This window comes from Mustelus asterias, chromosome 11 (genome assembly GCF_964213995.1).
Source record: "Mustelus asterias chromosome 11, sMusAst1.hap1.1, whole genome shotgun sequence".
NCBI lineage: Eukaryota > Metazoa > Chordata > Chondrichthyes > Carcharhiniformes > Triakidae > Mustelus > Mustelus asterias.
Genome location: NC_135811.1, coordinates 111234498 through 111295560, shown reverse-complemented (window position 1 = coordinate 111295560; position 61063 = coordinate 111234498). Strand labels below are relative to the sequence as shown.

Below are 61063 nucleotides of genomic sequence, written 5' to 3'. Positions count from 1 at the left end.
TCTCACAACAGGTGAGTCATCTGATGAAGGAGCAACGCTCTGAAAGCTCGTGCTACCAAATAAACCTGTTGGGCTTTAACCTGGTGCTGTGAGACTTCTTACTGTGCCCACCCCAGTTCAACACTGGCATCTCCACATCATAAAATCAACATAATTCAAACATTAATTAAAAGTTGAAAAATATTTCAAATAAAGGGTAAATTTCATTTTAAATAATCAATACAATAAGGATATGCCTCAGGTAGTTACAATCACTCATATTACTTCCTGCACAAATGTGGGACCATGTGCAGTACCTGTGTTTGCAACTCAGCTTCTGTTTTGTAGAGACGGATCCTTATTTCCTATCTAATTGTATCAGCCATAAATCACAGTTGCCAGCAGCTGTATATCATCTGACGTCTGCGGTTATCACAGAGAAGGCACATGTCTATGAAACCTCTTTCACTCAGGTCATAACAGTCTTGATGACACAAAAACCCAAGAGACACACATCTCCCTCCCCTACCGTTGCATTGCTACTTGTCCAAACCACAATTCCTTGGCCTTCCTGTCTTCTGTGTTCTATCCTTTTCAATTGTATAACAAGCACAGTAACAGTCTCTGCTCTGTTTTTAAATTTATGCTTCAGTGGGATGTGGGTATTGTTGGCTAGACCAGCATTTGTTGCCCATTCCTAATTGCCCTTGAGAAGGTGTTGGTGAGCTGATGTCTTCAACCATTGGAGTCCACGTGGTGTAAGTACACTCTGCTGATTGGGAAGAATTTCCAGGATATTGACCCATTGACTTCAGTTCTGCTAGTTTTCCTTCATATCTGAGACAGTAACTCTTCAATTCTGGAGTTCATGTTTATTATCTATATTTGAACCAAGGATGTAATGAAGTCAGGAGCTGAGTGACCCTGGAAGAACACAAACTGAGCATTAGTGAGCAGGTTATTGCTGAGTAAGTGCTGCTTGACTGTGCTGTCAATGACTGTTTGCACCAATTTGCTGATGATTGAAAATAGACTGATAGGGTGGACAGGACACAACCAATGCACCTAACCAGCATGTCTTTCAGACTGTGGGAGGAAATCGGAACACCCGGAGGGGAAACACACAGACACGGGGAGAATATGCAAACTCCACACACACACTGACCCAAGCCGGGAATCAAACCCTGGTCCCTGGAGCTGTGAGGCAGCAGTGCTAACCTCTGTACCTCCATTTCTTGATATCATGTAGAGTGAATTGATTGAAAATTGGTATTTGAGATAGATACTGACTTGGCTCTTCTGGCTAAAAATGATTACAAATGCTTCAGCCTTGTCTTTGTGCTGGGCTTGCTCCCCATCAATTTGTGGAGTCTTCTCCTTCAGTTAGTTGTTTAATTGTCCATCACCCTTCATGACTGTACAATGCAGAACTGCAGAGCTTAGATCAGGATCCATTAGATGTGGGATCACCTACCTCTATTGCATGCTGTTTACACTATTTGGCATGCAACTAGTCCTGTGTTGTAGCTTCATCAGGTTGACACCTCATTTTTAGGTATTCCTGGAGCTGCACCTTACATGCCTTCTTGCATTCTTCATTGAGCCAGGATTAATTGCCCCAGCGTGATAACACAGGTGATATGCAACACTGTAACTGTTGCTTCTGAAGTCCCATAGCACCTCATAGATGCTCAATTATGTGTCGCTAGATCTGTTCAACATCTATCCCATTTAACACAGTGATAGTGCCACACAATAGATACATTTCTGAACAGTAAAGGAATTAAGGGTTATGGTGAGCGGGTGGGTAAGTGGAGCTGAGACCATGAAAAGATCAGCCATGATCTTATTGAATGGCGAAGTAGGCCAGATGGCCTACTCTTGCTCTGAATTCTTTTGTTCTAACACAATGGTGGGTGTAATAATTCCTCTTCACCCATGCTGTAAGTAAAGGCTCAAGGCTGCAGCCAGTTCCTGAGAAGGTTCTGGACAGAAACCCAAGCTCATACGGGTGATCCCTCACCTTTCTCCCTGATTGGTTACCCAGGTCATGTGACCTTTAGAACATAAGAATGATAGCTAATTTTTCGTGGACTCATAAATCCGGATGAATGAACACCGCTCGACCATCACCAGGCAAGACTGTTCTCTTCCTGTTGGGGGAGCACTTCAGCGGTCACGGGCATTCGGCCTCTGATATTCGGGTAAGCGTTCTCCGAGGCAGCCTTCACAACACACGACGGCGCAGAGTCGCTGAGCAGAAACTGATAGCCAAAGTTCCGCACACGAGGACAGCCTCAACCGAGATATTGGGTTCATGTCACACTATCTGCAATCCCCACAGCTTACCTGGACTTGCAGAATTTCACTGGCTGTCCTGTCTGGAGACAATACACATCCGTCTTGGTGCTCTCTCCACTCGCATTGTTTGTACCTTTAAGACTTGATTAGCTGTAAGTATTCGCATTCCAACCATTATTCTGTAAATTGAGTTTGTGTCTTTATATGCCCTGTTTGTGAACAGAATTCCCACTCACCTGACAAAGGAGCAGCGCTCTAAAAGCTTACGGCTTTTGCTACCAAATAAACCTGTTGGACTTTAACCTGGTGTTGTTAAACTTCTTACTGTGTTTACCCCTGTACAAGGCCGGCATCCCCACATCATGACTACAGGGAAGATCCCAGAGGATTGGAGAATAGCTAATATTGTTCCTTTGTTTAAGAAGGGTAGCAAGAATAACCCAGGTAATTACAGGCCGGTGAGCCTTACGTCTGTGGCGGGGAAATTATTGGAAAGGATTCTACGAGACAGGATTTACTCCCAATTGGAAATAAGTGGACGTATTAGCGAGAGGCAACATGGTTTTGTGAAGGAGAGGTCATGTCTCACTAACTTGATCGAGTTTTTCGAGGAAATGACATAGATGATTGATGAGGGTAGGGCAGTGGATGGTGTCTACATGGATTTCAGTAAGGCCTTTGACAAGATCCCTCATGGCAGACTGGTGCAGAAGGTGAAGTCGCATGGGATCAGGTGAGCTGGCAAGGTGGATACAGAACTGACTGGGTCATAGAAAACAGAGGGTAGCAGTGGAAGGGTGTGTTTCTGAATGGAGGGTTGTGACAAGCGGCATTCCTCAGGGATCAGTGCTGGGACCTTTGCTGTTTGTAATATATATATATATTTTATATATATATAAAAAAATAAATGATTTGGAGGAAAATGATTGATTAGTAAGTTTGCGGACGACACAAAAGTTAGTGGATTTGCAGATAGCGATGAGGACCATCAAAGGATACAGCAGGATATAGATCGGTTGGAGACTTGGATGGAGAAATGGCAGATGGAGTTTAATCTGGCCAAATGTGAGGTAATGCATTTTGGAAGGTCTAATACAGATGGGACACATACAGTAAATGGCAGAACCCTTAAGAGTATTGATAGGCAGAGGGATCTCGGTGTACAGGTACACAGGTCACAAAGTGGCAACACAAGTGGAGAAGGTAGTCAAAAAGGCATATGGCATGCTTGCCTTTATCAGCCGGGGCATTGAGTTTAAAAATTAGCAAGTCACGTTGTAGCTTTATAGAACCTTAGTTAGGCTGCACTTGGAATATAGTGTTCAATTTCTGGTCACCACACTACCAGAAAGATGTGGAGGCTTTGGAGACGGTACAAAAAAGATTTACCAGGATGTTGCCTGGTATGGAGGGCATTAGCTATGAGGAGAAGTTGGAGAAACTTGGTTTGTTCTCACTGGAACGATGGAGGTTCAGGGGCGACCTGATAGAAGTCTATAAGATTGAGGGGCATGGACAGAGTGGATAGTCAGAAGCTTTTTCCCAGGTGGACGAGTCAATTTCTAGGGGGCATAGATTTAAAGGAGATGTACGAGGCAAGTTTTTTTAAACAGAGGGTGGTGGGTGCCTGGAACTCACTACCAAGGGAAGTAGTGGAAGCAATGAGTGACTTTTAAGGGGCATCTGGACAAATACATGAGTAGGATGGGAATGGAGGAATATGGTCCCCGGAAGGGTAGGGGGTTTAATTTCAGTCGGGCAGCATAGTCAGTGCAGGCTTGGAGGGCCGAAGTGCCTGTTCCTGTGCTGTAATTTTCTTTGTTCGGTCCTAAATCTGCTCCCCCTTATTTTGAGGCTATGCCTCCTAGTTCTAGTTTCATCTGGCAGTGGAATTCCAATGAATATAGTGCCAGTCTCTCCTCATAAGCCAACTCTCTCAACTCCAGAATCAACCTAGTGAATCTCCTCTGCATCCCCTCCAGTGCCAGTATATCCTTATCCTTAGTCTACAGATTAAGACCATAAAATATAGGAGCAGAATTAGACCATTTGGCTCATCGAGTCTGCTCCACCGTTCAATCATAGCTGATATGATTCACATCCCCACTCTCTTGCCTTCTCCCCATAATCCTTGATCCCCTTTTTGATCAAGAACTTACCTATCTATCTTAAAGAAAGTCAATGAACTGGCCTCCACAGCCCTCTGTGACAATGAGTTCCACAGATTCACCAGCTTCTGGCTGAAGAAATTCCTCCTCGTCTCAGTTTTAAAGGAGCGTCCCTTCACTCCAACGTTGTGCCCTCGAGTTCTAGTCTCTCCCACTAGTGGAAACATCCTCTCCACGTCCACTCTATATAGGCCTCTCAGTATTCTGTAAGTTTCAATTAGATCCCCCCCTCAGACTTCTAAACTCCGAGTATAGACCCAGACTCCTCAACTGCTCCTCTTATGACAAAGCCTTCATTTCTGGGATCATTCTTGTGAACCTCCTCTGGACCCCCTCCAAGGCCAGCACACATCCTTCCTTAGATATGGGGCCCAAAACTGCTCATATTCCAAATGGGGTCTGACCTGAGCCTTATACACCTCAGCAGTACATTCCTGCTCTCTAAAAATGAATGCTAACATTGAATTTTCATTCCTAACTGTTAACTGAACCTACATGTTAACCTCAAGAGAATCTTGAACCTGGACTCCCAAGTCCCTTTGTGCTTCAGATTTCCAAAGCCTTTCCTCATTTATAAAATAATCTACATCTCTATTTTTCCTATCAAAGTGCATAACCTCACACTTTCCAACATTGTATCCATCTGCCATTTCTTTGCCCACTCTCGTAACCTGTCCAATTCATTCTACAGCCTCCCCACTTCCTCAACACTACCTGTCCCTCTACATATCTTTGTATCATCTGAAAATTTAGCAACCATGCCCTCAGTTCCCATCTTCCAGATCATGAATGTAAAGTTGGTCCCAACACTGAGCCCTGTGGAACACCACTAGTCACCGACTGCCATCCTGAAAAGGACCCCCTTATGGGAAAAAGCTTCTGACTATCCACTCTCTGCCTTCTGTCTGTCAGCCAATCTTCTATCCATGCCAGTACTCTGCCTCTAACACCATTGGCTCTTAGCTTATTTAGCAGCCTCCTGTAAGGCACCTTGTCAAAGGCTTTCTGGAAATCCAAATAAATCACATCCATTGGCTCTCCTTTGTCTAACTTCTTCATTACCTCCTCAAAGAATTCTAACAGATTTGTCAGACATGACCTCCCCTTGATGAAGCTGTGCTGACTCAGCCCTATTTTACCATGCATTTCCAAGTACTCTGCAATTTCATCATTAATGGACTCCAAGATCTTACCCATGATCCTTAAAGTCATGATCTCTACAGAGGGTATCCTCAATTTGAAGATGGGATTTTGTCTCCTCAAGGAATGTGTGGTGGTTACTCTTATCGATATTTCTCTAAAACAGTTCATGAGTCATAAAATGACATTAACAATGTAGATATATAAACAAAGCTTTAGATTTGCTGTCTCTTACAGAGAAAACTAAACTTTAACTCACAAATAATGAATATTAATTAAACTTAAAGCTAATCTTGTTCCTAACACCCACAAATACAACTTACTCTGGGGAGTATAACAAAATTATGAGGGTAGGTTATTCCCTAAACTTTAAGTCACTGAGGAGTGAGCTAATGGAGGTGTTCAAAATGAGGATTCAATAATGTAGATAAAGACATTGTTTCATCTGGCTAGAAAGCCAAGATGATTTTTTCACAAAGAATAGTGGGAATCAGTAATACCCTCAAAAAACTGAATGCTTAGCAGATTTTTGTTGCACAATTTTCTTAGGAGGTGTATGTATCAGCTGCAGCTCAGTTGGCCACACGCTTACCTCCTGGGTTCAAAGTCTATTCTATGACTATGGCACAAAAATCAAAATTGAGGATCTGCAACATTACTGAGGGAGTGCTGCACTGTTGGAGGTGATCTGTTGGATGCCCACTCATGGACTTAAAAGATCCTGTTGCAATAATGGTTACAACAGAGAAAGTGGTCATTTGGACCATTGTATCTACTGTGAACACTTCACCTACTGCCTTCTTCCTGTAAGCATACACATTCTTTTCAGGTACTCTCATTTTCTCTCAATTGTCTCAGTTGGCAAAGCCTCCATCACACTCTTAAGCAGTGCAATCTATACCTCAACCATCCACTATGTGAAAAAATTGACAGATGGGGTATAACATGGGAAATTTGAATTGCCATTTTGGCAGGCAGTATAGAAAAGCAACATATTATTTAAATTGAGACAGATTGCAAAACTTAATTTTTTTTTATTGATTCATGAATGTGAGCACCACTATCAAAGCCAATATTTGTTGCCCATCTCCAATTGCCCTCAAGAAGGTAGTGGAGAGCTATCTCTGAACTGCTGCAGTCCATATGATATAGGTATACCCACAGTGCTGTTAGAAATCATAGAAACCCTACAGTGCAGAAGGAGGCCATTCGGCCTATCGAGTCTGCACCGACCACAATCCCACCCAGTCCCTACCCCCACATATTTACCCACTAATCCCACTAACCTACGCATCTCAGGACTCTAAGGGGCAATTTTTTTTTTAACCTGGCCAATCAACTTAACCCGCACATCTTTGGACTGTGGGAGGAAACCAGAGCACCTGGAGGAAACCCATGCAGACACGAGGAGAATGTGCAAACTCCACACAGACAGTGACCCGAGCCGGGAATCGAACCCAGGACCCTGGAGCTGTGAAGCAGCAGTGCTAACCACTGTGCTACCGTGCCGCCCCAAGGGGAAAGTTAGGGGAAAGTTCTTGGATTTGGATTATGAAAGAACAATGATTATAGTTCCAAGTTAGGATAATGTGACTTGGAGAGGGAATCCTATACATCAACTGTCCTTGCTTATCTCAGTAGTGGTCACAGGTTTGTCACAGGAAACCTGATGAGTTGCTGCAGTGCATCTTGCAGATTTAAACATGTTGAGTGGAGGAAGTGAATGTTTGGTGGATGACATGTCAATCAACCACCTGGATGGTGTTACGCTTCGCGTGTTGCTGGAACTGCACTCAACCAGGCAGATAGAGAACATTCCTTCACAATCCTGACTTGTGCTTTGCAGATGGTGGACAGGTTTTGAGAATCAGGTGGTGAGTTGCTGACCACACACCCAGCCTCTGACCTACTCTTGTAGCAACAATATTTATATGGCTGGCTCAGTTTAGTTTCTGGTCAATGAAAACCCTCTCCCCAAGGATATTGATAGTGGGGGATTCAGAAATAGCAACTATATGTAAATTGAACATCAAGGAGAGAAGATTTATTCTCTCTTGGAGATCGTCATTCCACCTCTAATATCACCCAAATCTGCTGCTTGCACCCACTCTCCTAATTCTCCAAGTCTTTATTATTTCCAGACTTGTCAAATTCCAGTGTTATCTAACCAGCCTCCCACGTTCTTCAACTCACTGAAAATTCTGCTGCTTTTATCCCAGTTCACACCAAGTCCTTTGCACCCATTGTCTCAACTTGCTGACCTATGCTGGCTCTCAGTTAAGCAATGTTCCTTTAACAGCACCTTCCAAATCTGTGACCTCTGCCACCTCGAAGGACACGGGCAGCAGATGCATGGGAACACCATCACCTGCAAGTTCTCTTCCAAATGACACACCATTCTGACTTGGAACTATATCACTGTACCTTTAGTCACTGAATTGAAATCGTGGAGCTGCCTCCCCAACAACAAGGTGGATGCACCTACACCATGTGTACGCCTGTGATTCCACATCACCTTCGAGGGCAATTAGGGATGGGCAATAAATGCTTGCCTAGCTCACACACATGAATTTTTTTTTAAGTCTCAATTTTAAAATTCTCAGCATTATTTTCAAATTTCATCATGACTTGACCTTCCCTCTCTTTGTATTAAGTTTATTTATTAGCCTCACAAGTAGGCTTACATTAACACTGCAATGAAGTTACTGTGAAAATCCCCCAGTTGCTACACTCCAGCACCTGTTCGGGTACACTGAGGGAGAATTTAGCATGGCCAATGCACCTAACCAGCACGTCTTTCGGACTGTGGGAGGAAACCGGAGCACCCAGAGGAAACCCATGCTTTCATGGGGAGAACGTGCAGACTCCGCACAGACAGTGACCCAAGCCAGGAATCGAACTTGGGTCCCTGGCATTGTTCCCTCCAGTTCCACAACCCACCAAGATCTTCTACTGAGACTCCTGGGGTTCTTTACAAAATAAGGGAACCTTTGTAGCTTTGGGAACATCGTGATATGCTAGGTTTTTAACTGATCTATATTCACAATGAAAAAACAACAGCATAGCTTTATGGTATTTTAATCTGAAAAACAGCAACACTTACAATACTGTAGTGTCAGTATCAGTTCATCCACCACAGAAATCCATATCTGACAAACATTTGAGAGCCAAAAACATAGTTTAACTGTAGGAGTCCATGAAAAAATATTGGGTCAGTACTCAGTGTATTTATTATATACTGAGAGCTGAATTGCAGTGCGTGACAAGCCAAGCTTCAACTCAACATCCAAACTAGGAAATTCCTAAGTTTTGATTCAGAGCAAACCTTCACCAGAGTTCTGTAAATATGAATTCCAGACAGTAATGGATCTAATGTACTGAAGAGCTCTACAAACTGGATGTTGCTTCAATGCATCAGGTCCATGTAGAGTCAACTAAAACAGAAGTCTGCAGCACTCCAGACAGGGACCCAAAAACAAAGTAATTGAAGAGTGATGCTGGAATTTTGGACAGGGAATGGCATCATCTAGTTATCTTCCTGTTGAAACCACAAATATAATCATATCACCTCAGTATGAAGGAATGCTTGTGATGAGATGCAGCAGATGAGAATCAACAGTAACACTTGGAAATGGAACAAATTCCACAGTGACTCCTGCACCAAGCTACAGGCTCCAGCAACATCCAGCAACCAATTAGTGATCCAAAAAGTCCCAGATGCAGCACGTCAACAAATTTTAGAAGATTTTTTCATTGGGTAGAAAGCATCCTGAGATAGCTATTAATATTTACATAAAACCTCGTAGGACCTTCATTCCCAATCTTCAGAAGTCTGGTACAGTGACCAGGTGATCTTCATCTGTTTCTATACCAATCTCCTCCTGAATTAATAAAACCAACAGAGATATTATTGAGTAGGCTCCAAATATGTTATGGTCTCCTTTATTCTGATCATGATCAACACGAGTAGCACCACTGCTGGGAAGTGGGTGAGTGGCTTAAATCTTAATAGGAAGGGTTAGAACGCAGAAAGGACGTTCTCTACTCACTCTTTTCCTGTCATATCGTCTCCTCTTTTTTTGATAAGAAAGGCTCCTTGGTGTAATTATGAAAGATTCGTGGTGTAGCCCTGCAGGGCCTCACATTTGGTGAGTAAAGCTCCCTTCGAACTAATGATTTAATTATTCTGGGGTTAAAGTATTAATTGGTTCTAGCAAGGTACAGACAAGGCTCACGTTCTAGGAAAAAGACTATATAATGTGTCACTGGCGTTTCTGGTATAGCTGGCGATGGGCGAAATACGTTTTGGTGCACACCCGAATGGGGCAGGGAAATTTTTGGCCGGTAAGCCACTTCCTTTGTGTTAATATCCTACAACCTCTTTGGTTGAATAAGCAATGGCAGCAGCCATTTTGAAACTTTGCTCCTGGAGTGTACAGGGATACATCATCCTATCAAAAGAAAACAAATGTTGTCTTTCCTTAAAATGGAGAAAGTTCACATAGCTTTGTTGCAGGAAACTCATCTAGATCGAGTCAGAGGTTTACAGCACGGAAACAGGCACTTTGGCCCAACTTGTCCATGCCGCCCAGTTTTTACCACTAAGCTAGTCCCAATTGCCCGCATTTCACAGAATCATAGAATCTACAGTGCAGAAGGAGGCCATTTGGCCCATCGAGCCTGCAACGACAACAATCTCACCCAGGTCCTGTCCTATCCCCGTAACCCCACATATTTACCCTCCTAATCCCCCGACATTAAAGGGCAATTTGCCATAGCCAATCAATCTAACCCACACACATTTGGCCCATATCCCTCTATACCAATCTCACCCATGTAACTGTCTAAATGTTTTTTAAAAGATAAAATTGAACCCGTCTCTACTACTACCTCAGGCAGCTTGTTCCAGACACTCATCACCCTGTGTATGAAAAATTTTCCCACTCTGGACCCTTTTATATCTCTCCCCTTAAACCCATGCCCTCCAGTTTTAGACTCCCCTACCTTTGCGAAAAGATATTGACTATTTAGCTGAATTATGTCCCTCATTATTTTATAGACCTCTATAAGATCACCCCTCAGCCTCCTACGCTCCAGAGAAAAAAGTCCCAGTCTACGAGGCCTCTCCTTACAACTCAAAGCATCAAGTCCCAGTAGCATCCTAGTAAATCTTTTCTGCACTCTTTCTAGTTTAATAATATCCTTTCTAGTTTAATAATATCCTTTCTATAATAGATGTGCAGGTTAAGTGGAGTGCCAGAATCAAGAGAATCAGGACTGGGAATTGAATTCCTGTCTTCCTGGAATTTTTATTCAAGGAGATTCATCCACTGTCTAGATCTTGGGAGCTTTAATCCATCTCTGCTCAAGGATCATAACTTTATTGCATACTCTTATGCTGAATTTGATCTCTTCTACTCAGTCAATTCTCTCTCTGAAGTAAGATCCTCAAGCCTGTGTGCCATTCAGTTAGATCATAGGAACAAGGAGTGACAGTAGGCAATTCTTTCTTTGCTTCTTATTTCTACCCAGACTGACTCAACATTTTAGTCTCTGGTGCCAATATCATTTCTGAATACAGCCTTGATTGTCATCCTTAACCAATAAAGCAACTCCACCTCCTAATCCTTGTCGTCTGCCCTTCCGGAATATTGAATATCCTTGGACATTCAATTCCCAGTCCTGATTCTCTTGATTCTGGCACGAGGCTGACTTCGCCGGTGCCATAAGATCGCGAGAAATCGGGCGCGAACATGATTTCTTGGCTCTCGTGTGATCTTACCGGCTCGCCCCGCCCATCAACCAGCAGGGTGCAATGGTAAAATTGCCCCTATGATGTCTGATATCGGAGGCAGTGGAGGGGTCTAGAGAAGTGATGAAGTCGGGCTGACTGTCGTCAACTGCACTTTGTATTTACAACTTTTGTCACCATGGGAGCAACATGTAGATCATAAATAATCGAGAGCTAAGGATAGATCCTTTACAGAGGTAACAGTGTGAGAGCAGGAAGAGAAACCATTGCAAGGTTAACGAAGTTTGCAGACGACACAAAGATAAGTGGAAAAGTGAATCGTGTGGAGGACGGAGAAGATCTGCAGAGAGATTTGGACAGGCTGAGTGAGTGGGCGAGGATATGGCAAATGGAGTATAACGTTGATAAATGCGAGGTTATACGCTTTGGAGGAAATAATAACAAATGGGATTACTATCTCAATGGAAACAAATTAAAACATGCTACCGTGCAAAGGGACCTGGGGGTCCTTGTGCATGAGACGCAAAAGCCCAGTCTGCAGGTACAACAGGTGATCAAGAAGGCAAATGGGATGTTGGCCTATATTGCGAGGGGGATAGAATATAAAAGCAGGGATGTCTTGATGCACCTGTACAGGGCATTGGTGAGGCCGCAGCTGGAATACTGTGTGCAGTATTGGTCCCCTTATATGAGGAAGGATATATTGGCATTGGAGGGAGTGCAGAGAAGGTTCACCAGGTTGATACCGGAGATGAGGGGTTTGGATTATGAGGAGAGGCTGAGGAGATTGGGTTTGTACTCGTTGGAGTTTAGAAGGATGAGGGGGGATCTTATGGAGACTTATAAGATAATGCGGGGGCTGGATAGGGTGGAGGCGGAGAGATTCTTTCCACTTAGTAAGGAAGTTAAAACTAGAGGACACAGCCTCAAAATAAAGGGGGGTCGGTTTAAGACAGAGTTGAGGAGGAACTTCTTCTCCCAGAGGGTGGTGAATCTCTGGAATTCTCTGCCCACTGAGGTGGTGGAGGCTACCTCGCTGAATATGTTTAAAGCGCGGATGGATGGATTCCTGATCGGTAAGGGAATTAAGGGTTATGGGGATCAGGCGGGTAAGTGGTACTGATCCACGTCAGATCAGCCATGATCTTATTGAATGGCGGGGCAGGCTCGAGGGGCTAGATGGCCTACTCCTGCTCCTATTTCTTATGTTCTTAAGAGTTCTCTGGCTATGACAGATGAGTCAAATCAGGTCAATGCAACCCTACCCTGCTGGTTAATAGTGGACAGGTGTTGGAGGAAGATGGTGCAGTCAATTGTGTCAAAACTGCGGACACTACATATACTTGTGACATTGAAAAGGGCAATTTTAGCACTGTGGCAGACAGGGAAACCTGGTTGGAGGGGCTTGAATGCGGAGTTGTGGGAAAGATGGATACGGGTCTGAGAGGTGTCAACACGTTCAAGTTAAGTTTTATTTTACCTATTAGTCACAAGTAACTTACATTAACACTGCAATGAAGTTACTGTGAAAAATCCCCTTGTCATCATACTCCAGGCCCGTTCGGGTACACTGAGGGAGAATTTAGCACAGCCAATGCACATAACTAGCCTGTCTTTCGGACTGTGGGAGGAAACCCATATTTGGCTGGACACGGGGAGAATGTGCAAACTCCACACAGACAGCGACCCAAGCTGGGAATCGAAGCGGGGTCCCCGGCGCTGTGAGGTAGCAGTGCTAACCACTGTGTCACCATGTTCAAGGAGAGTGAATCATTAGCAATATCAGCTAAATGGGAACCAGGAGGTATGTCTCTTAATAAGAGAATGAGGAGAGATAGGAGAGAACGAGAGCAGGGGGGGGGGGGGCGGAGACTTGAGGATATTTAGCTCGATGACCTCGGCAGAGGAAGGGAAGCAGCAGAGACAGCTAAAGAGATGGTCAATTACAAAGAAGTCCGAGTTTATCGCACATATTGGAGGCGAGGGTGAAGGAAGCGGGGGGAGGGATTTAATACGGTTTACCATGGAGCAAAGAGGCTGGGAGCTATCTTTGCGTTATAGGATGATACTGGAATAATAAGTATTTTTGGCAGAGGACAGCAGGACTTGATAGTGCTTGAGGTAGTCCAGCCAAATGTGGACCAAACCCATTGGCTGCCACTCCTGTTCAAGTCTGCATCTCTTGGACTTAGCTTTGGAGTTGAGTGTCAGACCAAAACAAGAAAGAGTAACGGTTTTAAAGGGGACAAGGGCATTAAAGGTGGAAGCGAAAGTTCAATTTTGCTGATCATTAGCTGCAGAAATACAGAATGGATGGCCAAAGGCTAAACTAGAATTTGAAAACATAGTACCACAGTGCTGCTCGAGTAAGAAAAGAACTTGCTCAAGTAAATGCATGTTTGCCTGGAATGTCCAGGGACAGAGGCAAAAAAAAATCAGCACAGTTCCCTGTCTCTCAATAATGGTCTCACCACCAAATACTGTTTGCAGTGTCCGAAACTCCACCAAATGCAGCCAAATTTGATCCAGTTGAAAGTGACTCAAGTTTTTTTTGAACTTACGAAAAACTGTTTCCTGCTCTTGGGATACCCTTCGAGAACAGCATCAGTCAAATCAGCAGCCTGAACAGAATATGAAAAAATGTTAATTCACTAGATATAGATGCCATTCCACAAATTACACTGTGTAGAAACATTGGATTTCTTCTCAAGACTGAGTTCTGAAACCAAATTAAATGTTGCAAATCTTTGAAATCATGGGTTTCTTCAGTGGCTACTGGATGTCCACTGCCTAAAGCAGTAAATATTCAAACCAGTCTCACAGCAGAGGTAAGACCACCAACAATAGCACGCTTGAGCAACCCCACTCCCAATAATCCCCATCCTGAATCACGCCTCCAATAGCCCCCAACCCCCAGTTTTTCTCCGCCTCACCCCCTCCCCTCCCCTCCCCCACCAGGCAATTGACTCTAATGTCCAATTTTCCCGTTTGTATTCAGCGCAAGTTACTGACCCACCTTAGCCTCACTTTACTAGATTTGAAAATACTTACCATTCTCTTTCTTTTCCGCCATTCTTTCACAAGTAGCTTCCGTTCATTATAAACCTAGTTAGATCAAAGTAGAAAAAGAAAATTAAAGGATAGTGGCTGTCTACTGAGCATCTGATAATTTCTGTTTACTTAAAATCTGCAATGTCTTCACCACCTCTCCTCCAGCCCTAAGGGCATTGAGTATTCAAGTTCTCCAATCTGGTTTATAACCATACTAAAAGCAACAGATAAACTTGGTCAAACTCACCCTGTGAGAACGTGTGTGAATGACTTACTCCTCCTCCATAGCACACTTCTACCCTAATCTACCCAAACATGGTCTACATTTCTTCTGGTGACCAGGAAATCCACTCTGCTGTGCTCCAGGAATCCATCGTAGGGACCTGATATTCATTATCCATCCCTACTACTTAGTGATATCATATAAGCCCAGGTCTTCATCACCATTATCAGCTTGAAGCTTATTGTTGTACTGTCCAAATACTTACTTGATGTCAAGCCTGGGATGAATCAAATTTTACTCGTCCTTTGGCTCTTGCATGTCTCTGTCATTGCACATATCTGACACTATGCAGCCACTATGTTATCAGTCCATATCTGATCTGTTATTACCACCTTCCACCCCAACCTATTAAATTCAAATCCTCACCAGCACTTTCATTACCCCAGGAATCCATTTAATGTGCACTTTCGCAGCTTGAAATGGAGACGGTGACATAACGTTAATGTCAATGGATAGTAATTCAAAGGCCTAAGCTGTGCTCTGGGGACACGGGTTCAAATCCCGCCACAGCAACAGGTGAATTTGGCAAATAAAATGTGGAATTGAAACCTAGTTTCAGTATCGGTGATACCGCCAATCACAAAGGCCCATCTTTTTGCTAATGCACATGGGGAAAGGAAATCTGCCATCCCCTCCTAGCCTGACCTACATGTGACACCAGACAGACAGCAATGCGGTAGACTAACTGCTCTCTGAAATGACCTTGCAAGCCACGTGGTTCAAGGACAATTGGGGATGGGCAACAAGTGCTGGCCTTGCCAGCGACACTCACATCCCATGAAAGAATAAAATAGTCCAAATTCTCCACCATGTGCAATCAGCTCTATTTTCATCTATTATACAGGTTCCTTCTGTACCGACTTCAAGCACATCAGTGTCCTTTGACAGACAAATTTGGTCCCCTCACACAGTAGGAGAGATAGTTTCTGGAGAGGGTACACCAGAGGACAGCTGATTAATGCCTAGTTTAAAAAGTCTGTAATAATGAGTTTGGAGAGTTGAGTCTTTTTACTCCAGCAAAGCATAAACTTTGGAGAAATTTGATTGAGGTATTTAAAATAATTAAATGATTATACTGTGTCCATGTGGACAGGCTTTTTAAGATTCTTGAGGAGGCACTTGCATAAAGTTACATAAGCTTTAAACACAGAGGTTTTTCTTTTTACAACAGTAATAGTCCAGCTTGTGCAGCTGTGTGTGAAGGCTGAACATGAACATGGATGAGTTGTGGCTGATACCACAATGTACTAAAGGTAGGTGAGTTCGTGGCAGCATCAGAACCTGTTACATTAAAAGTGAAAGGCTTCCATGATGGTGCTTTCGAAACACATAGGGCCCGATTTTACCATTGCGTCGCGCCAGTGGTAAAGTCGGGTGCGAGGCCATTAACGCGATCAGCACCCACATCCGTGCAGATTGCCATTTTACCGAAACCTGGGAATGGCGACGATCCGATTTGCACCTGAAACGGGCGCAATGGTGATTTAAATGCATTTGCATGCATTTAAATTGAAATAATGAACTGCCCACCCAACTTTATCAGCATTTCCCCCTTTACCGCCGTGTTCGCCAATCCGGAATCGCGCCAAAATGAACCTGCTAAATAAAAGTCTGAATCGGGCGCTCCAGCTGCTGAAGAGCGTGTTCAGTGCTTCCAACGGCTCCCTGACTCAGATCAGTGGTGAGGGGGAGGAGGGAGGTGGGTTAGATCATTCTCTGGTTTGGGGGTGGGGGGGTGGAGAGGGCCGATCGTTGTCGGGGGGGGGGGGCGCGAGATCGTTCTTGTTTTTGGGGGGGGGGGGGAAATGAGGGTGGCCAGATCGTTGTCTGGGGCGGGCGGGGGGAGAGTGAGGCCATATCGTTCTCTGAGGGGTGAGGGGGGGGGGGGAGGTGGGTAAGATATATCTCTGGTGGGAGGGGAGGCCCAATCATTCACTGGGTGGGGTGTCAGATGGATCTCTGGTGGGGGGGCCTGCTGCCACTCTGCGGGCGATCGGTGTGGGGGAAGGGGGCAAGGGGTCAGGATCGGTCTGGGTAGCCGGGGGGGGGGGGGGAGGGAGTGATGTGTGTGTGCACCATCGCTCCTGCTTTTCGCTCCCGGGCCGCTTTCTCCGGTTCAGAGCTCCGATCATTTCGGGCGCGCTAAGCCCCGCCCACAGCCCAAACGGGACCCGCAATTCTTTTTTCAGGCAAAGTGCTAATGGAGGCCGCCTGAAAGCAGATTTCTAAGTCGGATCTGCATTACGCCCAGATTCAGCACTTCGAATGAAAATGGTAAAATCAGGCCCATAGTGTTTGATGTGCATAAAGCAAGGTTTAATAACTTCAAACTGTAATTGTCAACATAAACAAATATAGCACAAGTTCTGCACTTTCCGCTGGCCTCCAATTACTTAATACTGCTTTACAATCTGGTGTATGACAAGGAATGTCTCATGTTGCTCATGGTAGAATTGGCAGAAGTTTTAGCACTAATAATCAGTTACACTGTTTGATGAAATTCCGGGCCAAACATTTAGCCTGATACATAGATTAATTAAATGAACTGGAAGTGTAGCGATCCCCCTGCTGAATAATGAATTCACCTTCTCTTTATCCTCTGGGGCGACGTGATTGGTTGCAGATTTGATTTTCTTCAGTCTCTCTTGGTATGATGCACATTCCTGTTTTAACGCTGCGATTTCCAAAGACATTTCTTCAGTTGTCATTGAATTATTCAGCTCTTTAAGTTCTAATTCAGATAAAAATGGAGTTAGTATCTGTTCTGGTTTCACAAGCGCAGCACAGGTTAGATGCAGATACCAGACCCACGTCCACCAGCCGTACTTCACAAAACAAACAACATTCCACTTTCCTCATTACAAAGGACCATCTGCCATGTTCTTGCTCACTCACTAAGTCTGTCCAACTCCTCCTGTTGCCGCTTTACATCCATTGACTCCCGTCTACACTTCCCACTGCCTCGGAAAAGCAGCCAGCATAATCAAGGACCCCACACACCCCGGACATTCTCTCTTCCACCTTCGTCCATCAGGAAAAAGATGCAAAAGTCTGAGATCATGTACCCAACAGACTCAAGAACAGCTTCTTCCCTGCTGCATCAGACTTTTGAATAGACAGACCATACACTAAGCTGATCTTTCTCTACACCCTAGCTATGACTGTCACACTACATTCTGTACCCTCTCCTTCCCTTCTCCCCTTTGTACCCAATGAATGATATGATCCCTGTGGTACACCACTGGACACTGGTTTCCAGTCACTAAAGCAGCCTTCTGCCATCACCCTCTGTCTCCTACAACTGAGCCAATTTTGAATCCACTTCATCAAATTACCCTGTATCCCATGTGCATTTATCTTCTTTACAAGTCTCCCATGTGGGACCTTGTCAAAGGCTTTGATGAAATCCATATAAACTACATCGACTGCACTACCCTCATCTACACCCCTGGTCACCTCCTCAAAAAACAATCAAATTTGTTCGGCATGACCTCCCTCTGATGAAGCTATGCTGACTATCCCCGATCAAGCCTCTCCAGTGAAGATAGATTCTCTCCTTCAGAAGTTTCTCCAATAGTTTCTCTACAACTGACGTAAGACTCACTGGCCTGTAGTTCCCTGGTTTATCTCTACAACCCTTCTTAATTAGCGGAACCACATTAGCTGTTCTCCAGTCCTCTGGCACCTCCCCCATGGTCAGAGAGGAATTGAAAATTTGGGTCAGAGCCCCTGCAATCTCCTCCCTTGCCTCCCTCAGCAGCCTAGGGCACAATTCATCCAGACCAGGAGATTTATTCACTTTTAAGGCTGCCAACACCTCCAATACCTTGTCCTTCCCTAGGCACCATGCCCAAAGAGGATGTTGACAACCATGGACTTCTGTTGTATTTGTCCATGTAATGCTGGTCAAAGTGCTACAGTGGTTTACCTTCGCCAGGAAGCTCCTGCTCTTTGCTACCTGCTGAGAGGGAAATTGGAAGGACTTACAGGCTGATAATCAATCTGCTTGGCCACATTATGCATGCACCTTCTGTGGCCATTGAACCCGGGGTTTCTGAACCAGAAATGGGACACTACATACTGCACTACAAGACCTCATTCCTAACCACTATGTATAATGGGATTTTCCTCATGTCACCTTCGGGTACTATTGCCAAACCCTTTAAAATTATGTCTGTTGATTCTTGAACTTTCTTGCAATAGGAACAGTTTCTGTTTCTGGAAACTGGATAGTCACATAAGCAGCCTGGGAATGGAGGGATACAAACGATTGGTCTAGTTGGACCAAGGAGCGGCACAGGCTTGGAGGGCCGAAGGGCCTGTTTCCTGTGCTGTACTGGTTCTTTGTTTTTTCACAGAATTGTTACAGTATAGGAGGCCATTCATCCATCATGGCTGCAACAGCTCTCCAAGAAAACAATTCAATAGTATAACCTTTTCACTTTTTTTCTTCATACAATTGTCTAATTCTCTTTTGAATGCTGTGATTGATGAAACAAAAGCAAATTAGTGCGGCTGCTGGAATCTGAAACAAAAGCAGAAAATGCTGGAAAATCTCAGCAGGTCTGACAGCATAAGGTGGCCCTCTATCCAGCCCCCATAGCACCAATCCGGTCCCCACCCCCACCACCACAACAACAGTGTAAATCTCATCCTATTTCCCACTGATTTCGTCCAGACTCAAAACGTTAGCCCTGTTTTCTCTGCATAGATGTTGTCAGACCTGCTGAGGGTTTCTGGCATTTTCTGTTTGTGTAATAGATTTTTAAAATCCTGAACCATAACTTCTGATGGATTGATGATTGAGTCAAATTGGAAGAATAAGCATATATGTTTCATTAGTTCAAGATATTCATCTCCCTTAGCACCAAACCTCCAAAACACTCGACACCCCCTCCCCAACACACCTGCTTCTATTTGCCGGCAGCTCTGCTGGACATTCTGGAACTTCTCACTCAGGTCACTGAGCTGAACATCCAGGGTCTTCAGATCAGCTTCACCTACAGCTGCAAACTGACTCTAAGAGAGGAAAATCAGATAGGAAGAACCAAAACTGATGAGAAATTTATATTCAGGATGTCTCAACACTGACAGAGCCACATTTAACAGGCATCCCCAGTCATTCTGAGCTGGTGGCGGGCCTCCCTTATGAATTGCTGCAGACCTTGCAGCACCTTGTGCATGAAGGATACATGCACAAGTCAGGATGGAATGAGATTTGGTGTGGAACTTGGCGGTGGTGATTATTCCACAACCTTGCTGTGTCTGCAGCTCTCCATGGTAGAGGTCACAGAAATGAAAGCTGTTGGAAGTGATCCTGGTAAATTGTTGCTACACATCTTGTAGGTCACAGAGTTGTCACAGAGGAGGAGGAGGATATTTGGTCCATCGTGTCTGCATCAACACTCCAAATGAGCATCATGAGTTAGTGCCATTTCCCTGTCCTCCTGCACATTGTTTCTATTCAAATAATCATCTAATGCCCTATTGAATGCCTCAATTGAACCTACCTCCACCACATATTACATTTGCTCCTTTTGTAAATCACTTTAAATCTGTGCACTCTGGCTCTTGATCCTTTTACAAGCAGGAACAGTTTCTTCCTCTCTGCTCTGTCCAGCCCCTTCATGATTACGCTGTGGCCACATTGCCTGTTGTATTAACAGGTCTTTCAGTGTAAATCAAAGACCACATCTGGAGTACTCTACCCACATGCTGAGTGATATAGTGGCCCACTCAGTCCCATAGCTACCTCGACTACAGCTCCTCATAGCCTGCCTCCTGTAAGGACACCATCCCATTTTCCCAGTTTCTCAACCTCCACTGCATCTGTTCTGATGATGTCTCCTTTTGAAAATTTGAACTTGTCTGCTTTTTCCTCAACCGAGGATTCACCTCCCCACTTTGGTTGACTGGGCAATCAACCATATCTGACCCATCCCCAGCACCTTTGCCCTCACCCCTTTCCCCCTCTCCCAGAACAAACACAAGGTCCCACTTGTCCTCACTCTTCATCCCACCAGCTTCCGCATTCAAAGGGTCATCCTCTACCAACTCCAGACTAATGGCACCACTAAACGCATCTTCCCCTCACCTCCACTCTCAGCATTCCACAGGGATTACACCTTCTGTGACACCCTGGTCCACTTCTCCATTGCCCAGCCCTTCATCTCCTTCCCATTCAATCGCAGAAGGTGCAATACCTGCTCTTTACCTCTTCCCTTCTCACTTTCAGGTGATGCAACGTTTCACTTGCACCTCCTTCAACTTGGTCTATTGTATTTGCTGCTCCCAATGTGTCTCCTCTACACTGGGGAGACTAAATGCAGACTGGGTGACTGCTTTAGGGAACATCTTCACTCCATCTGCAAGCATGATCTCAATTTGCTGGTCGCTTTCCATTTCACCTCAGCATCTTGCTCTCATGCATTTTCCAACTTTATTGCAGATTTCCAATATCTGCAGCATTTTACTTTCATTAAGAAAGAATGCACTGTTAGACCTGGTTCTTGGAAATGAGAGGGCTTAAGTGTCAATGGGAAGACATTTAGGAGACAGTGATCATTGTAACGCAAGGTTTAGGAAAATAAAGTAAAAATAATTCACTGGGGAGAGCCAACTTCAATTGGACAAAACCAGGGCTGAGCCAGTTCAACTACAATGAAAGGTTGGCAGCAAAAACTGTAGCTGAACAATGGGCTACCTTCATTACAAAGAAGGTCTTAAAAGGGAAAAGTAGGGCAAACACCAAATCCAGAACTCCATGGATAGAAAAGGAGATAGAACTCAGGATAAGGAAGAAAGAGCGTGCTTATCAAGTTGTCAGGTAGAAAACACAGTTGAGAACCAAGACGAGCACAGTAGCTGCAGAGGAGAGATGAAAAACAGAAACATAGAAAATAGGTGCAGGGGTAGGCCATTCAGCCCTTCGAGCCTGCACCATCATTCAATATGATCATTGCTGATCATGCACTTTCAATATCCCACTCTCGCTTTCTCTCCGTACCCCTCGATCCCTTTAGCTTCCTCTTCCTCCAGCTTCCTCTTGAATATATCTGTTGCAGAGAATCCCACAGGTTCACAACTCTCTGAGTGAAGTTCCTCCTCATATCAGTCCTGAATGGCTTACCTGTTATTCTTAGACTGTGACCCCTAGGTTTTGGACTTCCCCAACATCGGGAACATTCTTCCTGCATCTAGCCTGTCCAGTCCCCATCAGGATTTTGTATGTTTCTATCCCCTCTCATTCTTCATGGCACGAATCAATTCCAGCCTCCCGGACTACCTGGATCCACTACAGTTTGCCTACCACCGCAATAGGTCCACAGCAGATGCCATCTCCCTGGCCTTGCACTTAACCCTGGGACACCTAGATAACAGGGACACCTACGTCAGACTCCTATTTATTGACTACAGCTCAGCCTTCAACACCATTATTCCCACGAAACTCATCTCCAAACTCCGTGGCCTGGGCCTCGACACCTCCCTCTGCGACTGGATCCAGAAGTTCCTAACTCACAGACCACAATTATTAAGGATAGGCAACAACACCTCCTCCACGATCATCTGGTGTAAGGGTGTAATAACTGAGCATCATTCCGAGTCAGTGTGGATTCACTAAAGGGAAATCATGCTTGACAAATCTTGTGGAATTTTTTGAGGATGTGACCAGTAGAGTTGAGAAGGGTGAACCAGTGGATGTTGTGATCTGGACAAGGTCCCACTTAAGATTAGTGAGCAAAATTAAAGATCATGGTATTGGGGGAATGTATTTACGTGGATAGAGAACTGGTTGGCAGACAGGAAGCAGAGTGCCCCGGTGCCCCATAAGGCTGTGTTCTCAGCCCCTTACTATACTCCTTATACACCTATGACTGTGTGGCCAAATTTCCCTGCAATTCGATTTTCAAGTTTGCTGACAGCACCACTGTAGTGGGTCAGATCTCAAACAATGACGAGACAGAGTACAGGAATGAGATAGAGAATCTGGTGAACTGGTGTGGCAACAATAATCTCTCCCTCAATGTCAACAAAACGAAGGAGATTGTCCTTGACTTCAGGAAGCGTAAAGGAGAACATGCCCGTTTACATCAACGGGGATGAAGTAGAAAGGATCGAGAGCTTCAAATTTTAAGGTGTCCAATCAACAACCCCCTGTCCTGGTCCCCCTATGCTGACACTATAGTTAAGAAAGCCCACCAATCCTAACAATAATAAATCAAACCAAATTCTAAATTCCAGTGAGTACAAGCCCAGTCGATCCAGTCTCTCTTCATATGTCAGTCCTGCCATTCCAGGAATCAGTCTGGTGAACCTTCGCTGCACTCCCACAATGGCAAGAATGTCCTTCCTCAGACAAGGAAATCAAAACTGCACACAATACTCAAGGTGTGGCCTCACCAAGGCCCTGTATAACTGCAGTAAGACATCCTTACTCCTATACTCAATTCCTCTTGCTATGAAGGCCAGCATGTCATTAACTTTCCTCACTGCCTGCTGTACCGGTATGCCAACCTTCAGCAACTGTTCCACCATGACACCCAGGTCATGTTGCACTTCCCCTTTTCCTAAACTGCCACCATTCAGATAATAATCTTCTTTCCTGTTTTTGCCACCAAAATGGATAACCTCACATTTATCCACATTAGATTGCATTTGCCAAGTATTTGCCCACCCAGCCAGCCAGTCCAAGTCACCCTACAGCCTCCTAGCATCCTCCTCACAGCACACACTGCCACCCAGCTTAGTGTCGTCTGCAAATTTGGAGATGTTGCATTCAATTCCTTCGTCCAAATCATTAATGTATATTTTCAATAGCTGGAGTCCCAGCACTGAACCCTGCGGTACTCCACGCATCATGCTTGCCACTCTGAAGAGGACCCATTTATTCCCACTCTGCTTCCTGCCTGCCAACCAGTTCTCTATCCACGTAAATACATTCCCCCAATACCATGATCTTTAATTTTGCTCACTAATCTTAAGTGGGACCTTGTCCAGATCACAACATCCACTGGTTCACCCTTCTCAACTCTACTGGTCACAACCTCAAAAAATTCCACAAGATTTGTCAAGCATGATTTCCCTTTAGTGAATCCACACTGACTCGGAATGATGCTCAGTTATTACACCCTTAATAACTGACTCCAGCATTTTCCCCACTACCGATGTCAGGCTAACCGATCTATAATTTCCCATTTTCTCTCTCCCTCCTTTTTTAAAAAGTGGGGTTACATTAGCTACCCTCCAATCCATTGGAACTCTTCCAGAGCCTATAGACATGATGTGGAGATGTGGCATTGGACTGGGGAGGACACAGTAAGAAATCTCACAACACTAGGTTAAAGTCTAGCAGGTTTATTTGGTATCACGAGCTTTCGGAGAGCTGCTTCTTCCTCAGGTGAGTAGAGAGTTGGGTTCACAAACACGGCATATATAGACAGAGATGCAATTGCAAGATAATAGTTGGAATGAGAGTCTTTATAGATAATCAAGTCTTTACAGGTACAAGCAATGTGAGTGGAGAGAGGGATAATCATAGGTTAAAGAGGTATAGAAACACAGAAAAACTACAGCACAATACAGGCCCTTCAGCCCACAAAGTTGTGCCGAACATGTCCTTACCTTAGCGATTACTAGGCTTACCTATAACCCTCTATCTTACTAAGTTCCATGTACTTATCTAAAAGTCTCTTAAAAGACCCTATCGAATCCACCTCCACCACCGTTGCTGGCAGCCCATTCCACGCACCCACCACCCTCTGGGTGAAAAACTTACCCCTGACATCTCCTCTGTACCTACTCCCCAGCACCTTAAACCTGTGTCCTCTTGTGGCAACTATTTCAGCCCTGGGAAAAAGCCTCTAACTATCCACTCGATCAATACCTCTCAACACCTTATACACCTCTATCAGGTCACCCCTCATCCTTCGATTCTCCAAGGAGAAAAGGCCGAGCTCACTCAATCTATCCTCATACGGCGGTGCAGACTTGATGGGCTGAATGGCCTTTTCTGCACTGTATGACTATGACTCTATGACCCTTTCTATGGCTTCCACATCCTTCCTGTAATGAGGCGACCAGAACTGAGCACAGTACTCCAAGTGGGGTCTGACCAGGGTCTTATATAGCTGCAACATTATCTCATGACTCCTAAACTCAATTCCTCGATTGATGAAGGCCAGTACACCACACGCCTTCTTAACCACAGCCTCAACCTGCACAGCTGCTTTGAGCGTCCTATGAACTCGGACCCAAAGATCCATCTGATCTTCCACTCTGCCAAGAGTCCTACCATTAATATATTCCGCCATCCTATTTGACCTGCCAAAATGAATCACCTCACACTTATCTGGGTTGAACTCCATCTGCCACTTCTCCGCCCAGTCTTGCATCCTATCAATGTCTCACTGCAACTTCTGACATCCCTCCACACTATCCACAACACCTCCAACCTTTGTGTCATCAGCAAACTTACCAACCCATCCCTCCACTTCCTCATCCAGGTCATTTATAAAAATCACAAAGAGTAAGGGTCCCAGAACAGATCTCTGGGGCACTCCATTGGTGACCGACCTCCATGCAGAATATGACCCATCTATAACCACTCTTTGCCTTCTGTGGGCAAGCCAGTTCTGGATCCACAAAGCATTGTCCCCCTAGGACCCCATGCCCCCTCACTTTCTCAATAAGTCTTGCATGGGGCACCTTATCAAATGCCTTGCTGAAGTCCATATATACGACATCTACTGCTCTTCCTTCATCAATGTGTTTAGTCACATCCTCAAAAAATTCAGTCAGGCTCGTAAGGCATGATCTGCCTTTGACAAAGCCATGCTGACTATTCTTAATCATATTATACCTCTCCAAATGTTCATAAATCCTGCCTCTCAGGATCTTCTCCATCAACTTACCAACCATTGAGGTTAGACTCGCTGGTCTATAATTTCCAGGGCTATCTCTACTCCCTTTCTTGAATAAAGGAACAACATTCACAATCCTCCAATCCTCTGCAACCTCTCCCGTCTCCATTGATGATGCAAAGATCATCACCAGAGGCTCAGCAATCTCCTCCCTCACCTCCCACAGTAGCCTGGGGTACATCTCATCCGGTCCCGGCGACTTCTCTAACTTGATGCTTTTCAAAAGCTCTAACACATCCTCTTTCTTAATATCTACATGCTCAAGCTTTTCAGTCCACTGCAAGTCTGCACTACAACCACCAAGATCCTTTTCCATAGTGAATACTGAAGTAAAGTATTCATCAAGTACCCCTACTATTTCTTCCGGTTCCATACAACTTTCCCACCGTCACACTTGATAGGTCCTATTCTTTCACGTCTTATCCTCTTGCTCTTCACATACTTGTAGAATGCCTTGGGGTTTTCCTTAATCCTGCCTGCCAAGGCCTTCTCATGACCCCTTCTGGCTCTCCTAATTTCCTTCTTAAGATCCTTCCTATTAGCCGTATACTCTTCAAGATCTCTGACATTACCTAGCTCCCTGAACGTTCTGTAAGCTTTTTTTTTCTTCCTGACTAGATTCATTACAGCCTTTGTACACCACGGTTCCTGTAACCTACCATAACTTCCTTGTCTCATTGGAACGCTGCTATGCAGAACTCCAGACAAATATTCCCTGAAGATTTGCCACATTTCTTCCGTGAGAAAACCTCTTTCCAATTTAAGCCTCCAATTTCCTGCCTGATGGCCTCATAATTCCCCTTACTCCAATTAAACACTTTTCTAACTTGTCTGATCCTATCTCTCTCCAATGCTATTGTAAAGGAGATAGAATTATAGAAACATAGAAAAACTACAGCACAAAACAGGCCCTTCGGCCCCACAAGTTGTGCCGAACATATCCCTACCTTTTAGGCCTACCTATAACACTCCATCCTATTAAGTCCCATGTACTCATCCAGGAGTCTCTTAAAAGACCCTATTGAGTTTGCCTCCACCATTACTGACGGCAGCCGATTTCACTCGCCCACCACCCTCTGTGTGAAAAACTTCCCCCTAACATTTCCCCTGTACCTACCCCCCAGCACCTTAAACCTGTGTCCTCTCGAAGCAGCCATTTCCACCCTGGGAAAAAGCCTCTGAGAGTCCACCCAATCTATGCCTCTCAACATCTTATATACCTCTATTAGGTCTCCTCTCATCCTACGTCTCTCCAAGGAGAAAAGACCGAGCTCCCTCTGCCTATCCTCATAAGGCATGCCACTCAACCCAGGCAACATCCTTGTCAATCGCCTCTGCACCCCTTCAATCTTTTCCACATCCTTCCTGTAATGAGGCGACCAGAACTAAGCACAGTACTCCAAGTGGGGTCTGACGAGGGTCTTATATAGCTGCATCATTATCCCCGGACTCCTAAACTCAATCCCTCGATTGATAAAGGCCAGCACACCATATGCCTTCTTAACCACCTCCTCCACCTGCGGGGCCGATTTTAGAGTCCTATGGACCTGGACCCCAAGGTCCTTCTGATCCTCGACAGTACTAAGATTCTTTCCCTTTATATTGTACTCCTATTGTTATCCAACTATGATCACTATCTCCAAAATGCATGAATTGTCTCAAGCCAGGACAGTTAGTAGGATTTTGCAGAAACTGATAGCCAAGTTCCGTATGCATGAGGACGGCCTCAATCAGGATCTTGGGTTCATGTCACACTACATGTAACCCCCACTATTTGACCTGGGCTTGCAAAATCCCACTAACTGTCCTGGCTTGAGACAATTCACACCTCTTTAACCTGTGATTATCTCTCTCTCCACTCGCATTAGGGCGGCAAGATGGCAGAGTGGTTAGCACTGCTGCCTCACAGCTCCAGGGACCTGGGTTCAATTCCCAGCTTGGGTCACTGTCTGTGTGGCGTTTACACATTCTCCCCGTGTCTGCGTGGGTTTCCTCCGGGTGATCTGGTTTTCTCCCACTGTCCAAAGATGTGTGGGTTAGGTTGATTGGCCATGCTAAATTGCCCCTTAGTGTTCCGGGATGCGTAAATTAGAGGGATTAGGGGGTAAATAAGTGAGGTTACGAGGACAGGGCCTGGGTGGGATTGTTGTTGGTGCAAACATGATGGACCAAATGGCCTCCTTCTGCACTCTTGGGATTCCATGATTATCTAATTGCCTGTACCTGTAAAGACTTAATTACCTGTAAAGACTCGCATTCCAACTATTATCTTGCAACTGTCTACATATGCCGTGTTTGTGAACCCAACTCTCCAGGATCAGGGTATTGAATTTGATGATCAGCCATGATCAAAATGAATGGCGGAGCAGGCTCAAAGGGCCGAATGGCCTGCTCCTGCATCTATGTAAATATCCTATCTTCAAAACCTAACACCTGAACTGAAAAAAATCATTTTCTCACCTGATCAGCAAAATAAATTTTCTGTTTCCCATACACTTTTTCTTTTATTTTACCATCTTGAGTTAGTTGCTCGAGAGCTTTCACTGCAGCCTGCAACAAAAGATTACAAGTGATGAAAGAAACTGCTACAGCAAAGACTTAATAACAAGAACTATTCCAATGTTAATATCAATGCCTCAGGCATGCCAGCGTATGGTTCCATTCCAGATGGACAAAACTCAAATCATAATGCAAGTATCAGAACATGCTACCAGTACAAAGAGGCTGCAAGCTCCCAAGAAACTGCTATTAGTAACTGGAAACCAGACTAATGAAAACATTCATTTCTAAAAGCCACAACTCTTAAATACTGGCACAAGATGTGGGAATCACTGGCTGTGCCAGCATTTATTGCCCATCTCCAATTGCTCTTGAGGAGATGATGGAGACTTGCCCTCTTGAACCGCTGCAGGTCATACACCCACAGTGCTGTCAGTCAGGGAATTTGAGAATTTTAACCCAGCAACAATCCAAGGCAGGATGGTGTGCCACTTGGAGGGGAACATGCAGTGGATGATATTGCATTTACTGCCCTCGTCATTCTAGGTGGTAGAGGTTGAGAGTTTGGAAAGTGCTGTCAAAGCATCCTTGGTAGGTTGCTGCAGTGCATCTTGTAGATAGTAAACACTGCTACCTCCGAGTTGCTCGTAGAGAAAGTAATGCTTAAGGTAATGGGGTAGGTGCCAATCAACCTGGTTGCTTTACCCTGCATGGTGTCAAGCTTCTTGAGTGCTGTTGGTACTGCACTCATCCAGACATATATTCTAAATTACCCAAATGAGACTTAGTTGTATGTAAAATTATCACCAAATAAGAAAGATTAAAATCGTAACAAATATATTTGAGTGATCAGTCAGTTTTCACTCAAGGTACGAAACCACTTGGGCCACACACTATACCCAACCAGCCAGTGCTTGCAAAACTCACAACAGTGTTTTTTTAAAGTTGAAATTCTATTTTTGTTAACGAGTGGGAATTTATATCATACCATTAGAGTCTTGTTTTATTCGGGAATAGTTAATAAACAGGATTTATTTGGTTTGTTAACAGTTTAGTTAATTTGCTCACTGTTAGTTAGATAAATAAATTGTTACTTGTTGATTTTAGAGTGAGTGTCAGATTTATTTTGTATTTAACCACCAGAAGTTGTTGAAGCGCAGGTCACACCACTTCTCACACACTTTTTACAGATTATAGGGCGAGGCACTCTGCTTTGGGTGTTTTGGTGTTAGTTCTTAGAGGGGGGATCAACTGCCGCTTTAAAACACTTTTCATCTTGCACTCCTCATACGTCAGTCCCGCCAACGCAGGGAATCAATCTGGCGTTGAGGAATGCGCTCCAAGTTTGCAGATGAGTGGAGTTTGCACATTCTCCCAGTGTCCACGTAGGTTTCCTCCGGGTGCTCCGGTTTCCTCCCACAATCCAAAGATGCGCGGGCTAGGTTGATTGGCCATGTTAAATTGACCCTGTCAGGGGATTAACAGGGTAAATATGTGGGGTTACAGGGATAGGGTCTGGATTTGATCATTATCGGTGCAGGCTCGATGGGCCAAATGGCCTCCTTCTGAATTGTAGGGATTTTATGATTCTACATGGGTGTCATTGGGTAGATCAGCATTTATTTCCCATCCCGATTTGCCCCTTGAGGTGGTGGTGGATGAGCCACCATCTTGAACCCTCCACAGTCTCTTGTCGTACACGGATGTCAAGCAGGAATTACAGTCATGGAGTTTTCCAGCACAGGAAGAGGCCCTTCGGCCCATCGTGTCTACACGGATATCAAGCACTTATCCTAATCCCATTTTCCAGCAGTTGCTCCTTAGCCGTGTATGCTCTGGCGTTTCAAGAGCTCATCTAAACACTTCTTAGTTGTTGTGAGAGTTCCGGCCTCTATCACCCTCTCAGGCAGCGAGTTCCAGATTCCCATCACCCTCTGGGTAAAAATGTTTTTCCTCAAATCCCCTCGAAATCTCTTGCCCCTTAACTTAAATATCTGCTACCCAGTTACTGACCCCGCTAATAAGGGGAAAAGTTTATTTCTATCTACCCTATCTGTGTCCCACATAATTTTGTACACTTCAAACAGGTCCTCCCCTCAGCCTTCTCTGCTCTAAGGAAAATAACCCCAGCCTAACCAGCCTCTCTTCATTGCTGAAACGGTTCAGGCCAGGCAACATCCTGGTGAATCACCTCTGCACCCTCTCTAGTGCAATCACATCCTTCCTATAATGTGACTTTACTCTGTATCTAACCCTGTGCTGTACCTGTCCTGGCAGTGTTTGATGGGGATGGTGTCGAGGGAGCTTTATTCTGTATCTAACTCCATGCTGTACCTGTCCCGGCAGCGTTTGATGGGGATAGTATAGAGGGAGCTTTACTCTGTATCCCATTTCTGGCTGTGGCAGAGATCAATTAAGACACTGTAGATTGTATAACACTAATCATGGTCAGGGTAGCCTACTGGACTAGTCTCACACCCCTAAAGATGTCGAATAGAAATTTTCCTGATATTCGTCCAAAATTGGCCTGGCTTTTTAGCTTCTCCCAGGAGATTGATTTCATAGCTGTGTGTAGAGTGGGGGGTGTATATATTGTGGTACAAATAGCACCAGCATTATTGGGCAGACAGGATGGAACAGTGGGTCTTGCATTGTTCATATGTTAATGTCAAATGAGTTGACTGACATGCCAAAGGGACATGTTTCTTTGGCCTGAGGTGTTCCCAGAGGTAGTTCTACTCCTCACAAATTCTCAAGTCTCAGATAGACATATTATTTCAAATTAATAGAGACTAAAACAGCAACACAAAACAATCTTACTGTCTTTCCAAAACCATATTCGCGCTGGAGATTTCCAAAAACATCTTGTGCACTGTATGGCCGATTCTGGTCGTTCAAATACTTCAAAATAACAGAAGCAGCTAAAAAAAAGCATTTTTAATTTCAATTAAAATAATTTCCTGACCTTTTAAGCATGAATTCATTCCCTAGCACAAAACTCACTCAATCCATAATCATTGTTTAACCTTCATAGCATCAGAAGTGAGACGTTCATTTTGGATTAATTATAACCACAATGATATTCCCAATATCAACATTGCCATCATTTATTGTTAGACATCTGGTACAATCTACATTTAGTAACAGTTTGCAACCCCTTCACTGGAGTTTTTAAAGTTTATTTATTAGTCAAAGTAAGACTTACATTAACATTGCAATGAAGTTACTGTGAAATTCTCCTAGTCGCCGCACTCCGGCACCTGTTCGGGTCAATGCGCCTAATCAGCACGCCTTTCAGAATGTGGGAAGAAACCGCAGCACCCGGAGGAAACCCACACAGACACAGGGAGAATTGCAAACTTCACACAGACAGTGGTTAAAAGCACCCAGCGGATGCTGGAATCTGAAACCAAAAGAGAAAATGCTGGAAAATCTCAGCAGGTCTGGCAGCAGGTCCATTACAAGCCCACTGACTCTCACAGCTATCTGGGCTACAGCTCTTCGCACCCTACATCCTCCAAGGACTCCATCCCTTTCTCTCAGCCCCTTTGCCTCCGTCGCATTTGTTCTGATGATGCCTCTTTCCAAAGCGGTGCTTCTAATAGGTTCTCCTTTTTCCTCAACCCTGGATTCCCATCTACAGTTGTCGACAGGGCCCTCAACAGTGTGCGGTCCATCTCCTGCACCACAACCCTCACACCCTCCCCTCCCTCCCAGAACAAGGATAGAGTCCCCCTTGTTCTCACATTTCACCCCACCAGCCTCTGCATGCAAAGCATAATCCTCCACCATTTTCGCCAATTCCAGCGTGATGCCACCACCAAACACATCTTCCCTTAACTCCCTCAGTTGGCATTCCACAGAGACCGTTCCCTCCGGGATAACCTAGTCCACTCCTCCATTATACCCAACACCTCTCCCGTCACTCATGGCACCTTCCCATGCAATCGCACAAGGTGTAACACCTGTCCCTTTACCTCTTCCATGTTCACCATCCAAGACATTCATTCCAGGTTAAGCAGCGTTTCACTTGCACTTCTTTCAATTTGGTCTATTGCATTTGCTGCTCCCAATGTGGTCTCCTCTATATCGGAGAGACCAGGTGTAGACTGGGTGATCGCTATGTTGAGCACCTTCGGTCTGTGCGCAGTCAGGACTCTGACCTTCCGCTTGCTTGCCATTTTAACACACGATCCTGCTCCTATGCCCACATGTCCGTCCTTGGCTTGCTGCAATGTTCCAGCGAAGCTCAACGCAAGGAGGAACAGCATCTCATCTCCTGGCTCGGCACTTCACAGCCTTCCAGTCTCAACATCGAACTCAACAACTTCAGATGATTGGCTCTACCCCACCTCCACCCCTTTGTTCTCATTTTTTACTGTTCTCTATCTTTTATTGTCTTTCATTTTTCTTTCCCCCAACTCTTACCCCCTACTTTATCCCCTTTCCTTACCTTTTCTCCTCCTTTGCTTCCCCTTTCCCCCCTTTTCTCAATTATACCTCTCTCCCACCCATTCCACCACCCCCCCATCTTCATTTGTCACAGCTTACCCTCTGATTTCAGATTCTCTGCCGTTGGCCATTCATACCTTCTATTCTCTCTATGGACTGCCATTAGCAGCCCTTTCCCCTGGTTTCTGTGGCTCATCTTTCATTCCCTCACACTTTCTATGCCTTTTAGTTTTGACAATGGGTCACCTGGACTCAAAATGTCAGCTCTTTTCTCTCCGTACAGATGCTGCCAGCCTCATGAAACAGCCATGGGAACCAAATTCGCACCTCAATATGCCAACATCTTCATGCACAAGTTCCAACAAGATCTCTTCACCGCACAGGACCTTCAACCGACGCTATACACCAGATACATCAATGACATTTTCTTCCTTTGGACTCACTGCGAAGAATCACTGAAACAACTACATGATGACATCAACAAGTTCCATCCCAACATCAGACTCACCATGGGCTACTCTCCAGAATCGGTTGCATTCTTGGACACATGCATTTCCATCAAGGATGGTCACCTCAGCACTTCACTGTAACGCAAGCCCACGGATAACCTCACGATGCTCCACTTCTCCAGCTTCCACCCTAAACACGTTAAAGAAGTCAGCTCCTACAGACAAGCCCTCCGTATACACAGGATCTGCTCAGATGAGAAGGAATGCAACAGACACCTACAGATGCTGAAAGGCACTCTCGTAAGAACAGGGCATGCTGCTCGGCTCATCAATCGACAGTTCCGATGCGCCACAGCGAAAAACCACACTGACCTCCTCAGAAGCTCTTTGGCCTGTCTTGATGCTCTCTCCACTCACATTGTTTGTATCTTAAAGACTTGATTAGCTGTAAGTATTCGCATTCCATCCATTATTCATGTTTGTGTCTTTATATGCCCTGTTTGTGAACAGAATTCCCACTCACCTGAAGAAGGGGCTTGGGGCTCCGAAAGCTTGTGTGGCTTTTGCTACCAAATAAACCTGTTGGACTTTAACCTGGTGTTGTTAAACTTCTTACTGGGAACACTTCAGCAGTCAAGGGCATTCAGCCTCCAATCTTCGGGTAAGTGTTCTCCAAGGCGGCCTTCAAGACACATGACAATGCAGAATTGCCGAATAGAAACTGATAGCCAAGTTCCGCACACGAGGACAGCCTCAACCGGGATCTTGGGTTCATGTCATACTACCTGTCCTGGCTTGAGACAATTCACACCTCTTTAACCTGTGCTTAACCCTCTGTCCACTCACATTGTCTGTACCTGTTGAGACTTGCATTCCAACCATTATCTTGCAATTGAGTGTGTGTCTATATATGCCCTGTTTGTGAACCCAACTCTCCACTCACCAGATGAAGGGGCAGCGCTTCGAAAGCTTGGGGTACCAAATAAACCTGTTGGACTTTAACCTGGTGTTGTGAGACTTCTTACTGTGCCCTGCCAGACTTGCTGAGATTTTCCAGCATTTTCTCATTTGGTTTCACGGAGTGTGGAGTAGTGTGCCTTCCTCCAGGGACTGTAAACAGCAAAGATTGCAAGTCTTTCAGAATAAGAAAAGGCAAGTTTAAGAATTATTGAATTAAACAGAATAATGTTCTTTCTCTCCTGCTGCCCTGAACTTGTGAGGATGTGTTAGGATTTATAGTTGCTGATAGTTTATAATAAAATTATGCGACATACAAAAGTTATTGAAAAGACTTTTAAAACTTTTGAAACTGCAACAGATTTAATTGCATTTAAATGACTAAATCATCAAAAAACATCTAGTCAGCAACTCCCCCGCAACCTATGGATTTTCACAGTAACTTCATTGCAGTGTTAATGTAAACCTGTTTGGGACTAATAAACAAGCTTTAAAATTTCCCAAAACAAACCGGATTCTCCGGGTTAAAGCTGCAGAAACTCACCGGCATTGTCCTTCTGTTTGCTCATCGCCACGGCTCAGCCGGGGGGCAGTGAGCCCGGGGGGGGGGGGGGGGGCAGCGGCGGTTAAACCGTCCCAATCGTTCTCCTCAGGATCCCCGCTTTCGCCAAATAGCGCGCCCTTTTAGAGCGCATGCGTACAAAGCAAACTTCGGGGGCAGAAGGTAGGGGGCGGGGCGGGGCGGGCCGCGGGGCGGGGCGGGGGGGCGGGGGCGGGGCGGGGGGGCGGGGGCGGGCCGGGGGGCGGGGCCGGGGCCGGGGGGGCGGGGCCGGGGGGGCGGGGCCGGGGGCGGGCCGGGGGGCGGGGCCGGGGGGCAGGGGGGTTGGCAGGGGAGGCTGGCCCTGGGGGGCGGGGGGGCAGGCTCCGGGGGGCGGGCTCCGGGGGGCGGGGAGGGCAGGCTCCGGGGGGGGGGGGCTGGCTCCGGGGCTCGGGGGGGGGGGGGGGGGGGGCTGGCTCCGGGGGGTGGGGGGGGGGGGGCTGGCTCCGGGGGGCGGGCTGGCTCCGGGGGGCGGGGGGGGGGGGGCTGGCTCTGGGGGGCGGGGGGGGGGGGCTGGCTCCGGGGGGCGGGGGGGCTGGCTCCAGGGGGCGGGGGGGGGCTGGCTCCGGGGGGCGGGGGGCTGGCTCCGGGGGGCGGGGGGGGGGGGGGGAGGCTGGCTCCGGGGGGCGGGGGGTAGGCTGGCTCCGGGGGGCGGGGGGGAGGCTGGCTCCGGGGGGCGGGGGGGGGGGCTGGCTCTGGGGGGCGGGGGGGAGGCTGGCTCTGGGGGGCGGGGGGGGAGGCTGGCTCTGGGGGGCGGGGGGGGCTGGCTCTGGGGGGCGGGGGGGGGCTGGCTCCGGGGCTCGGGGGGGGGGGGGGGGGGCTGGCTCCGGGGGGTGGGGGGGGGGGGGCTGGCTCCGGGGGGCGGGCTGGCTCCGGGGGGCGGGGGGGGGGGCTGGCTCTGGGGGGCGGGGGGGGGGGGGCTGGCTCCGGGGGGCGGGGGGGCTGGCTCCAGGGGGCGGGGGGGGGCTGGCTCCGGGGGGCGGGGGGCTGGCTCCGGGGGGCGGGGGGGGGGGGGGGAGGCTGGCTCCGGGGGGCGGGGGGTAGGCTGGCTCCGGGGGGCGGGGGGGAGGCTGGCTCCGGGGGGCGGGGGGGGGGGCTGGCTCTGGGGGGCGGGGGGGAGGCTGGCTCTGGGGGGCGGGGGGGGAGGCTGGCTCTGGGGGGCGGGGGGGGCTGGCTCTGGGGGGCGGGGGGGGCTGGCTCTGGGGGGCGGGGGGGGGGGCTGGCTCTGGGGGGCGGGGGGGGGCTGGCTCTGGGGGGCGGGGGGGGGGCTGGCTCTGGGGGGGGGGGCTGGCTCTGGGGGGGGGGCTGGCTCTGGGGGGGGGGGCTGGCTCTGGGGGGGGGGCTGGCTCTGGGGGGGGGGGCTGGCTGGCTCTGGGGGGGGGGCTGGCTCTGGGGGTGGGGGCTGGCTCTGGGGGGGCTGGCTCTGGGGGGGGGGCTGGCTCTGGGGGGCGGCTGGCTCTGGGGGGCGGCTGGCTCTGGGGGGCGGCTGGCTCTGGGGGGAGGGGGGGGGGCTGGCTCCGGAGGGGGGGGCGGGCTGGCTCCGGAGGGGGGGGGCGGGCTGGCTCCGGATGGGGGGGCGGGCTGGCTCCGGATGGGGGGGCGGGCTGGCTCCGGAGGGGGGGGCGGGCTGGGTCCGGAGGGGGGGGGGCGGGCTGGCTCCGGAGTGAGGGGCTGGCTCTGATGGGGAAGGGCTGGCTCTGGGGGGACGGGGGGGGGGCTGGCTCTGGGGGGGCGGGGGGGGGCTGGCTCTGGGGGGGCGGGGGGGGCTGGCTCTGGGGGGGGGGGTGGCTGGCTCTGGGGGGGGGGGTGGCTCTGGGGGGGTGGGTGGCTGGCTCTGGGGGGGTGGGTGGCTGGCTCTGGAGGGGGGCTGGCTCTGTGGGGGAGCGGAGGGGCTGGCTCTCGGGGGGGGGGGGGCACTGGCTCTGGGGGTGGCTGGCTCTGGGGGGGTTGTTAGCGGTAAGTTTTTCACTCAGAGGGTGGTGGGTGCGTGGAATCGACTGCTGGTAGTGGTGGTGGAGGCAGATTCGATAGGGTCTTTTAAGAGACTTTTGGATAAGTTCATGGAAATTAGTAAGATAGAGGGTTATAGGTAAGCCTAGTAGGTAGGGACATGTTTTGGCGCAACTTGTGCGCCGAAGGGCCTGTTTGTGCTGTAGCTTTTTTATGTTCTATGTTCTAAATCAATATTTTATTTCAGTTTTCAAGGTGGAGGACGTAAGTACCATCCCAATAGTAACAAAGTGTAGAGGTTATTGAAAGGGAGGTTATTATTTGATTTGTCACATATATTAACATACAGCGAAAAGTATTGTTTCTTGCGCGCTATACAGACAAAACATACCGTTCATAGAGAAGGAAATGAGAGAGGGCAGAATGTAATGTAACAGTCATAGCGAGGGTGTAGAGAAAGATGAACTTAATGCAAGGTAAGTCCATTCAAAAGTCTGACAGCAGCAGGTAAGAAGCTGTTCTTGAGTCGGTTGGTACGTGACCACAGGCTTTTGTATCTTTTTCCCGAAGGAAGGTGGAAGAGAGAATTCGGGGTGCGCGGGTCCTTGATTATGCTGGCTGCTTTGCTGAGCCAGCAGGAAGTGTAGACAGTCAATGGATGGGAAGCTGGTTTGAGTGATGGATTGGGCTACATTCATGACCTTTTGTAGTTCTTTGCAGTCTTGGGCAGAGCAGGAACCATACCAAGCTGTGATACAACCAGAAAGAATGCTTTCTATGGTGCATCTATAAAAGTTGGAGTCGTAGCTGACATGCCAAATTTCCTTCGTCTTCTGAGAAAGTAGAGGTGTTAGTGGGCTTTCTTAACTACAGAGTCGGCATGGGGGGGACCAGGACAGGTTGTTAGTGATCTGGACACCTAAAAACTTGAAGCTCTCGACGCTTTCTACTTCGTCCCCATTGATGTAGACAGGGGCATGTTCTCCACTACACTTCCTGAAGTCGATGACAATCTCCTTCGTTTTGTTGACATTGAGGGAGAGATTATTGTTGCCGCACCAGTTCACCAGATTCTCTCTCCCATTCCTGTACTCTGTCTCGTCATTGTTTGAGATCCGACCCACTACGGTGGTGTCGTCGGCAAACTTGAAAATCGGATTGATGGGGAAAAGGTACTGAGTATGATGGAAAAGGTACTGAGCAAACTTGGGATTGAATGCAATCAAGTCCCCAGGGCCTGTTCACCTACATCCTAGGGTCTTAAATTGGAAATAGTGGATCCATTGGTTAGACCCCACTTGGAGTACTGCGCGCAGTTCTGGTCACCTCATTACAGGAAAGATGTTGAAGCCATTGAAAGGGTGCAGAGGAGATTTACAAGGATGTTGCCTGGATTGGGGGGCATGCCTTATGAGGATAGGTTGAGGGAGCTTGGTCTCTTCTCCCTGGAGAGACGAAGGATGAGAGGTGACCTGATAGAGGTTTACAAGATGTTGAGGGGTCTGGATAGGGTGGACTCTCAGAGGCTATTTCCAAGGGCTGAAATGGTTGCTACGAGAGGACACAGGTTTAAGGTGCTGGGGGGTAGGTACAGGGGGGATGTCAGGGGTAAGTTTTTCACTCAGAGGGTGGTGGGTGAGTGGAATCGGCTGACGTCGGTGGTGGTGGAGGCAAACTCGCTGGGGTCTTTTAAGAGACTTCTGGATGAGTACATGGGATTTAATGGGATTGAGGGCTATAGATAGGCCTAGAGGTGGGGATGTGATCGGCGCAACTTGTGGGCCGAAGGGCCTGTTTGTGCTGTGGCTTTCTATGTTCTATGTTCTATGTAATATTCCAAAATTCCCTGGATGGTTCTGGTGGATTGGAAAAATGCTAATGTAGCACCCTTATTCAAAAAGGGAGGAAGGCAAAATGTAGGAAACTATAGACCAATTAGTTTAACATTTGTCGTCGGGAAATTGTTAGAATCCATTCATTATAAAGGAAGTAATAACTGGAGATTTAGACATGTAAACAACTGTAAAAAAATCAATGCTAAATGTTCTTTATCTGAATGCACAAAGCATTTGCAACAAGATAGAGAAGTTGATAGCACAGGTTGCAACATATGGGTATGATGTATTAGCTATTACAGAAAGTGGTTGCAGGGTCACCAGGACTGGGTGCTCAACATTCCAGGTATACAATGTTCCAAAAGAACAGGCCAAAGGGGAAAAGGGTGAGGTAACATTTTCAATCAATGAAGGTTTCAGAGCAGTGAGATAAAGGTAGTGGATTGTAATGTAGTATCGATTTGGGTTGAAATTATAAATAGCTGTGCAAGGAAGACAAGGGTGGGAGTAGTCTATAGACCCCCAAAATGTCAAGAGTCAGAGCATAAATGGGGAAATAGCAAGGGCATGTTTGAAGGGCACTGCAATTATCATGGAGATTTTAATCTGCATATTGATTGGACAAACCAAACTAGGGAGGGTAGGAAGAATTTGGGGAGTACATCAGAGATTTTTTTTACAGAAATCACAGACGTCAGGCTCACCGGCCTATCACTTCCTGGATTATCTGTGCTTCATTTTTTTAAACAAGGGAACAACATCTCTGGAACCTCACCTGTGGCCAAAGAGGACATGAAGATGTGTGTTAAGGCCCTAGCATACAGAAACATAGAAAACTACAGCACAAAACAGGCCCTTCGGTCCCACAAGTTGTGCCGAACATATCCCTACCTTTTAGGCCTACCTATAACCCTCCATCCTATTAAGTCCCATGTACTCATCCAGGAGTCTCTTAAAAGACCCTATTGAGTTTGCCTCCACCACCACTGACGGCAGCCGATTCCACTCGCCCACCACCCTCTGAATGAAAAACTTCCCCCTAACATTTCCCCTGTACCTACCCCCCAGCACCTTAAACCTGTGTCCTCTCGTAGCAGCCATTTCCACCCTGGGAAAAAGCCTCTGAGAGTCCACTCGATCTACGCCTCTCAACATCTTATACACCTCTATTAGGTCTCCTCTCATCCTTCGTCTCTCCAAGGAGAAAAGATCGAGCTCCCTCAGCCTATCCTCATAAGGCATGCCACTCAATCCAGGCAACATCCTTGTAAATCTCCTCTGCACCCTTTCAATCTTTTCCACATCCTTCCTGTAATGAGGCGACCAGAATTGAGCACAGTACTCCAAGTGGGGTCTGATGAGGGTCTTATATGGCTGCATCATTATCCCCGGACTCCTAAACTCAATCCCTCGATTGATAAAGGCCAGCACACCATACGCCTTCTTAACTACCTCCTCCACCTGCGGGGCCGATCTCAGAGTCCTATGGACCGGACCCCAAGGTCCTTTTGATCCTCCATAGTACTAAGAGTCTTTCCCTTTATATTGTACTCCTTCATCCCATTTGACCTGCCAAAATGGACCACTACACATTTATCTGGGTTGAAGTCCATCTGCCACTTCTCCGCCCAGCCTTGCATCCTATCTATGTCCCTCTGTAACTTCTGACATCCCTCCAGACTATCCACAACCCCACCAACCTTCGTGTCATCAGCAAACTTACCAACCCATCCCTCCACTTCCTCATCCAGGTCATTTATGAAAATTACAAACAGCAAGGGTCCCAGAACAGATCCCTGGGGCACACCACTGGTGACCGACTTCCATTTAGAAAAAGACTCATCTATACACACTCTCTGCCTCCTTTGGGCAAGCCAGTTCTGGATCCACCGGGCAGCAGCCCCTTGGATCCCATGCCCTCTCACTTTTTCTAGAAGCCTTGCATGGGGGACCTTATCGAACGCCTTGCTAAAATCCATTAAAACCACATCTACGGCTTTCCCTTTGTCAATGTGTTTAGTCACATTTTCGAAGAACTCCACCAGGCTCGTAAGACACGATCTGCCTTTGACAAAGCCATGCTGAGTATTCTTGAGCATACTAAACCTCTCTAAATGCTCATAAATCTTGTCCCTCAGGATCTTCTCCATCAGCTTACCAACCACTGAGGTTAGACTCACCGGTCGGTAATTTCCTGGGCTATCCCTATTCCCCTTCTTGAAAATAGGAACCACATCCGCAATCCTCCGGCACCTCTCCCGTCTCCATCGACGACACAAAGATCATCGCCAGAGGCTCTGCAATCTCTTCCCTCGCCTCCCACAGTAACCTGGGGTACATCCCATCCGGACCTGGCGATGTATATCAAAACATATGTATGTTTTCTCTCCACAGATGTACTGCACTTCATGTTACCTTGGTCTTACCTCAGGCCGCGAAACTTCATGGGTTCCGAAATCCTGTACATCACTGACTTCCACTTTTGATTAGTTATGCCTGCCCATGATGTAGGGCATACCCAAGCATAGAGTAAGACTTTAAGATGTTGTCTAGTGCAATTATGTAGCTTTCCAAGCACTGATGTCAGTTACTTTTATGTGGTTTCAGGAAAATTGCCTCTGGACTGGAAGGGATGCCGAAAAGGTAATTTGAGCTATTCTCACAAACAACAGGTTTCAAAGCAACAATGACAGAAACTGGTAGTCAGAATTATGGTAAAAATAGATGAAAATGGTAAAAATAGCAAAACAGAAAGATACCTGAAATAAAGCACACCATAGGCACATGCATGCATCAGGACTCACTTTACACCCAGATATAATGCACAACTAAAAATCAGGCACACATTTCATTCACATTTTTAGAAATCAGTTTTAATGAATGGTTCAAAAATAAACTGACTTTTCTACAAAACTTTCAAATGGATCAGGTCAGTTATAAACTCTGAAAATGAATGTTTTGAAATATTTTAAATACACAAAAGTGACATTGAGAATCACACAAATCCTGCACATTTTACACAACAGTTTAATGCAATTTGCATTATCTAACTATCAATTCTAATTGCCTGGGTTTCTAATGAAAAGGCTGCAATAGGTTTCAAACACACCACAGGGTTCTCAGCAACAGAAGGCTTCATCTCAAAAAAATCTCAAAGCTTAAGCTCATCACTAACTTTTTAAAATAACTGAAATTTTTAAACATATGTACATAATTTATACAATTTCCAAAAGATTTGAGGGATCAGTCGTCTGCAATTTTAAATTTCAGGTGCTGTTGGAATCGGATCTGAAATACGATTCTCTTTTACAATATAAACAGCAGGTATGGATTAATGACTGATGACCACAATTGCTTTGCCATAAAAACTAGACCAATGACTGTGGCCCAACATATCATTTGAAATAAATAGACACTGCGTGCAACAGCTGCATAGCTCCAAATTTTGCACTTATTCCATGCAGGGCTCGATCAGAGGGAAATGAGGACAGCAGATCATATCCAGGAAAAGCCTCAACACTTAATAATGGATTTTATTTACTTTCTGTTATAGTATACAAGTCAACGGTTGCTTTGCGGGCTAATTCAGTATAAGAATTAATATAATCTTCACTCAGCCTTTCAACATGAAGTGTGTAACTGGAGCAGGATATTAAAAAGTTTAACATTGAAAAGTCATCAACCTTCAATGTTACCCCTCTTTGGCCACTGGTGCTGACTGATTTGCTGAGTGTTACCAGAAGTATTTTTATTTCAGATTTCAAGGACCTGCAGTATTTTGATTTTGTATTAAAAAGCTACAAAGGACCAAAGTCCTATAATATCAAATATTTCATTTTTTAAAAACAGCTTCAAAGTATAATGAACATATATTAAAATATTTTAAGCTTTAAAAGGGTTTGTGCCCGACCCAAACCAACATTTATAAAATTACCACTCCTATGCATAGCACACTGCGTTCGTTGACAATGCATAGTACAATGCTAATTTTCCATTTCATAAAATATTTTGATTTGCTTTTTCTTTCTCTAATTGAGCAAATGTAACTGAATAATTCTCAGTGGGAGAAGAGAATGTGATGTTACATTTAAATAACTGCAGACAGAAAGTCTGCTTTTAGTTAGAGAGAAGTTGCTGCAATATTCTAAAAGGTAGTAGTATAATGTCTATTATTCACCAAAAAACTGCACAGGTACAGCATTGAGTTCCACCTTTATCAAGTTTAAGGTTTAAATTTCTCAACTGTAGGAAGAAGAGATACCGCATCATTGTGGAGTCTGGGAGGTCCAGTAAACGAACCCAGCTCCCTCTGCCATACAATCCATTCCTATAGCTACATCTCTGATCCACTCTAAAAAAGGCAGAAGAAGCACTTCACCTTAATGTTTACAGCCTGAGACTTTGAGCTTTACCTGCACAGATATCCGACAGATTAGCATCTATATTCAATGCTAGCTCACACCCACACAACCTATTCCAAATTCAGCTATTGTTGATTCCTCGGATCTGGTCACGTACATTTTAGGTATAACACAGTCTGAGAAAATCTGGTCAATGAGAACTACAAGTTTTCTTACCTAGAATGCAGTGATCTTAGAAATCAGGAGGGAAAAATTTAAGCAGAGATGAATTTTAACGAATAGTGCAACTGCAGCAGGAAGCTCAGCATAAACATGACCACAAAAATAAGCAGCAGAATGGAAGAAAGGAGTTTGCAATATTTCAGAAGTATTTAGCAAACAATTCAACTCACCAGACTATTGCATTACCTCAGAATAAGAGAGTTTATGGTACCAAAGAGACGAAACATAAATCACCAAGTCTTATAGAAATCCTGAAGATTTATTTTCTACGGTTTAAAAAGAACAAGTCTCCATTGGTTTTAAACTGTCTTTTCCTCACTGTTCAGTTTTGCTAGATTGTGACCTTTCTCTACAGTGTAATGGGTGAATTGAATAGTAAAACTTGCTCTACATTTACATTCCCAGATACCCCCGCCTCCTCTCCGACTAAACAATCTAGTTATTGCAGTCTCTGTCTGAGGGCAGAGCTCAATTTTAATCCTAGAATTTTTTCCAGTCTTGTTATTCTGAATAACAATAGCAATATTAATCTCTGCTGATGATGAACTTTGCTGCTCAGTGCATTACTGCTTACGGAAAAGTTGATTAAGTCTGTTTACTGCCTAACCCTAATCCTCACTAACAAGTGCTAAATGGTGTATTTTCTAAATCTGATGAGATTACAATCCAACAAATCAAACAATGTCTTCTTACCTGCATCAACACCTTGTCTGTCAAGAACACTCTGTGGATGGTTTCTACTTTCTGAAGCAGAAACACAGAAGACACTGAGATGGTGTCCTCTAACAGGTAATCAGTTTTCTTTTCAATGAGTCAAAAATACTGCATGAATGGTTGCAGAACTTCTACCCCTTAAAAATGTACTTTTAGTTAAACTCAACTACGTATGTTGATTAGCGGAATTTAGTCCAGATGTTCCAGAATGCTTCATCATTCCTTGCAAACATTTTCTGGGATGACAGCATTTCAACCCAAAGGAGCTAGAAGGGACACCAAATAAACCTGCAATGGCAGACAGCAATAAATTCTACATCTCTCGCTGTCCATCATGAGAAAGAAATGAAAACCACTGGGAGAATCATTATAACTATGCACAACAGCAGCAGGAATAACAGACACGCCAGTGGTATTGCAACAAGGGTATTAATGTCAACCTTGTCTTCCGATGAACATTGACGGGGTCCAGTGTGGTGTAATTGCAACATCAACACCCACAAACCTACTATTTTCGGAGGAAGTTGGAAAGGAACCCTGTCTTCAGGTGTTGCCGTGAGCCCCGATCCTGTGAAGTGACATTCTCGTACAGATTGAGCTCTGATTGATCTAACAGTTCAAAATCATCCCCCTCTGCATCAGTGTCCATTTCTGTGCCCGAGTGTTCGTGACAGGTCTGTGAAGCAACCCTTGGAAAATTGTCCCTCATCATTTGGGCTTGATCTGTGCTCGACAGTGCTGCCGCCATCATATTGCTGGCTAGTGCCCCTGCCAGAGAAAGGCCCTGGCTACCTGTGAAATTCAGGGGTGATGGCAGCCCACTGATGGATATATCTGCATCAATATCCTCCTGGTCAGAAAACAGGCTCTCATCTTCCTGTGCCAAAGTCTGGTAGGGAGCAGTTGGAATACCCAGGCTGGTATCATCATCATCATCATCCAGTCCAGTCACATTTGGATTAATTGAGGGGAATTCCGGTAGATCTCTCGCAAACGACTCCTCTGGGTCACTATGACGATCAAGGTCTAGAAGCAAGATAAATTCGAGTTAGTGAGATATTTCACACTCATATTTCTGTCATGTGGCCATTATGAGGTTTGGAGTGAACTTATTATACTCTAAGGATGCAAGAAATGGCAATAGAAGTGAACTATATCATCTAACGATCCTGCGCCACTTTTCAACACAATCATAGCTGATCTTCTGCCTCAATTCCACTTTCCCTTTCGCCGTCCATATCTCATGACCCTGTGACCCCAAATATTTGTCCTTTGCAGACAATTCCAAAGATTCACAACTCTTTGGGTGAAGAAATTTCTCCTCGTCTTAGTCCTAAATGATTGCCCTCTTAATCTCGAGATGGTGTCCCCTGTTCCAGATTCCCAGTCAGGGATGCAACCTCAGTGACAACCCTGTCAAATCCCTTCAAACTTATGTGTTTCATTGAAATCACCTTTCATTCTTCTACACTCCAGAGAATATAGATGCAATTTTCTCAGCATTTCATCACAGAACAACCCTTTCATTCCAGGGACCAATCTAGCGAACCTTAGCTATATCACTTACAATGCAAACATCTTTACTTAAAAAAGACAAACACAGTCTACAGTGCCCCAGGTGTGATCTCAAACACCTTGAACAATTTTGAGCAAGGACTTCCCTATTGTTTGCTGTGCCTGCAAGCTCACATTATCTTCCTTGTACAAGTTCACCTAAATCTCTCTGAACACCAGTGTTTAGATGTTTCACACCTTTTTAAAAATATTCTACAGTTGTTGAACTTACACTCTGACTGACAGATGGAGAAACTCAAACTAATTGTGTCAATAGGTGAGGAAGCACTTAAATCAGTTTGAAAAGAGCCTGGGTCACTCATCCACTGCAGATATTCTACATCACACAGAGCCAAGTTTGGGGGAAAAAGAATATCAGTGAATGAACTGTCATCTTTTGTTATGTGGCACATAAATAGGGCACACAAAGGATTGGGTCGATGACTGAACAGAGAAAATTACAGCATAGGAACAGGCCCTTCGGCCCTCCAAGCCTGCACCGACCACGCTGCCTGACTTAACTAAAACCCCCTACCCTTCCGGGGACGATATTCCCATCCTATTCATATATTTGTCACGACGCCCCTTAAAAGTAATTACCGTATCCGCTTCCACTACCTCCCCCGGCAACGAATTCCAGGCACCCACCACCCTCTGTAAAAAAAACTGCCTCGTACATATCCTTTAAACCTTGCCCCTCGCACCTTAAACCTGTGCCCCCTAGTAATTGACTATTCCACCCTGGGAAAAAGCTTCTGACTATCCACTCCCTCCATGCCTCTCATAATCTTGTAGACTTCTATCAGGTCTCCCCTCAACCTCTGTCGATCCAGTGAGAACAAACCAGGTTTCTCCAACCTCTCCTCATAGCTAATGCCCTCCAGACCAGGCAACATCCTAGTAAATCTTTTCTGTACCCTCTCCAAAGCCTCCACATCCTTCTGGTAGTGTGGTGACCAGAATTGAACACTATATTCCAAGTGCGGCATCACTAAGGTTCTATAAAGCGTCAACATGACTTGCCAATTTTTAAACTCAGTGCCCTGGCCGATGAAGGTAAGCATGTCGTATGCCTTCTTGACTACCTTCTCCACCTGCATTGCCACTTTCAGAGACCTGTGTACCTGTACACCCAGATCCCTTTGCCTATCAATACTCCTAAGGGTTCTGCCATTTACTGTATATTTCCTATTTGTATTAGACCTTCCAAAATGCATTACCTCACATTTGACTGAAGTACAACATTTTCAATGTAACAAAATTCACCTAATGAAAAAGCTGACTGCAGATGATGCAACTTTCTGGACTTTTGAAAATTAAAATAAGGCATTTAGAAACATAGAAACTAGAAAAGCTTTAAACTGATTTCCATCAAAACTCAAGAACCTGCCTTCGGAGCCATCTGTTATTGGAGTCTGTCCTCGGGATAAGTTGAAAGTTCCGTTCTCAGTGTATGACACCTCAGTGTCAGAGTGTTCAGAGTCTGAAATTTCCAATTCCTTAGCAATCATGGAGTCATCAATCTTTCAGTACAAGAAACAGGAGAGAGAGAAATAAGATTATCCAATTAATTTGAAAAAGAAAAAGACTTGCATTCATATAGCACCTTGCATGACCTCTATACATCCCAAAGTGCTTTACAAGCAATGAAGCATCTTTGAAGCAGTGTCATTGTTGTAATGTGGAAAACGCGGCAGCTAATTTGTGCGTGGCAGTTCCTACAAACAAGTGTGATAATGGCCACGTGATCCTGGAAAGTTCCCTGAAGAGACGGCCTTAAAAAAATGGTTTCAGCATTATATGAATTCGAATTTTCAGAGTAAAAAACATACCAGTTTAACCATTCACTAAAGGCTAAAAGAGAGATCCGAGTTTAATTTCTAAACTTTAATAATGATTCTTCGATTTTTCAGGGAATTTCTGTTGAATGTCATCGGCTTTCTCTTAAAAACTCCAGATCGTTGCAGATTCCACAACAAAGTACAACTGAATCTCAATGAACAAACTACAAATCCATTTCCTCAGGGAGCTCAGATACTAAGGGATTATTGACAATTTACAGTTCCAATCAAACTATTTCAAATATAACACTGCTGCTGAAACCTCACAGCGAACTGTAAAGATTTAAAAACTTTTCTTCAAGTTGGTGAGATGAGCAAAGCGAGCAGTGGGGAGGGGCCTTCCTGAGGCAATACAGCAGTGTGGGGGTTTCCTTCCCAAAGAGATCAAGCAGTGTGCGTGGGTTAGAAGGGGCCTTCCCAAGGAGTGCCAAGCTGTGCTGCAGGGGGGGAGGGGGGCCTGATGAGATTGAGTGTGGTGGGGAAGATGGCTGAGGACAGTGAGTAAGGGGTGGAGGAGGCCATGGAGAACGTACGAGTCACTAAGATACAGACAGAGTGCTATCAGGAGAAAAACACGATCTGTACCTCAGGGCAGAAGGCAGCCAATTCAGCTTCACTGTCACTTCCATCATCTGTAGTTCTGACAGTCAATGCTTGACGACGCACTGAAATAAACCAGAGATAAGATGGAAACAGTCACATGGAGCTGCTCTACCCTTTCAGTTTTGGCCCAGAATTTGCTGTAGTGGGGCATCCTGCAACATGTGTAATTAGTTATTTTTTCTCCCTGACTTGAATTTAAAAATATTTTGCACTGTAAATCTGATAAACTGATCTTATAATAGGACACCTGGGCACCTTAGTTAACAATATCAACTGTATATCTCCTTAACTAATTAATTAAAAAAGAATGAAAAAGCAACAGCAATGATGGTACAGGAAGTAGTGAATTTGAATCAAATTATGGACAGGAACAGAATTAACTGAGAAACAAAGAACATAGAACATTACAGCGCAGTACAGGCCCTTCAACCCTCGATGTTGCGCCGACCTGTGAAACGAATCTAAAGCCCATCTAACCTACACTATTCCAATATCATCCTGACAAAAGGAATAGCAATAAAAATAAATTAAAGGTATCTCTTGAAACAATTTACTACCTGAAGGAGACTCCACAGTTATAAATGTTCCCTTTCTGAGCCAGAGAGGTTGAATGACATTGCAGGTACACAAGTCTCATTAAACAGTCCTTTAATAATTATCAGTCCAAACTTTTTACAGTGAATTGCTAATTAATATGCAACTATAGCAATTTCTTGAAACACAGGGAGGTTGAGGGCAAGCTGGCATTGTCGAAAGATTAATGGCAAACGATGCAAATAATCCACCAATTTTTGGCAATTCACAGCTCTTCTCTTCCTTGCCACAAATTATTGGATGATTTATGCAGCATCAAGGATGAGCACATTAAGATTGTCATTACTTTGTCAGTAAATGATGATCCAGGAACAAAAGACAACCAGTACTGCATTGTAGAATGCAAACTTCGCCAAGTTGTCATCCCTCACATTGGTGATCAATTTGGTTGTTCCTCACTGCATTTATATTACTGATTGAATAACTGCCCTCAAAAAAGCCAAAACAACTGAATTCTGTTAAAAGCAAATTACTGCAGGTGCTGGAATCTCAAACAAACATAGAAAATGCTGGAAAATGTCAGTAGGTCTGACAGCATCTGTGGACAGAGAACAGAGTTAACCTTTCAAGTCTGGGTGACCCTTCATCAGTCACTGATTTAAACGTGGTCTTCAAAAGTTGCAGGATTATGCCACATTCTGGATCTAACTGTCAAACCTACCTGGAACCTGAATTGGAGAGGATCAGAGGCCACCAGGAGTCTGAAGTGGCATAACGAGTGGCTGGGAATCGGAGCGCAGCCTAACCTATCTGGAACATGAGTCGGAGAGATCAGAGGCAGTCAGGAATCAGTAACCGGCTGAAAAAACTGAGTGATAAAAAAAAAGCAACTATGATATCACAGGAAACTAGCAAGTTGATTGGCCATAAATGTTTGGAGCAAGGGACAATATGTTGATAGTCAAGTTGAGGACACAGGAGTAAAAATAGATTTATAAATAACAAGAACCGAAACTTTAAAATAAAATAGTTAAAATAAATATCCAAAGCACGTGTGTAATTGAGAATTGTATAACCTTCAGTTTTGTGGGTGATACTGGCATTTAATAAGCACAGTAAATTGAAGTACACATAGGAGCTGTTCTAAATTAATTAAGAATATAAATTAATTAGCTAAATAACGCAAGTAACAATGGCAGGACAGGAGTTATGTTGCAGCTGTTGGGAGTGGGAGCTGCTTTTAGACGCCTAGGCAATCTAGGACAAATGCGTCTCTGGTTGGTCATTTTGGACCGAGGGGAGGAGAAACTCTTCATTCAAAGGATGGTGAACTTGGAGAATTCTCTACCACAGGAGGCTGTGTAGGTGAAGTCACTCAATATATTTAAGAAGGAAATAAAGAGATTTTTAGACTCAGAGTGTCAAGGGGTATGGGGACAGTAGTGGGGAAAATCACAGAGATGGGTACCTGACACACAAAATGGTTGCCTGGCACATAAAATGGTTACCTGGGGAAGAGGCATTAAGCGGGCACTGACTTTTAGCACAGATAGCTACTTAAAATTAAAACATGCAGCACAGACAGTTATTTAAAGTTAAACATGCAGGAATCAGATACTGCAGGAAGCCAGTCAGAGCTTGAGGTACTTTAAAGATAAGGGCAGACCCAGGACAATAAGGTCTGATAACAAGATCAGCCATAGATGGGAACAGAAATACATAAATGCAGCAAAACCAATCACTGTATGTAAAGACCGAAACCAGCCATTGATAGAGGAAATGTATCCATTCTATGAACAATGCGATGTTAAATGCCCATGTCTGTACCTATCTGATTGTAATGATGTATTAACTACCGATCACCATGATCTGTCTACTCAACTAGAACGATGTGTTAAATGGCTAATGTCCAGACTATCCATTGTCTGAGAAGTATAAAAATGACCAACTGCTATTGTATTATTGAGAAGGTAGCTGCCAAGTACTGCGGAGTACCAGCGCTTTCTCCCTGAAGCTTCATGTCCAAAATAAAGCTGTATTATTGAACCTCCAGTCTGACTGCGCTGGTAATTTCCCACAACAGTTCAGTTGTTCCATTGAGCCACATATCCAGGGAATTAGAGAGGGCCTTAAATTAAGGGTAGGTGAGGGATTAAGCTTGGGTGGATGTTGAAAATCAAGGCAAGAGAGCAAAATAATAATATGAGAAATGAGGATCACAGAATGGCAGGAAGGCAAAGAAAGAAAACACAGCGACATTCAACACCAGGTGTTACAAAGAAAACAGAAAGGCAAAACCAAAGGCTCTGTATCTGAATGCATGCAGCATTCATAAAGTAAATTAATTTAGTGTACATTGAAGTAAACAAATATGATCTGATAACCATTATAGAGACGTGGCTGTCAAGGATTGGGTCCTGAATATTGAGGGGTATAACATTCAATAGGTGGAGGGGTAGCACTGTTGATCAAGGATGGCATTAATGCAATAGTTAGAGATGATCTTGGTTCAGAAGATCAGGATGTTGAATTTTGGGCGGCACGGTGACACAGTGATTAGCACTGCTGCCTCACAGTGCCAGGGACTCGGGTTCGATTCCCAGCTTGGGTCACTATGCAGAGTTTGCCCGTTCTTCCAGTATCTCTGTGGCTTTCCTCTGGGTGCTCCTGTTTCCTCTCACAGTTTGAAAGATGTGCTGGTTAGGTCTATTGGCCATGCTAAATTCTGTCTGTGTACCCGAACAGGAGCGTGGCGACTAGGGGATTTTCACAGTAACTTCATTACAGTGTTAATGTAAGCCTACTTGTGACACTCAAATAAATTTAAAGAATCGGTTTTGGGTGGAGAGGAGAATTGTAGGGGAAAGAAGTCACAAGTGGGAACGGTCATCAGGCTCCCAGCAGTGACCACAATGTAGGACAAAGCATACAAGAAAAATATTGGGTGCTTTTGATTAAGGACATCAATAATCATGGGTGATTTTAAATCTACATACAACTCGAAAAATCAGATTGCCAGCAGCAGCCTGAATAGGAAGTTCATAGAATGTTTGTGAGATAGTTTCTTTGAGCCACACGTTATGGAACCAAACAGAGAGCAGGTAATATTAGATAATACATATGAACAAGGAGCAGGAGTAGGTCATTCAGTCCCTTGTGCCTGCTTTGCCATTTAAGAATATCATGGCTGACCCGATGGTAACTTAAAATCTGCATCCCTCCTCCCTCCAATAACAAAGAACAAAGAAAATTACAGCACAGGAACAGGCCCTTCGGCCCTCCAAGCCTGCACCGACCATGCTGCCTGTCTTAACTAAAACCCCCTACCCTTCCGGGGACCATATCCCTCTATTCCCATCTCATTAATGTACTTGTCAAGACGCCCCTTAAAAGTCACTACCGTATCCGCTTCCACTACCTCCCCCGGCAACGAGTTCCAGGCACCCACCACTCTGTGTAAAAAATCTGCCTCATACATCTCTTTTAAAACTTGCCCCTCGCATCTTAAACCTATGCCCCCTAGTAATTGACTCTTCCACCCTGGGAAAAAGCTTCTGACTATCCACTCTGTCCATGCCTCTCATAATCTTGTAGACTTCCATCAGGTCTCCCCTCCAACCTCCGTCACTCCAGTGAGAACAAACCAAGTTTCTCCAACCTCTCCTCATAGCTAATGCCCTCCATACCAGGCAACATCCTGGTAAATCTTTTCGGTACCCTCTCCAAAGCCTCCACATCCTTCTGGTAGTGCGGCGACCAGAATTGAACACTATATTCCAAGTGCGGCCTAATTCAGGTTCTATAAAGCATCAACATGATTTGCCAATTTTTAAACTCAATACCCCGGCCAATGAAGGCAAGCACGAAGGTAAGCCCCTTGCTTACCAAGAATTTATCCTCCTCCGCCTTAAAAAATATTCAAAGACTCAGGTTCCACCAGCTTTGCAAGAACATACAGACATGGGATAGGAGTAGGCATTCAACTCCTTGAGCTGACTCCACCATTTAATAAGATCATGGCAGATAGTAACCTCAAATCTGCATCCCACCTACTACAAATAACGCATCACATTACTTAGCAAGAATTTATCCACCTCTGCCTTAAAAGATTCAAAGACTCTACTTCCACCAGCTTTTGCGTCATCATCCATTCCAGGTATTAGTCAGGTAAATCTTCTCTGAACTGCTTCCAGCACATCCTTCCTTAAATAAGGTAACCAATGCTGCACACAGTACTCCAGAAATGGTCTCGCTAGTGCCCAGTACAACTGAAGAATAACCTACCTACTTTTGTTTTCAATTACCCTCGCAGTAAATAGAACATAGAAAAGCTACAGCACAAACAGGCCCTTCGACCCAAAGTTGCACCGAACATGTCCCTACCTACTAGGCTTACCTATAACCCTCTATCTTACTAACTTCCATGAACTTATCCAAAAGTCTCTTAAAAGACCCTATTGAATCCGCCTCCACCACCACTACCGGCAGCCGATTTCACGCACCCACCACCCTCTGAGTGAAAAACTTACCCCTAACATCTCCTCTGTACCTACTCCCCACCACCCTAAACCTGTGACCTCCTGTGGCAACCATTTCAGCCCTGGGTAAAAGCCTCTGAGAATCCACTCCATCGATACCTTTCAACATCTTATACACCTCTATCAGGTCTCCTCTCATCCTTCACCTCTCCAAGGAAAAAAGACCTAGCTCTCTCAACCTATCCTCATAAGGCATGCCACCTAATTCAGGCAACATCCTTGTAAATCTCCTCTGCACCCTTTCTATGGCTTCCACATCCTTTCTGTAATGAGGCGACCAGAACTGGGCACAGTACTCCAGATGGGGTCTGACCAGGGTCCTATACAGCTGCAGCATTATCTCCCGATTTCTAAACTCAATTCCTCTATTGATGAAGGCCAGTATTCCATACGCCTTCTTAACCACAGCCTCTACCTGCGACGCTGCTTTGAGCGTCCTATGAACCCGGACCCCAAGATCCTTCTGATCTTCCACACTGCCAAGCGTCTTACCCTTAATATTATATTCTTTCATCCTATTTGACCTGCCAAAATGAACCACCACACACTTATCTGGGTTGAAGTCCATCTGCCACTACTCCGCCCAGTCTTGCATTTTATCTATGTCTCGTTGCAACTGCTGAAATCATAGAAACCCTACAGTGCAGAAGGAGGCCATTCGGGCCATCGAGTCTGCACCTCCCAACCATTATTCATGTAAATTGAGTTTGTGTCTTTATATGCCCTGTTTGCGAACAGAACTCCCACTCACCTGAAGAAGGGGCTTGGAGCTCCGAAAGCTTGTGTGGCTTTTGCTACCAAATAAATCTGTTGGACTTTAACCTGGTGTTGTTAAACTTCTTACTGTGCATACCATTTGTTACATCTTACCAACTAGAAAATGGTCTATTTATGCCAACTATTTCCTGTTAGCCAACCAATCTTCTATCTATCTATGTCAGTATGTTAGTTATCCCCCATATCATAAACTTTTATTTTTCACAATAAATTTTAACGTTAAGACTTTATCAAATTTCTTATGGAAATCTAAGTACAGTACATCCACCAGTTTCTTTTTATCCACAGCATATGTTACTTCCTCAAAGAACTCCAACAAGTTGGTTAAACGTGATTTCCATTTTCGCAAAACCATGTTGGCTCTACCCGATTACCTTGAATTTATCCAAGTGCCCTGCTATAATTTCTTTAATAATATCTTTCAATATTTTCCCTATGACAGATGTTAAGCGAGCTGGCCTGTAATTTCTCACTTTCTGTCTCCCTCCCTTTTTGAATAATGGGAGTTACATTTGCTTCTTCCAATCTAAAATGGGACTTTCCGAGTCTAGGGAGTTTTGGCAAATTAAAACCAATGCATCAGCTATTTCACTAGACAGTTCTTTTAAGACCCTAGGATATAATCCATCAGGATCCTGGCTCATCAACTTGCAGCTCAACAATTTACTAAGTACCATTTCCCTGTAGCAACTAATTTTCCCGAGTTCCTTCCTCTTTCATTTCCTGATTTATAGCTGCTTCTGCGATGTTACTTGTGTCCACTATAGACTGATGCAAAATACCTGTTCAATTCATCTGCCTTCCCCAAGTTTTCTATTATGAATTCTCGAGACTCACTTCTTGTAGGATGATTGTTTACTTTGTTAATCCTTTTCTTTTCAAATATTTATAAAAATTCTTACTATCTATTTTATTTCTGACTAGTTTTCTCCTTGTTGTTCTTTTAGTCATCTTTTGCTGTACCGTATATCCTGTCCAATCTTCTGACCTGCAACCTGTCTTTGCACAATTATATATAGTTTGATACTATCTTTAACCTTTCTAGTATCATGGATTTGCTTGGTAACAAGAAGATCTAAATTAACAAAGGGAATGAATCTCGGGAGGGAATCTCTAGAAAGTTAATAGATGCACTATTATCAATTTTCCAAAATCTGCTAGACTGGAAAGCAGCAGATAAAACCCCTCTATTCATGAAGGGAACGAGGCAGAAAATGGGAATCTACAAGCCAGTTAGCATGACATGTCATTGGGAAGGTGTTATAGAATCATAGAATCCCTACAGTGCAGAAGGAGGCCATTCGGCCCATCGAGTCTGCACCGACCACAATCCCACCCAGGCCCTACCCCCACATATTTTACCCGCTAATCCCTCTAACCTACGCATCTCAGGACTCTAAGGGGCAATTTCTAACCTGGCCAATCAACCTAACCCGCACATCTTTGGACTGTGGGAGGAAACCGGAGCACCTGGAGGAAACCCACGCAGACACGAGGAGAATGTGCAAACTCCACACAGACAGTGACCTGAGCCGGGAATCGAACCCGGGACCCTGGAGCTGTGAAGCAGCAGTGCTAACCACTGTGCTACCGTGCCACCCCCAATTAGAATCGATCATCAAGGAAGTCACAGCTGGGCAGTTAGAACATGAGGCAATTGGGAAGAGTCAGCATGGTTTTTTGGAAAGGAAATCATGTTAACCAATTTATTGGGGTTCTTTGAAGGAGTAACATGTGCTCTGTATAAAAGGGAGCCTAATACCGTACTCGATGGAGACAATTCCTCAGTCACAATTGATCACTCTTGCACTAAGCTATTTAATGTTTTCTACTCATTTCAGAAAATAGCTACATAACAACTGTAAAAGGAAAGTTGCAGCTATAATTTGTCTCTCTTGATTTGAGCAAGATAGGTTGATACCTTCAATGTGCAACTGGGAGGGAGTAGTTTTAACTATTTCTAACTTAATTTACTGACAATCGAATTTATTACTGAAGATACGCCATATGTTGTGTGTACTTGAATAACATGGTCCTTCCCTCAGGCCAGGGCTCATTCAAACCAATTATTTCAATTGTATGAAGTTGGACATACTTTCCTGTAAGTAAACCAAGTTCCTTAACTGTTTTATATACTGCACCAGAAGAAAAGGCATTGCACTAGGGTTCTGATGCATTATACTTAATCCCAAACAATATTCGCTTTTACAAAATTCACCAAGAGGTTCAGTCATATAGGAATTAAAAGCATGCAACAACAAAGGTTAATTACACTCATTGCGAAGCCCCCCCCCCCCCCCCCCCCCAATTACTCACACTGTCGTTCCCGTTGTTTTGTCAACATGTATCCCTTCACGCTGAAATCCAGCCGCTTAAGCACAGGTTCAATTCTGGCATAGATTTTTAACCCCAATTGGTGATAAATAGCCAAGGGCCAGAGCAGTATGCCAATCACTGTGGGAAAAGAAATAATTGTGAAAAAAAAGTGTGAAAAACCACTGCAGGAAAGCCTTGAAGGTTAAGCCAGGTAATCTGGCCGTGAACAGATGTTCTTTCTGGATTCAAGCAGCAGACAAGTGCAAGGCCGAAGCACGGCAGAGTGTGGGAGTAAGTACTTTTAAAGTCTACTGTATCTAATTAAGGCAAGTGTTCCCAGGTATCTGCTGTTCTTGTTCTTCTAGATGATAGTGGTCATGGGTTTGGAAGGTGCTGTCTAAGAAACCTTGGTTCATTCCTGCAGTGCATCTTGTAGATGGTACTCACCATCTGTTCATCAGTGGTGGATGGATTGAATGTTTGTGGAAGGAGTAACAATCAAGTGGACTCCTTTGTCCTGGATAGTGTCAAGCTTCGAGTGTGTTGGAGTTACACTCATCCAGGCAAGTGGCGAGTATTCCATTATACTCCTGACTTTTGCCTTGTAGATGGTGGACAGGCTTTGGGGAGTCAGGTGGCGAGTTACTTGCCTCAGGATGCTTAGCCATTGACCTGCTCTGGTAGCCACAGTATTTATATGGCTAGTCCAATTGAGTTTCTGGCCAATGGTAACCCCCAGGATGTTGATAGTGGGAAATTCAGCAATGGTAATGTGATTGAATGTCAAGGGACAATGAATCCTCTCTTTGGGAGATGGTAATTGTCTGACATTTGTGTGGCACGAGTTGATGGACACTTGTCAGGCCAAGCCTGGATACCATTAGAGAGAGTAACAGTGATCCAAGTTGAATGTTCAAATCCAACATCATTCATTGATAAACAATGAGGTAAAATCTCTTCTAACATAAAGCAACACCTCTCCTCCTCATCGAATAGTTTGATCCTTTCAAAAACAAGAATAACATGGCATAGAAAACACAGCATCAGATAACTGTGGAGTTGTCCACGATTCAGTCACTATTCCAAAAGCAGGTTTCAAATCAGTCATGTAAAAATGTTAAAAATATAAGAGTATTAATTACAAACATTTTTAAAGCCCTACTCATTTCCCTTAGTAGGCTGTTTCCAAGAGTGGTCACAAACCCATCTCCCATCCTTCCAAACCTGTCCATGATTGCATACACTGTTCCACCTTGTTCTCTCACTCTTCTGATGAGTTCATGTGAAAGTTTACCATTATTTGCAAAAACAGCTCGCTCCTCTCCCGACAGACTGAGGTGCATGGGAATATTTGGGAGATTGATGCTCTCTCCTAGTTCAGTCAAAACAAGCACGCAATGCTCAAGCATCAAACTGGTTTTAAAAAGTAGCTTTAAGTAGTCAAGGGAAATTTTCAAAATCTTTTTCCGAGGAGTTCCATCATTGTTGGTTTTGTCCGAAAATCTATTTGTCAGATAATTCAGACAAAAAATCTATATAGAGTTCATTTTCCTCAACTTTGGTAATTATGTCATCACATTTCAACCTTTATCGAACTCTGAACAACAGACGTGAAAGATGGAGGTGTTTCAACTTCCTGGTTAGATCAGGCACTTTTCACAGTCTATATTTTGTCAACAAATCTTCAAGCATCTTTGAAATAGCATTAATTTGATTGTCCAAATTGGGAGCGTTTCGGCCACCAGCAGCGATGGAAACTAAATCTAGTAAAGTGGGTCTACAATTTTGACCAAAATTTCAATCAGAACATTGGTTTTCAAATTCACTGCAGCTCACCAAGTGCAAACCAACAATGAGAGGTACAGAAAGCAAGTGAAAATAACTCACTTTATACAGAATGAACTCATCAAGGATAAGTCAAAAATATGAAAACTGCACTTACAGCTGATGTAGCATAGGAGGAGACCAGGAATGTAGCGTCCAATTACAGCCAGGAATGTCAACACACCACAAACTAAAAGGCAAAACTGAACAAAACAATCCAGATACAATTAATTCAGATCTTGAACTACTTTCCATAATGATTCCCACATAGCTAGTAACATTAAGGGGTTCCCAGGGAGGTACATTAAAAGCTTCAGGCACTACTCATTTGGGAGATCTTTAAGAGTTTAAATTTGTCCATCAGACTACTTACTATCGCTTTAAAACAATCTCATCCACAGGTCTCTATCAATACGTTCAAAGACTATTTCCTCGGGTGGATGGAGCTATTACAAGGGGGCATAACTATAGGGTTCGTGGTGGGAGATACAGGACGGATATCAGAGGTAGGTTCTTTACGCAGAGAGTGGTTGGGGTGTGGAATGGACTGCCTGCAGTGATAGTGGAGTCAGACACTTTAGAAACATTTAAGCGGTTATTGGATAGGCACATGGAGCACACCAGGATGATAGGGAGTGGGATAGCTTGATCTTGGTTTCAGATAAAGCTCGGCACAACATCGTGGGCCGAAGGGCCTGTTCTGTGCTGTACTGTTCTATGTTCTATGTTCTACCCCCCCAATCCTCATCCAACCTGTCCTACCCTCACTCACTCTCACCCCTTTCCATCCACCGCTATCCTCTCCTATTCTCATCCATATCTTTACATATTCCCCCTCTTGCCCTCAACCATTGTGAGCCCCCTGCCCCATCCCACCCATTCCCCACTCCCCTTGGCTATTTCCCACAGTCACCAGACGGTGACTGTTGCACTGAGGTAACTAATTGTATCAAAGCCACTGACTGACCTGATGTTTAAAAAGAAATGCTGTCCTTTAAAAGACAATTGTGAAGTCATCTTTGGAGAGATTGTAATTCAGCCAATTTGAGGAATTTAAACTCTTCTAAATGCTTTTATGGAGAATGCGTGAATGACTTGTGAAAAAAAATCTTAATCTTGGAACTCTCTGGAAGACAATAGCGCCAACAGATCCCAAACACAATAGTGCATTCTTATAACAAAAATGCACATTCACTTGCATGATGGAACAAATCTAAGTACTTTAAATTCAGTTCATTGAAGTTCCCTGAAATTACAATAACCTGTTCAATAAAGCTCTTACCTTGCCAGGATTCTGTTTTTTAAAATGGTACAAGTTCTTCAAGAACCTCTCTCCACTGAGTGAGAGCTCTGCCATCCTATGACAAAGTTCAGGAACACTGAGCAGTTTTGGATGAACAAGGCCCCAGCTACAAGGGAATAAAGGACCAGAACATGTGTCAGAATGTTATCAAAACAGATGCTCATCTGCAAACACAATCTAAAATGAATTGCAACAGATTATAGCCACAGGTACTAGTATATTGACAGAGCAAGGATCAGGGAATCCGTCCATATTTTAAATCTTAGTTCTTTCCCTGTGGAATCTGAGGAAAAGGGATATTATGAATGTGAAGCCAGTTTGCTGTTCTCAGTGCTGGATGTGGGAGGCAGTGGAGTCTCCTAGTCTCCTAGAAGTGCATATCTGTGCTGGGTGCGTCGAGCTGCGGCCCCTAAGGGACCGAGTTAGGGAACTGGAGCTGCAGCTCGATGACCTTCGTCTGGTCAGGGGAAGCGAGGAGGTGATAGATCGGAGTTATAGGCAGGTGGTCACACCGGGGCCACAAGAGGCAGGCAAGTGGGTCACAGTCAGGAAAGGGAAAAGTCAGGTGGTAGAGAGTACCCCAGTGGTTGTGCCCCTTAAAAATAAGTACTCTTGTTTGAGTACTGTTGGGGTGGACAGCCCACCTGGTGGAAGCAGCAGTGGTCGTGCCTCTGGCGCGGAGTCTGGCCTTGTAGCACAGAAGGGTAAGGAAAGGAGGAGGAAGGCAGTGGTGATCGGGGACTCTACAGTGAGAGGGTCAGACAGGCGTTTCTGTGGAGGAAGTCGAAAAACGCGGATGGTGGTTTGCCTCCCTGGTGCCGGGATCAGGGATGTTTCTGACCGTATCCAAGAAATCCTGAAGTGGGAGGGAGAGGAGCCAGAGGTCGTGGTGCATACTGGTACCACTGACATCGGCAGAAAAGGGGAAGGGGTTATGAAAAGAGAATATAGGAAGTTAGGTAGGGAGTTAAGAAGAAGGAACGCAAAGGTAGTAATCTCGGGATTGCTGCCTGTGCCACGAGACAGTGAGGGAAGGAACGGAATAAGGTGGAGGATAAATGCGTGGCTGAGGGATTGGAGCAGGGGTCAGGGATTCAGGTTCCTGGATCATTGGGACCTCTTTAGGGGCAGGTGCGACCTGTACAAAAAGGACGGGTTTCACTTAAATCCCAGGGGGACCAATATCCTGGCGGGAAGATTTACTGAGGCTACTGGGGAGTGTTTAAACTAGAATGGTTGGGGGGGGCGGTCGAAATGAGGTGACTGGGAGAGAGGAGGTTAGCTTAAAAATAAAAGGGGCTTGTAGACAGTGTGAGAGGGAGGATACACAGGTGACGGAGAAGGGGAGCGCTCAGACCGAAGGGTTGAGATGTGTGTATTTTAACGCAAGGAGTGTAGTGAACAAAATGGATGAGCTTAGAGCGTGGATCACTACTTGGAAGTGTGATGTGGTGGCCATTACAGAGACTTGGTTATCTCAGGGACAGGACTGGATACTTCAATTGCCGGGTTTCAGATGTTTCAGGAGGGACAGGGAAGGAGGCAAAAGAGGTGGGGGAGTGGCACTGTTGATCAGGGATAGTGTCACGGCTGTAGAAAAGATGGATGCCACAGAGGGATTGTCTACGGAATCACTGTGGGTGGAGGTTCGCAACAGGAAGGGGTCAATAACTTTACTGGGTGTTTTCTATAGGCCGCCCAAAAGTAGCAGGGATATGGAGGAGCAGATTGGGAAGCAGTTCCTGGAGAGAACAGGCCCTCGATGTTGCCCCGACCAGTGGTACCAATCTAAAGCCCCTCTAATCTACACTATTCCAATATCATCCATATGTTTATCCAATAACCATTTGAATGCTCTTAATGTTGACGAGTCCACTACTGCTGCAGGCAGGGCATTCCACACCCTTACTACTCTCTGAGTAAAGAACCTACCTCTAACATCTGTCCTATATCTCTCACCCCTCAATTTAAAGCTATGTCCCCTCGTGCTAGCCAACACCATCCGAGGAAAAAGGCTCTCACTATCCACCCTATCTAATCCTCTGATCATCTTGTATCCCTCTATTAAGTCACCTCTTAATCTTCTTCTCTCTAACGAAAACAACCTCAAGCCCCTCAGCCTTTCCTCATACGGTTTTCCCAC

The 61063-nt window shown here is 45.2% G+C and overlaps 2 protein-coding genes across 3 annotated transcripts; both read right to left on the bottom strand.

The window, feature by feature from the left end:
• Nucleotides 1–8650: 8650 nt before the first annotated feature.
• psmc3ip (PSMC3 interacting protein) lies at nucleotides 8651–34651 on the bottom strand. Of its 2 annotated transcripts, XM_078224302.1 has the most exons (8): nucleotides 34495–34651; nucleotides 30913–31013; nucleotides 28054–28143; nucleotides 19582–19693; nucleotides 17260–17405; nucleotides 14392–14445; nucleotides 13902–13961; nucleotides 8651–9469 (listed from the first exon to the last, which is right to left on the bottom strand). In XM_078224302.1, exons 1-8 carry the CDS (start codon nucleotides 34517–34519, stop codon nucleotides 9413–9415), a joined length of 645 nt encoding a protein of 214 aa, XP_078080428.1. In that variant the 5' UTR covers nucleotides 34520–34651; the 3' UTR covers nucleotides 8651–9412. The 2 variants fall into 2 exon arrangements, with proteins under 2 accessions (XP_078080428.1, XP_078080429.1); XM_078224303.1 differs by lacking the exon at nucleotides 30913–31013 and having other exon boundaries at nucleotides 34495–34628.
• Nucleotides 34652–41186: 6535 nt separating this feature from the next.
• On the bottom strand, nucleotides 41187–59022 carry retreg3 (reticulophagy regulator family member 3). The gene is made up of 6 exons (XM_078224296.1): nucleotides 58900–59022; nucleotides 57736–57820; nucleotides 55794–55931; nucleotides 47611–47690; nucleotides 46575–46707; nucleotides 41187–44656 (listed from the first exon to the last, which is right to left on the bottom strand). The coding sequence occupies exons 1-6, from the start codon at nucleotides 58972–58974 to the stop codon at nucleotides 44139–44141; spliced, it is 1029 nt and encodes a 342-aa protein (XP_078080422.1). The 5' UTR covers nucleotides 58975–59022; the 3' UTR covers nucleotides 41187–44138.
• Nucleotides 59023–61063: the final 2041 nt, after the last annotated feature.

Coding starts and splice junctions, on each gene's coding strand:
- psmc3ip (XM_078224302.1), bottom strand. CDS start 34,519: ATGAGCAAACAGAAGGACAATGCCG. Junction 17,406..19,581: donor CTGCCGGCAAATAGAAGCAG/GTGTGTTGGGGA, acceptor TATCTGAATTAG/AACTTAAAGAGCTGAATAAT. Junction 9,470..13,901: donor AGAGCAGGAAACAGTTTTTC/GTAAGTTCAAAA, acceptor TTATTAATTCAG/GAGGAGATTGGTATAGAAAC.
- retreg3 (XM_078224296.1), bottom strand. CDS start 58,974: ATGGCAGAGCTCTCACTCAGTGGAGAGAGGTTCTTGAAGAACTTGTAC. Junction 57,821..58,899: donor AAAAACAGAATCCTGGCAAG/GTAAGAGCTTTA, acceptor TGTTTTGTTCAG/TTTTGCCTTTTAGTTTGTGG. Junction 55,932..57,735: donor CCTCCTATGCTACATCAGCT/GTAAGTGCAGTT, acceptor CTTTTCCCACAG/TGATTGGCATACTGCTCTGG.